We start from the raw sequence: 72,089 nt of genomic DNA, 5'->3' as shown, positions 1-72,089 counted from the left end.
TGGATAAATAATCTTACAACCTCACTTCCTAGTGGTTTGGTGAAGATGTTGGGTCACTCCCTTGATGCCGTAATGCCTCCAAACCGTAGATCGAGTCCAAACCCTAAAATGGAGATTTTGGAGACAAAGAGACAAACACATACAAGTAATCTCAAGCAATCACAACAACAACAAGCACGCAGGACATAAGGATTTATCCTGAGGTTCAGCAACCCCACAAAGGAGCTCCTACGTCCTCGTTGTTGAGGTGACCACTAAGGTTGGAGTCTTTTCCACCTCCTTGCCTCTCTCAAAGCGACCACAAAGGTCACTTGAGCTTTCCACTAAGAAATCGAAGGGTGATACAAACTTCCCAAGGCTCTTCCACAAGATGGAAGCTCTTGGGCAACGCCTAGCCGGCTAGGGGCAAAGCCCCAAGAGTAATAGACGCAAAGACAACCGGCTTGACGAAGAAATCAAGTGCTCAAGCTTTCCAAAGTGATGCTCTCACTTAATCCACTCTCCTTTCACTCAAAAACTAAGGGAATCGAAGATTGGAGCAAAGGAGGAAGGAGAGGGGTGCTTTAGTTGCTTGGGAGCTGTTCAGCACGAAGTGAGTCAACTATGAAATGAGTCCGTAACGATTAGAAGTGAAGAGAGGAGTATTTATACTCCAAGTGAAAATCCAACCATTCAGATCTACGTCAGAAGTCCCGACGCAGATCTTGGGACTTCCGACATCAACAGAAAACACTGTTCACAACAGGTCAGAAGTCCATGGGTGAAAGTCAGTGTTGGAACTCTCGGCAAACGTCGGGACTTCCGACGGTCGGAACTCCCGACGTTCGTCGGGACTTCCGACGTGCTTAGTTAAACAAACAGCTAGCACCGCTGATGCCGGGACTCCCGGCATGGGTCAGGTCAGTGTCGGAACTCCCGGCGAATGTCGGGACTTCCGATGGTCGGAACTCCTGGCGAACGTCGGGACTTCCGACATGCACAGACAGCGAGCAGTCAGAAGCACAGGTGCCGGGACTCCTGGCTTAGGTCGGGACTTCCGACTATCGGGAGTTCCGACTTACGTCGGGACTTCTGACACCGAAAGTCATAGAAAATTATTCTATATGCTCGTGAAGTGCTAGAGTGACTCTCTTTTGATTTTATTTAAATGCTTGAGCACTCTATCTTCCTCAGACCAACTAAACTTGCATCCCTCTTTATAGTGCGGCAGATCCTAAACTCAAAAACAAAATTAAAACCTTTGGAGATCGTTTTGAGTTCGTCCACCTTTACAACTTCAAGAAATTGAGGGATACCATTTCATCTTTATCAACTCTTTGAATCTTTCATGGGACTAATAGCTGCAACATATCTCATTAAGATCACATTAGTCCCTAATTTGGATGTCATCAATAAACCAAAACCCACATAGGGGGCAAATGCACTTTCACCTCCACCGTTGGCCTCTGTTCCGCCTGCCGCTCTATGACTCCCTCCGCCTGCTGTGCAGGGACTCCCATCGCCTGCTGCTTGGGGACTCCCATCGCCTACTGCTCAAGAACTTCTTCGCCTCTCCTCACTTGTTCCTCCACGCGAGTATGGCATGGAGGTACTTCAGTGCTCGACGGTGGAGCCACTGAAGTTTCATCATCATCCAACCACTCGAGCACCGCGGTCCTCCGCTGTTGAGTGGTCTAGTCGCCACCAAGCGAGATGCCGCCCGGTTTGAGGAGACCGACGGCCACCGTCTTCCTCTTCTTCTGGGCTGGCTCGTCTGCCGCTACTCTTTTTCCCTGGACTTTCTTTGATACTAGGGGCAAATTTTCTGTCCGACCATCCTCAAACTCTAACGAAGCGCTGGCCGCATCTTCCTTAGGCCGAGCCGGTGGTCGAGCGTCTACACCCCTCGGCCAATCACCCCTGGGCATGCCGGAGAAGTACACTGCTCTTTCCTACGAATGGATCTTTGCATAAGTGCATCAGTTCACTGCTCGACAATGCGTCAGATTATAAGTGTCGAGCAAAAACAATCGAGATGTTTACCTAAGGAGGCAAATTTGTGCAGTTGAAGGCCCTCGTTTGCTTTGGCCAGCAGAATGAGGCATTGGGAGCGAACAGCTCTGTGGCCCACTCTAGGACAATTTGTTTTGTCAGCCATTCCATCCTCTCTCGGGTCCCGTCATCATCACCTCTGTAGTCAAAGCCCGGGTGGGCCCTCTCCTTGTAGTATTGGATTCGGCGCACTATGAAGCTCGCCGCCACTAGTTCGCCGCTAATCTCTATGCCTTCAAGCAGGTCGAGGAGCTCCCTTACTTGTTCCATGTCATCACTGTTTGGTTTCTCCGACCAGCTTTTCTGGTTCTCCGGGATATGGTGGACGTCGCAATGGATTGCAGGGTGAGTTTGTTTCATGTAGAACCACTTGGAGTTCCACCCTTTTAGAGAAGTGTTCAGCGGTACATTAATGTACTCGTTGGCCATTCCATCCCGGAGCTGTAGATATACGCCGCCGACCACCTTGGATCCACCGCCATCCTTCTTCAACTAGAATAGGTGTCTGAAGAGGTTGAAGTGCGGCAAAACCCCCAGAAATGTCTCACAGAAATGGATAAAGATCGAGATGTGTAATATGGTGTTGGGATGGAGATTGCAGAGACTAATCACCCAAAACTCTAGCAGATCCCGCAAGAAAGGATGAATAGGGAACCCCAACCCATGCCAGAAATAATCCTCGAAGACTACAACTTCATCCGTATTAGGCATCGGGAAGGGCTCACCATTGGCTGGCCGCCATTCGGCGGTGACGCGGTTAGGAAGCACGCCCACCTCCACCAATCTCTCGAGCTCCACTTCCCCCATGCGCGATGGCACCCACTCTTCGTTGCGACTGGCTCCCGCTCCTGCCTTCTTTGGGCTCATCTTCTTCGGGTTCACAGCTCTCCTCTTCGGTGCCATCTCTTAGATCAGGATGGGGACTGGCATCGGTAGCGTGCGTGGATGTGAATCTAAAAATGTGAGGGCTGAGGATGAAGACGGAATGGCAAAGTGGCAAAGGTATGAATGAGGGATGCCGTGGCGCAGTTATAAAGCACTTTCCCCACCCTTTCGCATTCGAGGGTTTTTGGGAAACCGTTCTCGCGATTTGTGCCCCCCCCGAATTCTCCGACACGGCTTGTTGGGCCGTAACATGGGCTTTCACGCAACCGCATCCCACGTTGCTAATTTATCGCTACCGTTGGTTATCACTCGCCGAATAAATCGCTGACTTCTTCGCCATTTATTAAGGCCCGGTAACAGTTACTGTACAGCCATTACTCCAGTTTTTTCTCCACAGTTGGGTTTTTCAGATATCTCCGTAAATGGCTCGGGGACTGGCTGCCTGTTCGGCTGGTCTTTTATCATTTTTAAGTTTTTGACCCTGGCACCACGTGACTGCGTCACCTACTGTCAGGCTCGGGGACTAAATGGGCATACTTCACCTTGCGGTGAATGTGCTCTCTCTCATTTCAAAGCTTCGCTAGAGGACTGGCTGCCTGCTCGGCTGGCCTTTTACTATTTTTCTACTTTGGACCCTAGCACCACATGACTATGTCATCTACTATCAGGCTCGAGGACTAAGTGGGCACACTTCACCTCGCGGTGAATGTGTCTGCTTTATTCCTGAAGACTCCACGCCTTTTGAAGTTGAAGAAGACTATCTCCTTTTCTCATGGTCGGACTTTAAGTGGGCACACTTGTTCCACTGCGAAGAAATTTTAGGTTCTGAACTTGAGCTCCTTACACCCTTATGGCAAGCCGTGCTTGGGTTATGCTGCTTAGCTACGATTCAAGTTGCTCGGTGACAGTACACGCTGCTCGACAACTGCTCATAACTGCTTGACAACTCATTATGGTGGTCGGACCATGAGTTCGACTGCTCGACTTTGTTCGCACATGTCCAGACAAGCTCAAGACGGCGTTGCACTATGGGTACAAGGCGCTCGGGGACTAGCTGTGGGGGGGTATGACCCCGGATACCCACGGCAGACCACATGGGCTGCGCCCTCAGGGGCGGCCCAGCCCATAAGACGAAGCCTTGCGGGGCACGACTCTGGTCGGCGCCTTCCGCAAGACATCTGGAAGATATCCTAAAGATACTACGTGATCTGTTAGGATATGTATGATCCCAAGATTCCTATAATCAGTTATTACTTTCTGGTTATCTCTCAGATCTAACCGACTTGTAACCCTGCTCCTCAGACTATATAAGGCGGGCAGGGACCCCCCTCCAAACTTACGCAATATCATACGATAGCTAATACAAACCAACAGACCACATGAGTAGGGTATTACGTCATATTGACGGCCTGAACCTGTCTAACTTGTGTGTCTCTGTTGCCTTCTTGTTCTTAATCTCATGCTCCTCTGCCGATCAATCTACCTTCGTGGGATACCCCTCGAAGGACTGCCAACGATATTCTGTCGACAATATGTATACTATAAAATATGTAAAAAAATATGAATAACAAAATAAAAATATAAAATGAAAACCAAAATGAAAAAATCTGCATAAAACATAAAAGAGAAAAACAAAATAAATAGAAGAAAACAAAGAAAAATAGAAAACAAAGAAGAATGAAAGACGACAATAAAAGAAAAAATAAAAAGCAAAATAAATGAACGAAAAGAAAACAAGAAAAGCAAAAACGCACAAAAGAAAAAAAAGGAAAATAAAAAATAAAAAGTAGAATAAAACAACAAAGATAAAAAGGAAAGGGAAAAAGGAAAAAAAACATAGAAACATATGTACCTGGACGCCGGAGTGGGAATCTGGCGCTCGCTCATGGCTCCAGCTCTGGGCCACGCTCGCTCTAGTGGAAGGAACATACAGATATGGGCTGCTTGCTCCAGTGGATGGGCCGCGCTTCGCCGGAAAAAAATGAAAACACACAACAGTTCAGGGGCGGGGCTCGGCGCATGGATTGGGCCCTGACTGGTCGGCAGCGATGGTTTCCGATTATTTTCAAGTATGTCGCAATCATTTGGTACCTAAAAATCAAATAAACGCAAGGGTAAATATAAACAATCAACATGTATATTCTGAACCAGAAGAACAATTATTATTACACGATAATCGATGAATGAATGAATAGTATTTTTCGTCTAAAACGGACAACACCTAAATACTCCTTAGCATTTACCGATAAACCCGAGCAAGTGAGGCTAGCACTTACTCACATAAACCTGAACATAAGAACCAAATTGCACTTCCAGATAATCTGGCACTAGAATTGAATGTAAATAAAAACTTGGAACTTGAATGTCATGAAACAGGAACTTGAACACGAACCAGCAAAGTATAACACTTGAAACATTTGAGTACAAAGAAAACTCAAGCAATAGTCGTAAGACCCAAACACAAGTTCATCATGAAACATTTGAGTACAACGAAAACTCAAGCAATAGGCGTAAGACCCAAACACAAGTTCATCATGCACTTGCCTTAACTTCAACGAGAATCCAACATCATAGGTTCAACACCGACACCTCCCAAAGCTACCTTAAGAACTCAACCATGAAACTATTTTATAGCTTGAATGCTAAATCATCAGTTCTTATATTCTCAGAAAAAATCGATTAAGTTTCTAGGTTTCCACTATTTTAATCATAACTCTCAATCCGCTTAAGCAATTGGGGCAAATAAATACATATAAAAAATATCTACAGAAAAGTTCCTACAACTTTCATTTAAGTGACTAGGGCGAATTCTAGCTCTAAATCGGTAAAAATAGTGGGAAGATTCTGAATATAAAATTCTAGCCGGACAGAACAATAACACTGTTTTGGCCATTACTCCTAGACCGTTAATTCGATTCTAGTGAAACAAATGTCTTTGGAAAGATAAAAATAAGGTCCACGACTTTTGTTTCATGGAGATGTTGAAATTCTACACCGATTATTCCTACAATTTCATTAGATTACAAGCCCAGATTAACACATACTATTATATCAATCTAATATGGCCACCTGAGTTCTACGTGGAACTGTTCCATCTAGGTGTCCTGAGAATTCCTCGACAACAATGATGAACTTACTAGCTCTTCAGTCTACTGGAGATGAATGAATCTATCTAATTAGAGTAGCAAAATTGATTATTATTACCTTAGACGGTTAGACCAAGACAACAGTCAAGCGGCTCTTGCTGATTTCCTCCCATGCTGTTCTTTGCCGAGCATATACGATGGATCAACACCCGCCTATCCAAACGTCAGCTGCTACCCAGTAACCTCACTGTCACTGCCCCTCACCCAGCGTCCACAACAGGAGATCAAGCTGAAGACACTGCTCGGCCCAGGAAGAGCAAGAGGGCCCGAGCGAGGAGTATTCGGATATCCGGCCCACAATGGGCTTGTAACGCCTGTGCCGCTGAGCCCAAGAGTGAGTGAGATATAGAAAGGGAAGGAGTGGAGAGGAAGGCAAGGATGAAACTCTGTACTCGTTACTTTTCGTCTGAAGAACTCGTGGTGGAGATATCTCTGTTCCTCCTTGTTCTTCCTGTATTCGTGATCTAGGAGTAGCAGGTCGGCATCCCCAGTGGGCTGCTGACACTCACGCAGCAGCAGAAGGACACAGTGCACAGCAGCAGCTGGTTGAGAATAGAAGATAGAAGCAGCAGCAACGACTTACCGCGGAGCTAGGACGAACTTGTGGCGGCGCAGCAGTAGCACTGGAACCCGGCAAGGCGGCGATGGCTTAGAAATTTAGAACTCGGTGTCCAGCGTGAAGCAAAGGAAGGGGGAAAAACAGAACGACGGCGACGCTGAATACGGGTCGAGATGGAGAAGTATTACGTGAATAGGTAAGGGAAACCTAAGTGAAATCTGATGGCCCAGATTTATTTGGCTGGAGACGGGTTCATCCAAATCGAAATGGGGAGGGGAGTGATTAGACAATACTGTCTCTATGAGCTCCACACAACTACGGGCTGTGATCGTACATACAGATTATGGTTTGAAAAGTCAAAATTTTCTTCTTTTATTGGTCTGTCCGATCAACCTACTAATAGTTTTATAAAATAAATTAATGGTGTTACATTTCCAATTTCCAATCTCCTAGTTTTTGGCTTCAGCATCTTTGGCTTTGCTTGAGCAAACCAATTTGAACCCAATCAGACAAGGGAATCCTCTTTTTGCTACCCCCGAGATTAGAAGTACTACATGTAGACTGCTTTTTAATGGAAGGCTTTGGATTTTCTTTACTAACACCTCTAGATTTGATTTTGCTAGATAGATTCAGCTTGAGATGACAAAATTAGGATTTTGCTGTCTTGGCTAACAACATAAGAAGCTAGTCTATCATCACAACGTTTGACAACAACTAACATGGCATGAGTTGGTTTTGGTGCTAAATTACCCTCTTCACCAAATGGCTTGTTAAAGATTTATAGTACAACAACCACCAGCACAGAAATGATTAGCTGAGGTGGTAAAAAATCATTTAAGCTTAGCCACCTCTATCCTAGAGTCACTATTAATCATGGTTAATAGATGTTGACACTTGACAGGCTATCCGTCTCATCAATTAAAAAAAAAGGCATTCAAGCCCAACATCAAGCCCATATAGAGCCTGCCGTGGAGCCCAACCAAGCACGTTATCGAGCTGCTACCCTCCATTTCCTAGATCCTCCGTCGCCACCATCCTCACCTAGCCACACTATCTTTGTCGAGCTAGTGTGCGCCATTGCCTGGATCCGCCGTCACGACAGGCCCAGCACCGCATTTCCCGCAGGATCTTCGCCCGCCAGCTCCATGCACACCGCCAGGAGCTGCCCACGCACGCTGTCGGGAGCCACCCTCCTCACCGTGTGGATCTGCGAGGAGAGTGAGGTTGATGGAGAAACTGAGTAGAGAGGAGGGATAAAGGATATGGAGACGGATCTCACCGGTAGCACCGCTGCCTTCCCGGCGATGCCCATGGCCGGATCCGAGCCCGAGCAAGCCTCATCTACTCCGTCCTTGGCCGGATTGAGTCTGGGCAGGCCTCCTCGATCCGCGCCGCCAGGATTGGAATCTCCACTATAAGGGGCTCCGTCCTGCTCTGTGTAACACTCTAGGTGTTAGCCTTGCATAAATTGACTTGCATTGCATGAGTATGAGCATCAATCATTCATATTTAAGCTTTTACAATTGAAACATGTGTTTGAAACATTTTGCAACATTGCTTGTTATTTCATGTTTCCATGTGTATATGCATATGATCATGAGTGAATACATGTAAATGGTTTGTGTGAGTCACTACAACATATTATCTACACTTAGGTCAACAAATGGAACATTGTTCATGAAAGTCACCTTTCATGATCAAGTACTTAAGTGATGTTATATGTGTTGACCTGGATAGCCCTATGTGTGACCAATGCATGAAATGAGTACGTGACCTTACAATTAGCTTAAACATGTTTAGAAGATCATTATGAACAACTTTGGTATTCATGGCTAGGGCTAAATGGGTCACTAGGTCATGGTTCAGGTACAAGTCATCTTTTGAATGAAGCATGTTTGACCAAGTTTGAATCATATGCTAGAGACCTTGCATGTAGGTGGTCACTAAAGCAAAGTTGTAGTATTTGATATGGGGAACAACTTTTATTTTTGGGTCATGAGATGATAAGGTGCATAGCTTAGTCTTTTGGAGCTCACAAAAATCAACAATGCACTGTTTCTAACACTTAGCAAATATTTCAAGTCTGGATGCTTTGACAATCTGACGAGCTTACTTTGGGGATGAATTAACTCGGTCTCGGTTGAGAGTTGGAGCATGATCCTTTAAGAACAATTGAAGCTGGTACATAGAGCTACAAGTTTGATTTAGATGGTTTTCGATTTTGCTTCACGGTTTAGGGGAACGAGCGTCACCAAACCACGCTGTCAGGCTCAGCATTGCGAACACTGATGAACTAAATCCACCGGCGTCAGTGGCCGACCGACGCCAGAACAGGGCCGCCGCGTGGAGCCAGACGCAAGCCGCGCGTCGCCGGCGCCCTGCCCAGCGCGGCGACGACGGGCCAGAGCGCACTACAACAAGCCCCGCACCTGCCCGCATTGCCCCGTGCTCTCCATTTTGTTTTCGGTCTCCTCCTTCGCCTCAACGCAGTAGTCGCCGTCGCCACTGCGGTCGCAGCTGCTCCGTCGAGCTCGCCGGCGCTCACCGCCGCCCCATTCTCCAATCGGCCACGCTCGCAGCTCCGCCTCACCCTTCTCCACCGTTTCCACCTTGCAGCGCCCTCATTCGTGCCTTAGGTGAGCCACTTTTCGCTTTGCGCCGTCATGGTACGCCCTCGCCGGAGTGCCGCCATTGCCGCTGCCGTGGCCGTGCTTCGTCGGAGCATCTCCAACCGCCTAAGTCGCCTAGATAGAGTCGCCTGGTCGCCGTGATGCTGTTGCGCGCTTCGTCGGGCTTCGCCGTGGGCGGTGATGGCCGGCACACCGCAGAGCAGCGCCGTCGTGCCGCCATGGCCAGTGACGAGCCCACTCCGCCACACTTGCACGGCCACCACCTAGACCATCCGACGCGGTTTGAGTAGTAGATCATGTTGGTGCCCTTGGCTTCGTCGGAAAGCTCGCTGGCGACGAGCCGTGGCCAACCCACATCGAAGCAGCACCGCTGCCCTGCTTTGTTTTGCTGATGCATGGGTCTGACCGACCAGTGGGTCCCCGTTGTCAGTGACAGTAGTACTGAAGCTAGTGCATTATTTACTGTTTTAAGTGCATCTTTGAAATTAGATAAGTTGAGTTATGTAGATTCAAAAAATGTGAACTAAATTTTGTAGTGTTCCTTAGGAAGTGTAGTATTTAGGAAAAATATGATATTAGCATTTGTAGTAGAGTTTTTGGAGGATTTAAATTGAAACTTGAAATGTGTTTTTAAATATATGTAAATTTGTTTATTTTATATCTAGAGTTTCTGTGCTCCAAAAATTATGAAATTTTTGTGGTAAGCTGTTCTGGACAAGTATAGGCTCTGGTAAAAATTTGAGGGTCAGTGCATGTATGGATTTGTAGTTATAGATTTTTCTTTTATAATTAGATAATCCTTGTATGAATTTTTATAAATTATTTATGAATCCAATATTCATGAAATTTGTTAGAGGTTGTCCTAGTACCATATGGATGCTAAGAAAAATATAAAATCTATTGCTTGACACTTTTCACTAGGGTTTTCTATTTATGCTATTTTTAGCCTTTATGCCTTGTCATTTTTGTGTAGGGTGTTTTACTTGCTAAAATGGAATGAAACTTTTACAATAGTCTATTGGTAGCATTAGTAAGCCACTGTAAATTTTTAAGAATTTATGATGCACATTTGGTATATGTTTATTATTTACCCTAATTACTTAATTAAAATAAGAAAGGCATTGAAATAATTAGATTGTGGTTAAGCATGATGTTTTCTATGGTTCTTATGATGCATAGTAACTGTTGATATCAGTGGTAAAATTTAGAAGCCATTGATTGTATACAAATGACTAATTATCGCTTTATCATTCGAATACAAGACTGCATGTGTAGTTTTGATCGCATAGATGATTTCATATAGATGATGGTCTCTACAGTAAAACTTGTTAATAAGAAAGTTGTAAATAACTTGCTAATCTACCTGGTGTTAAATTTTCATAGTCATAGGACTTAGGGTTTTCGAGTTCTAGCTGTTGCAAGTTTGCTGTCCGAAAGATTTACTTTCTGGATATATTTGATTGAGTGATTTGTTTGCCCAATTTAACTCCTGAATCATAGTGAGAGTATTAAAGGAAAGTTATAGATAAATTTATAAGATTTCCAGAAAGTCCAAGATCACCATATTTGGATAAGTAGAACTTCAGTTATGAGTAAAACAAGTAGCTGCTGTTTTGTAGTGTAGTAAATAAATTGTTGAAGTGTTTGATTTAGTAATTAAGAAGAGATATGCACATACTCAGTAAAATGTGAAACACTTGTTATTACTTTAACAACATGCTGTTAAGAATACTTACAAGAATGCATTCTTCATATAGCATCATACTATACTTGTCGGCATGTATGCATTCACAATATCTTATGCCCTATTCATGCATCTAGGATCGACGGAAGAGATAACGTTGCTGGAGTTCGACGAAGGAGAGGAAGAGGACCAGCAGAAGATTCCTCAAGCCGTAGCTCCCGAAGGCGAGGAGCAGAACCCAGAAGAGCTTCCGGAGTGCCCTGATCACCGCCCTACTTCCTTTTTGAAAGGCAAGCCTCGGAGCATTCTAAGTCTCTCAGTATTTTACAAAATATTACTCAAGTCCTTATGATTGATGCATTAGGTTATAAGAGTCGATTGGAATCACTTGATGCATATAAATTCCTTGTCCAGATAGATACACCTTTAACCCTATGTAGGTCTAGGATCGAATATATGCTTAGACCGGTAGAAGTCGGGTAATTTCCTGTCACCTACGAGATATAGGTGGATATCGAAGCACGGTTGGCTATATTTGCTATCGTGGAAAAGAACCATGGGGTGAAAGTAAATCGAGGCTGGGCGGAGTCTATGTGTAGGTTGACTCATGTGATTCCGTCTGTGCCGATTAAGGACCGTACCGTTGTTGGCGCTTCTGACAAGATTGAACGCATGCCTATCACTTAGCTGGCCGGATAACTCGTTCCGACCGTGAAGCCGAGTAGCTCAACTCAGGCGGGGCCCTGTTCTGTTGTGCGCTCCTTGCAGGGAGCCAGACTGAGCCCAAGGGCAGGCTAGGCCTGAACGTCCTGGCATTTAGTGTCCCCGATTGTGCGGCGCGGTACGAACCTATGAAATATGGACCTGAGTTGCACCAAAGGTGACCTAAGGCGACTAATGATCTGGTCTGCCTGGGTTTGTGTTAGGACTAAATTCCCAGCTGGTTGAAATCGATTCGAATCGCCGTCTCTCCTGGATAGTGAGAAACTTGGCTAGTCCCAACATCATAGTAACTGTGTTATGGAACATGATGGTTCGAATGAACATGGAATTACAATACCTGCTATGGTTACTATTGTATGCTATTAAAATGATATACCACATGTTTGGTACAGGATATTTGCTAATTTAGAGATGGATAGTCATAATTAAACTTGATAACAGAATTATAATTGTATAATTTAGTTAATTGTTTTTATGCAAAATATTGTTGTCAAGCTACATCCACTTATACAGCCTTGCATGATCCTTGGAGCCATTTTATTTCTGGTTCATGACAGGTAAGTCTAGCTGAGTACCTTCTCGTACTTAGGGTTTTATTTCCCATTGTTGCAGATGGCACCATTTATCATGGTTATTGCAAGAGTTGCTTGTATCCCGCTGTGGACGAAGAGTAAGCCTTGGGCAGGCTTCTTTATTAATCCTTCTACATGCTTTTGTGGACTGTGATCGTATGTTGGTACTGTATTAAACTATGTTGGAAACTTTACTTTCAAACTTAATTTGCTTCTGCTTTTATCCATTAAACTTGGTTTGTGATAACTTTGTTTCATACTCTGATGATGGAAATGTATCAGTGAACTTTATGTAATATGTGACATGTATGTTGAATCATGTATGATCTTGGTTGTTGTAAATCGTTTATCGAGACCCGTCGTGGTACTCGACAGACTACCGGGTTTATATGGGTTCAAGTATGACAGTGCGACGGCTTGTGGGCTGCCATTGTACTTGTACTCTTATAAATTGGTCAGTTCTGCGACACTCTGCAGCGCCGGGATCGAGATCTCCACCAGTAAGGAGTGTTGTCCTCCTCCACGCTGCTGGGATCGAGCTCTCTGCTGCCGAGAAGGGGCGGTGGTCCTCCTCCGTGTCACCGGGATAGCCAGAGCGCACCATCGTCAGAAGAGAGAACGTAAGAGATGAAGTATGGAGAGACAAAGAGAGAATGCGGGCGGTGGGCACCTAGGGTTTCCTCACTTTATGTATTGTCAACTTGATACCGGTTCAAGATGAGGCATGCAGATTGGTAACGAGCTGGACCTATTAACAGAGACAAACCTCTTCAGAGGACTGCATCTGTTAATCAGTTTACAGAGATGGCTTTATCAGATTTCCTCCTAATACGAGTTAGTTGTCTCCGAAACTGATTAGAGATTCTAGGAGACACCAAAATCTTTACCCCGCCTCTGAAAATAAAATGCCCTATCTTCCGAAATCATTTTCATAGTAGTGAACCATAGCTTCAAGCTCCAATTTTGTTTTGTCGTCAATGACAGGACAAGTAGTGCTAATAAGAGAAGCTTTGTACTGGGAATTGGCAGGACTCATGTTGTTCATGGGCATATAAATTTGTTGGGGAGCCGATGCATGAGAGTGACCAGATGCATGTTGCAAAGTGTTAGTATCAAGAAACTTCGGGAGATAAACACTATTTAGCTTGTGCTGTTTTATTTTATTTTATTTCAGATGCAAAATTTGGATATATAGAACAACGTTCTAAATAACCTCTAGCTGATCAAATGTTTTCCTCAAAAGAACTAGTAGATAGAGCAACATATGTATTCATTGCAACCGCAAAGCTAGATTGCAAATCTATACCTCACCTTTAGATCCAAATCATTGGTGATGAATTCTTCGTAGCAATAACAATCTAATGGACCACGGAATCATTTCCTAGTAGAGTGGCAAAAAAGTGTGTATCTTGACGCAAATCTGGTCCGACATCCAATGAGCTAGTGCATTCAAATCGCATGTATATCGCTTGGACCGCTCAAGAGTCAAGAATCAGTTTACAGTGAACACAGGACCATCGGACCATCTGGTGGCTTTGTAGTAGCTGAAGTAGCCGATGTAGAAATATGCCTCGCCAAAAGGACACGGTACGTTTATTTTGCCCTTTGCCAAACCGTCCGGTGCACTGCATCGTGGCTAAACTTCTATACTATACACCATCGGGTGATCCGCTGATGGCTTTCTTCATGTCACTGGATCATTGGGTGAGTGGTTTCATATAGTGCCATGTCTGTGGATATTGCCGGACAATCCGCCGTGTCATCTACTGTCAGTTTCTGTCCGAGGAATGATCCAGTGAGAAATATTTCTTTAGACACCTCTACTGTCAGTTTCTCTGGTCCAGATGAATTGCCCTGACATTTTCAACTACACAGTACCACAAACCGTCTAGCGAGTGCATCTGCATAGTGCCACAGACTGACTTAGGATGCTCACCTCTGTAAATGATTAACAGAGAAGCGTTTGTCTGCAGGTCGCCTGAACCATTTACAAAGACAGTCTCTAGGCCTTTGTTAGGCGACCTATTTACAAAGACAGTCTATTGGCCTTTGTTAATCAGATGGGTTGTCTCCTAAAATTGTTTTCGATCATGTATAGGGCACGTGATCAATACAATATTGTTTTACCATATCTATCAAATTCTATAACAACACATTATGGTGTCCACTACTGTGAGTTGCTGGCTCAGTTTTCCATATTATTTGTCTTTAGTTCATCAAATGGGTAAGTTATTATTATTATATATATATATATGTTGAACCGCATGTCTCATTTTGCCGCCAATTCCAGTAAGGCCTCGTTCGGTTAGAGCAAAATGAGGCTAGGATTCCTTCCAAGAAGTTAAGGCTTATATAAATTAGCTAATAGTTCCGGCCAGGAATCCTTCCATGCAGTCATTCCCAGCGAAACGAACGGCCCCTAAGGGGGAGTTCGGTTAGCCCGTTCCCGGCTTGGAACTGCCATGAGTGATTCCCATGGTATGTAAATTAATGAAGAAACTGTGTGGCTAGGAATTATTCTCAGGTAACCGAACGAAGCCTTAACTCAGATCAAAACCAAGCACACCTCCAGCCATCCAAAGTCATGGTCATATTATGATGATTTAATATTTAATGTTGGTCTACAGAAAACATACATACATATATTTATAGCTAGATAATCAAAATAAAAGCAAAATAGGAAAAAAAAAAGCAAGACATACTGTAAGTACCTATTAATCTCCTTTTTTATATAGCCTGCCAGCTGGGTACCCAATTGCACACATCTCTTCCTAGTCCTAGTTATAATTGGGCGAGATGTCTTTCTCTCTCCCCTGAAACTGAATACCCTTGTACATCATGGAAAATATTGCAAAGAAAATAAAGTCTATGACTGATAGCACAACGAGGAGCAGGAAGAACCGTTCAAGGTGGCCATAATTAAGATTTTTTGTGATCCACCCATTCTTGTTTCGCCGATTGGTGATGCTAGTGACTGCACTGACCATCAGCATGCTGGCATAGTTCCCTAGTGATATGGAAGCCATGCACAAAGAGCTCCCAAAGCATTTCATGTTGTCCGGGGTCTGCTCGTTGAAGAAATCCAGCTGTCCTATGTACATGAAGACTTCTGAAGCACCAATGAGCATATATTGTGGAGCTTGCCAAAGGACACTCATGGGGCTCGGCTGGTCCTTTGCCTCAACACGACACAGTCGGTAGACCTCAACAATAGCTGCAGCAAACATGCCAATTAGCGCGATGACCAGACCAGTCCCCATGCGCTGGAGCTCAGTGATTCCGGCGGAATTCTTTGTGAACATTGACGCCATGGGCACAAAGAAGAAGTTGTAGGCAAAGACGGAGAGGATCACGCTGGCGATGTCAAACATCGACATGCTTGCTGCAGGCATGTGGAAATTGCAAAAGAGGTTGGTGGCCATGGCTGTGCCTTGCTCCACGAATGTGGACGCCATTTGTGTGAACTCCGCCGAGAAGATGATGGTGCACATCCATACGTGGAATGACTTTGTCAGATAATAATGAACTCCCATCAGCTGCCATGAATTTGAGAGGATCACAGTCCTGCTGGGCTAAGTTCAATCGTTCCACCGTGTTAGAGTTGATAAAGGTTCCTGAGCTGCCAGAATTCAAAAGGATCAGAATCTCTTGCTGATTAATACAACCTCTAAACCTAAGAGTCCTGCTCCTCTTTGAGGGTTGAGGCTGTGGCTGCACTGCCATGACCACTTGACCGGCATCAGCTTTTGTATCCTCATCATCTATTGCATAATCAGCTTCAGGTTCCACATGCACTGCATCCATAAATTCTTGCAACACATGAATGGACACATGAGTGGGGCATTTGTGTCCACGGCCAGTCCACTTCTCACCACATGTGAAGCACAAGTTATTGGCTCTCCTGAATGACCTTAATGCAGCCAACTTATTTTCAGCATCTCCATTCTTGACCTCATCCTTCTTGGTCACAGTTTTAGGCTTAGCAGCGTTTTGAGACTTGGTACCCTGAAACTTGCTATGCTCTGACTTGTGAGAAAAATTTGGCCTCTGCAACTCCAATTCCATTTCCTGCAAAGAAGCTAATTCACTGGGCACAGTCTTTGGTCGGTGCAGAGCAATAGCAGATCGGATCTCCTCCTTATGACCTTCCAAGAATCGTGTGATAAAGAAAGTATCATCATAAGCAGGATTATACAGCAAGATCCCATGGGCTAACTCCTCAAATCTTGTCTGATAGTCATGAACCGAACTAGTCTGCTTAAGAGAATCCAGATGCCTCAACTACATTGGATATTGGTCCTGGTCATATTTGGCAAACACTGCCTTCACCAAGTCTTCCCAATTTTGAAACCGACCACGACATTCTTCTGACTGAAGCCAAACAGAAGCAGGAGACACAAAATTCAGGGCGGCAAGCGTGACTTCAGAAATGGTGCTACTGAGTAAATTTCAAAATACAACTCACACTGATCATGCCACCAACGAGGGTTCGAGCCATCAAACTTTGGGAACTCTATTTTCGGCAACAGCGGATGGCGACCCCCACAATCCCGATCTGAACTCGCTCCATCAACAAAACGCGGAGGGGAATCATGTGGCGAACCTGTAGCCGGATGCGGTGTGGGTCCGAGAACTCCATCACCCTCATCACAGTGTAGAACAGCCGAATTATGCCCCGCGGCTGTGCCAGAACTCGATGCCGACGGCCGCACGGGCTGGTCGAGGTCAATCTGTGTGCTCGGACCAATCAATGGCAGCGGTGGTGGTGGTGTGTGCTCCAAGCGAAGAAGGCGCGCTGAAGTCACATCCGTATTGAGCAGCAAATCCCCCATGGATTCGTCCACCGCCCCCTTCCAAGAGTTGAGGCTGCTCAACTCGTCCAACGCCTTCTTCATCATTGATTGAAAGCCTTGGAACTGCTTCGCCAAATCTTCAATGTTCGTTGCCATCTGCTGTTGAAACTTGGTGGGCTTCAACGACGCCAACACGAATCAACAACGACTCCACCCGAACTCCTTCCGAACACGGATCATCTCGTGTTTCACCACCGACCCGCTCAACCTAGAAACGGACCTCTGGAATCAATCGACCAACACCGAAGTGCTTACGACGATTCCTGCCATCAGGATTTACGAACGTGATCAAGATGGGAAGCACGGCGGCTTTGATACCAAATTGTCACGATTACACTCAGATAGAAGGAATCAAGGGCGATTTCAGGTTGGAAGAGGAAGAACAGAGGAGGATTGGGAGGGATTAGTTTGGGATTTCAGAGTTCTGTTCTGGCATAACAGCTGAGTTTGTTACAACGGCTCATATAGTTGCCACGACCGACTTCACAAGATGGGCCAAGCTCAAATACCAGCTATCGGGCCAAGCCCAGTACAGATCAATTGAACTGCTCTTCCCACGCACTACAGCTTGCTTAGCCACTAGCAGTCTTGACACACGGTGCACAACCTCCACGGGTTCTTGGCTTTACTAGCGTGGTAGTCCTCCTCGGTAACTATGGCCGCCTTATCAAGACACCTACAAATAATGCCATGTACATACAAGTATATATGAACATGCAAGACAAGTAGACATTGTTCAACCGTTCAAAACTATAATTCTTATTGCATAGCTTAATTACATTGCTCATATATACATACCTGAGTTGATCGCTGTGAAGGAGTTTGCGGATGCCCGGCTGAGTCTCTGAATCCTCACCTTCAACCTCATGGAGGTCCTCGCCAGGTGGTGGCTGCAAGTGCCGCTTGCAGAACGCAGCTACGAACACCTGCGCCATGCGTGTGGGCGGGTTGCCAGATGGTTTGCAGTGGCGGTAGTACGGTGTGCCAAGGAGAAAGAGCAGAAGCCCGAGCGCGACAGCGACGGTGGAGACCCAGAAGCCCATGACCCACATGCCCTTGTCCTCGTAGAACGCCAAGAAGGAGTCGGAGAAGAGGGAGCCGATGTTGAGCGCCAGGTAGAAGTAGCTGAAGAAGGCGAGTTAATTTGGAGTGTCGCTCCATGGTGTCCGAGTCATCAAACTGGTCCGCTCCAAACGTCGCTACCGATGGCTGATACCCGCCGATCCCAAATGAAGTCGTGAATGTTGAGATATAGAACATCACAACGCCGAGCTGCGATGGCGGCTGGCATGGCCTCTGCCGTTGGTTGTCGCCACATCTTGAGGGCTCCACCAACCAGAATAACGAGGACAACGATAGCATTACCAGCCCCTACATGACACAGGACAGAGTTATTATTATCAGTGTTCTCCAAGTGTTAATCAGTGCAATTAGAATATATGAGTGTACATTCTTACGACGAGAAAGATGATCTGAAACATGACGAAGGTGAGGTAACGGCCCATGTAGGCGTCGCTGAGGAAAGCACCAAACAGAGAGAAGATGTAGACCGTGCCGGTCCACATACTGATGAAGCTGGCAGCTGTGGCATTCTCTTGATGGAGCACCCTTCGCATGAAAACAACCAGGTCCACGGCCACCCCATAGAATGCTAAGTTCATAAGCGCGTAGCTCACTGATTCAAAAAGAAACAAACCAGTTCCTTTGTTAGTGAGGTATGGAAACCAAGCTTTGTTACATGTACACTAGTAGAGAACAGACATTTGATCCTCGGTCAAAATGGGCTCTAGTGCCGGATTTTTTTTCCCCCGGGACTAGAAATACCTTTAGTCCCGGTTGGTGGCTCCAACCGGGACTAAAGGTCCCTGCCCAACGGCTACTACGCCAGACAGAGGTGGCAGGGACCTTTAGTCCCGGTTGGAGCCACCAACCGGGACTAAAGGTATACTTTACTCCCGGTTGGTGGATCCAACCGGGAGTAAAGGTCTACTCCCGGGCCGTGGCTGCGCCCGGGGTTGGAAAGTTACCTTTAGTTCCGGTTGGAGCCACCAACCGGGACTAAATGTTCTCCCTTTATATATCGGCCGTCTCCTTCTTCCTCCCCGAGCCCGAGCTCAGCACATTTTGAAGCTCACTGCACTAGTGTTCTTGCTTCCTCCCTCCCTTCATTGTTCCTCCATCCATTCTTCGATTCCTCCGTCGATTTCTTCAATTCCTCCGTCGATTCTTCAGTTGTAAAGGTTACCAATCTCATACTCTCATTTTTCACCATTGTCTTATGCCATTTTGTTCACTATATATATATGGTTCTTTATTATGGTTTTTTTTTCATTTGTAAGCAATTTGAGCTCAAAATCACTTTAAGCTTGCATATTTACATGAAAGAAGGTTAAAGTATATATAAATATAAACTTAGAAAATAGTTAGAAAATTATAGCAAATCCGTACTAGTTGAACTTGCGGACCGTGTTCAGCTCGGTGAGCATGTTCTCTGCCGAGCGGTAACGGACGTCAAGGAGGATCTTTGATTCTACGAGGGAGAGCGACAACGGTCGTGGAAGACCATGTTCCCTTCCTCGTAGAATCGGAGCTCTTCCTTGACCAAGTACGGTGCCGTCCGGTGGAGAAATGCTCGCCGAGATGATCACGTAAGCAAGGTCAACTAGTACGGATGGTTATTTATTCACATGTCCCGATATCGTCGCAGTAGTCTGTCAATCACCATACCTAAACGTAGTATATATAAATATAAACTTAGAAAATAGTTAGAAAATTATAGAAAATCCGTACTAGTTGAACTTGCGGACCGTGTTCATCTCGGCGATCATGTTCTCTGCCGAGCGGTAACGGATATCAAGGAGGAGCTTTGATTCTACGAGGGAGAGCGACAACGGTCGTGGAAGACCGTGTTCCCTTCCTCGTAGAATTGGAGCTCTTCCTTGACCAAGTACGGTGCCGTCCGGTGGAGAAATGCTCGCCGAGATGATCACGTAAGCAAGGTCAACTAGTACGGATGGTTATTTATTAAAACATGTTTTTGAGCTATAATGTATTAAAAAATGAGTATATAGATCTAGATAATTTTATAGTTTCTTAATTTTATTTGTTTATAAAAGGAGAAATTTATAGTGTATTAAAAAATGAGTATAGAGAGTAGATGGCAACTGCTTCCGGGTCCTCAGCCTCTCATGGGTTTCCAAAGCGACTTAGGCCGGGCCTTCCTCTCATTCCATGCGGCAAGTGTCGTGATGAGACGAAGATTGTGATGGAGTACCGAGTGAAGGAGGGTCCCAACAAGGATCGTATCTTCTACAAGTGTCCGGATCGCAATGTGAGTTATTTTATCATATTTAATGATTATGGTTAGTTTATACCTATTTTCATGATGGTTGTGATTAAAGTTCTAATTTTTTGTTTTAATTTCAGTGGGATGGCAGTGGACGATGTTCAGGCTTCTACTGGGAGGAAGAGTATGTTGAACTCGTGCAAAAATATCTTACACAACAGGCAGTTACGGCGGCTAATGAGGCAGTGATCCAGCCGAAGAAGCCCAAAGATGTTGCACAATCGGGGGATTTGTCTATTTTAGTTGAGATTGGTCGCGAAATCCTTGTGCTCCTGAAATGTATTTTAGCTTTAGTTCTTTTAGTGGTAGTTGGGATTGTCTACATTGTAGCGATGCTTTCATAAATTTGTATCTTTTGTGGTGGCACGCATGTTGTATAAATAATTAATTATGATCTAGGTTTTAATATGATATTTATGTCATGTAATGCAGATGAGCCGTCATTGGATGTATAATGCTGATCGCCGCTCCCAAGAGTTCATTGACGGCGTGCATTCTTTGTTACGTGCGGCCGAGGCAAACAAACACGACGGTTTCATGTGCTGCCCATGTGCCATATGTAAGAATACGGTGGAATATCCTTACTCAAGGACTCTTCATTCACACTTGTTCAAGTCGGGTTTCATGCCAAACTATATTTGTTGGACAAAGCACGGAGAAACCGGTGTTGTAATGGAAGAAGGTGAAGAAGAACAATGGGACGACAATGATATTATTCCCGATGGTGCGTGCTTCAATGATACTGCAATGGGAGAAGCTAAAGAAGAGGTAGCCGCAGAAGATGAGCCGGCTGATGATCTTTCTCAGGTCATTCGTGACGCACAAAGAGAATGTGAAAGTGAAAAGGAGAAGATCAAGTTCGAGCGGATGCTAGAAGATCACAAGAAATTGTTGTACCCAACTTGTGATGCAGGGCAGAAAAAGTTGGGAACCACACTAGAATTGCTGCAATGGAAGGCAAAGAATGGTGTATCTGACAAGGGATTTGGAGAGTTACTAAAAATCCAAAAGAAGATGCTTCCGAAGTACAATGAATTGCCCGCCACTACCTACGAAGCAAAACAAGTTGTCTGTCCTATGGGGCTAGAAATAGAGAAGATACATGCATGTCCTAATGATTGCATCCTGTACCATGGCAAAGAGTACGAGAAATTGGATGCATGCCCGGTATGCCATGCGTCGCGGTATAAGATCAGGCGAGATGACCTTGGTGATGTTGAGGGCGAACGTCCACGTAAGAAAATCTCTGCCAAGGTTATGTGGTATGCTCCTGTAATACCACGCTTGAAACGTCTGCTCAGAAACAAAGAACATGCAAAATTGTTACGATGGCACAAAGAAGACCGTAAGGTAGACAATATGTTAAGACACCCTGCTGATGGGTCCCAGTGGAGAGCAATCGATAGAGAATTCCCAGAGTTTGCAAATGACGCAAGAAACTTAAGGTTTGCTTTAAGTACAGATGGTATCAATCCTTTTGGAGAGCAGAACAGTAGTCATAGCACTTGGCCTATTACTCTAAGTATCTACAACATTCCTCCTTGGTTATGCATGAAGCGGAAGTTCATTATGATGCCTGTGCTCATCCAAGGCCTGAAGCAACCTGGCAATGACATCGATGTGTACCTGAGACCACTTATTGACAAACTTCTCATTTTGTGGAATAAAGAAGGTGTACGTGTGTGGGATGAGTACAAACAGGAACACTTTGATCTGCGAGCATTGTTGTTCGTAACAATCAATGATTGGCATGCTCTAAGTAATCTTTCCGGACAGTCAAACAAGGGATATAATACATGCACACACTGCTTCGGTGATATTAGAGGTGCATTCTTGAAAAAATGTCGAAAGGTCGTGTACCTTGGCCATCGTCGATTTCTTCCTGCAAATCACCCCGTAAGAAAGAAAGGCAAGCATTTTAAAGGGAAGGCAGACCACCTGACCAAGCCTCGCAACCGAACCGGTGAGGATGGACTCGATATGGTCAATGATGTGAAAGTCGTCTTTGGAAAAGGACATGGAAGCCAACCTGTTCCGAAAGACGCTAACGGTCACGCACCCATGTGGAAGAAGAAGTCCATATTTTGGGACCTACCCTATTGGCAAGTCCTAGAGGTCCGTAGCTCAATCGACGTGATGCACCTGACGAAGAATCTTTGTGTGAACCTGCTAGGCTTTATGGGTGTGTATGGAAAGCCTAAGGACACATTTGAAGCACGACAGGTCCTGCGTTGTTTGAGAGAAAGAGACAACCTGCATCCAGAGAAGACAGATGATGGACGCCATTACTTACGTCCTGCTAGCTACACTCTAAGCAAAGAGGAGAAGGAAATCATGTTTGAATGCTTAAACAACATCAAGGTACCATCTGGATTCTCCTCGAATATAAAGGGTATTATAAATGTGCCAGAGAAGAAATTCTATAACTTAAAGTCCCATGACTGTCACGTTCTCATGACGCAATTACTTCCAGTTGCATTAAGAGGAATTCTACCTCCAAATGTACGTCTAGCCACCGTGAAGCTATGTGCATTCCTCAATGCAATTTCTCAGAAGGCAATTGATCCAACTGATCTAGCTAAACTACAGAATGATGTGGTTCAATGTCTCATCAGCTTTGAGTTGGTGTTCCCTCCTTCCTTCTTTGATGTTATGACACACCTCCTAGTTCACCTAGTCAAGGAGATTTTCACTCTCGGTCCTGTGTTCCTACACAACATGTTCCCCTTAGAGAGATTCATGGGAGTCCTGAAGAAATATGTTCACAACCGTGCTCGCCCAGAAGGAAGCATCGCCAAGGGCTATGGAACAGAAGAGGTCATTGAGTTCTGTGTTGACTTTATTCCCGACCTTGACTCGATTGGTGTTCCTGAATCGAGACATGAGGGGAGACTAAGCGGAAAGGGGACACTAGGGAGGAAAACATATATTGGTACGGATGATGATTATTTTAATAAAGCGCACTACATAGTTCTACAGAACTCCTCTTTGGTAGATCCGTATATTGAGACACATAAGGATCTCTTACGATCCGAGTTTCCAGGGAAGACTGAAGCTTGGATTACGCGTAAGCACATGGAAACTTTCGGCGGTTGGTTGCGAAAAAAATGTCAAGGTGATGAGAGCATCCATGAGCAACTGTATTTATTGGCTATGCAACCATCATGGCATATCATCACATACAAAGGGTACGAGATAAATGGGAACATATTCTACACAGTAGCCCAAGATAAAAGGAGTACCAACCAAAACAGTGGTGTCCGCATGGATGCCACAGGCCCGAATGGGAATAAGCAGACATATTATGGACGCATAGATGAAATATGGGAACTAGAATATGCACCTACTTTGAAGATCCCATTGTTCAAGTGCCAATGGGTCAAGGTGACCGGAGGCGGGGTAACAGTAGACAACGAGTATGGAATAACAACAATAGACCTTAGTAATATTGGGTACAAAGACGAACCATTCGTCCTTGCCAAGGATGTGAATCAGGTGTTCTATGTCAATGATATGTCTACCAAACCAAAAAGAGGGAAAAACGATAATGACTCAACCAAAGAGCCAAAGCGCCACAAAGTTCTTTCAGGGAAAAGAGTCATCGTGGGAATTGAGGACAAGTCGGACATGTCAGAAGATTATGAAAAGGATGACCGAATTCCACCCTTCAAAGTGAACAAAGACCCTAGCATCTTGGTAAATGATGAGGACACTCCATGGTTACGAAGCGATCATAACCAAGGGACATACGTAAAGAAGAAGTTCACTGCTGTGCCCACTTGATGATATAGTGATTTAATGTAGTGTGTGTTTGAGATATTATGTAATAATTGTGAATTCAGATGTTTATTATGTCATGTTTCAAATTAAATCAATGTTTGATTTGGTGTGATTTCTCTCTCAAAAAGGTAAATTAGGATACTGAGTGATGAAAAATTAAAATATTAACGTTAAAATGATGTGAAAACAAATTTCCTGTCCAAAACCAATAGTTTTAATAATTTTAATTAAACACTACATTTTTGCATTAACGAAATAATAAATATTAGTTACATTATGTTTTATAATTCTAACAAAAAATAAAAAAAGTTAGGTTATAGATTTTTCCTATGTGCAATAAACAAAAAGAAAATCCATATTTTTAACAAAATAATTTTATGCCTTTTATTTAATTTACTATGTATTTAACAAAAACTATTGCATTTCTATTGTATTTAACAAGACTATTGCTTAAAACAGGCGGGAAACGAAACTACAGCCCACCTTTACTCCCGGGTGGGAAGCCCACCCGGGAGTAAAGGTGGGCTGCAGTTTCGTGGCCCGCCAAAAAAACCCTTTACTCCCGGTGCATGTTACCAACCGAGAGTACCGGGAGTAAAGGTATACCTTTACTCCCGGTTGGTAACACGCACCGGGAGTAAAGAGACCTTTACTCTCGGTTGGTAATATGCACCGGGAGTAAAGGGTTTTTACTCCCGGTTGGTGGCTAGCACCGGGAGTAATTCTCTCTGATATATAACCTCCAGCGCCTGGCGCAGATCGATCCGCTCGTCTTCTTCCTCGTCGAACACCGCCGCCCTCTTCTTCCTCGCGCCGCCGTCCGTTCGCCTTCTGTGACACCGCCGCCCTCTTCTTCCTCGTGCGGCCTCCACCGTGCGCGCCCGTGCCCCTCCTCCGCGTGCGCCCGTGGCCCTCCACCGCGCCCTCCTCCGCGCCCGAGGCCCTCCACCACGCCCAAGGCCCTCCACTGCCGAGCTCGAGGTGATATGTTCGTCGATCTCTTTGTACATTCTCTTTGTACATTCTCAGACGAGGCCCTCCACTGCCTTTGCTCAATAGAAGAATTTTTTCTATCTTCATAGATCAATGTTTGTTAACGAAATTTTATCCAAATATATTTATGTAGGGTCTTTTTTTTGAAGGATTTGTTGTAGGATATATAATGGTCAAATAGGAACTCAATTTGGATACCCAGTTTGTAAACTAAGCGTTTTTTAGTTTATAAAAAATATCACATGTGATGATGTAAGCAGTTTTGGTTGGACTTGCATGCATGGCTACAGACAATGAAGGAAAACTTCAACGTTTCTTCATTTGTGAACTTTGAATATACAGATATAATATATTAATGTTGCTAAAGTAATATGAGCATTACATATTTTTTCAACTTTATATCATAGCATCAGAGATCGCCTGTAGAAGAAGAAAATAAATTCTTATCATTTCGGAAATAGTAATGGTTATATTAGCAATAAGACACATATACTTACATTTCATAATGACTTATACTTACATTATCAACATAGAATTTTCTCATATGATGAATGACTACATGGTTCACTTGGTACATAGGATCACAACATCACGCACCGACACCGCCCCGGCCCGCCTCACGTCGTTATCGTCGTCAGCACGCCGGCCTGCCTCACGTCATCATCATCAGCACACCGGCCACCGCGCTGACACGTATATATACGTCATTTGTATTCATATGCATGTATATATACGTCGCGGAGCACCGCCGCCCTCGTTCGCCCATGCGTTTCTATGTATACGGCGGAGCACCGCCGCCCTCGTTCACCCATGTGTACAGACATATATACGACGGAGTGGAGCACCGCCACTCTTGTCACACCGCCCTTTCTCGTGGCCTAGTTGATCAACATTCGTATTATCGTTATCGTTAATGCTAAACAATCACACCAGGGCGAACCACGCTGTTAATGTCACCGACGTGGTTCGCCCTAGTCACCGACGCAATTTGCCCTCGGCCGTTTATGTATAGCCCTAATTCGCCCTAGTGTGGCGAATTGCGTTCGTGGCCGAGGGGCAAGATTTAATAATGCATATTGTTCGTAGATTTTACGCATGTAAGCAAAGATTTGACGTACTATATATTGGTTTTGTTTTTTGAAGCTAGATGGCCGACCCGAGAAACATGGATGAGGAGGAGTTGATGATGAATTTGATCAACACTGGCACTCAAGTTGCCGGCGATGATGGTGCTAAAAATAACGTGCAAGAGGATGCAGATGACGGGAGTCAGTACTTAGCTCTTGAACAAAATGAGCAACAACATATTGGCCAAGTATATATTTTATATTATTAGCTATATATATTATCATATGTCTTATGTGTGCTCATGACATTAAAAATAATGTTTATGTTTTGTAGCCCTCTGGATCGACATCAACAACTACAACGAAGGGTAAAAATGTTTGAGGTCCCAAAAAGCCATTGGAGGGCCGCTTCATCATCTCGGAGTTCAATGTGGATACAGGAGAACCGGGGGGGCCGAATAAAATAAAATTTGTGCACCACTGTGGTTACCTTGTACGGGACCGGCTCCCGATTAGTACCCGTGAATGGAAGAAGAAGACCAATGCTCCTCATATCAGTTTTGTCTCCGATCGTGACAAGGCGTTAATTTGGAAAGATGTCTTGGTACATTTCACGCTCCAAACAGATGGTTATGATGATATAATATATGGTGATGAATTGAAGGAGCGAGTTAGGGATTGGGCAATGAAGAAGATGGCCACCTAGTTTCAGACTTGGAAGAAACACCTATACACGACGTATGTCAAGAAGAATATAGCACCAGATTTTACTGTCCCAGGCCCGATCTCAAAGCAGAGGCCCTATTGGGATGAGTTTGTACAGTACAAGACTTCGGAAGAGGGCATGAGTTGGGTGATAAAGAACCAACGTAATGCCCAACAGAAGACATACCACCATACCTTGGGATCAGGTGGCTACCCGACTGCCATTAAGAAGTGTAACAAAATGGAAGCAGACCTTCTTGCCAAGGGTATCAGACCAGAATCACTTGAGTGGGGAGAACGTGCAAAGAATTGGTTTTTCGGTCATGGGGGAACACTAGACCAGGAGACAGGGAAGTGCGTTTATGGCGCAAGACTGCAAGAAGCAGCAGAAAGATTGTTTTATGCTCAGAGAGCTACTGCTAGTGGTGCGTTCAGGCCCAACAGAGAGAAGGATGAGCTGACATATGCCATCGGGACTATTGAACATGGTGGCTGAACTAGAGGCAAAGGAAGTGTCTCGTGGGAGCATGGATTCCCTCAGGACAGACCTTCCTACAGAAGTCGCCAGAGAAAGAAGGAAGAAGAGGCACAGCGGCTCTAGAGGTTGGAGGAAGCGGTGCGTGAAGCACAGGAGCAGGAAAAAAACCTTGAAGCGAGAATGCAGGAGGAAATCAGAAGGCAAGTGCAAATAGCAGTGAGTGCAAGCAAGTAGGCATCAGAGCCAGGAATCAACATTAGCCAATCTGTTCAGTTGAAAAGTAGCTGCGCTTCCATGGAGATACCAAATCAAGGGGACACAGGACTGCGCTTCCCTGTGGATGATGTCACTGAACCTTGTACAACGTGTGAGCTACACATTCCGAAGGAGAATTCCACAATCAAGGTGGCTATCGGTCTTGTTAATCCTATCGACCGAACCAAGACACCAAGGATTCATGGGAATATAATCTAAGAAGGATATGCTACCATCTCGGTAGATAAAGCTGAAAAAGGTTTTAGTGATTTGCCTCTTGACATTCCTGGAGGTGATGGCGAGAAGACTCTAGGAGAAGCGGAGAAGACATTCATTCTATAGTGCAAGCGCTACATCATCATTCCAGGGATGTCGGCTCCACCTCCTCCTGAACTACCTCACCATAGGTACGTGCGGATGAAAACACTACATCATTAATTTGTATTGGCTTAAATAATTAACAATCTGCTCATAATAATATGTCATTCCTTTTTTTGTAGCAGATCCTCCCCCAACCTAAATCCAATTGTTCAATCGCCAGATCATCATAGTGCTCTATACGATGACATTGTGTTGGAAGGCGAGGCTGCATCCACACCATCTCCAAGGAGGTCTCCAACGCCGCAGCCGCCACCTCCAAGGAGGTCTCCAACGCCGCTGCCAACACCTCCAAGGAGGTCTCCAACGCCTCCCCCGCCCCCGCCTACCAAGAAGCCTAGCAAGAGGCCAGCCCCTCAAACGAAGAACCAGTCCCCGCCTGCAAAGAAAGCCACCGTGAAACTAAGGGCTATTCCCAAAATAATATCTGAAGAGAAGGAAGAAGGAACTGATGCATATAAAAAAGACATGTCTAGATTCTATGACAAACTTAAAATGAATCAAGAAGCAAGGAGAAACTCGGAGAAACCGTACTTCTTCGTAGCTCCAGATATTCTAAGAAAAAAGGTGACTTCTTACCAGCAACAACAGCGGGAATCTCGTAAGCTGTCCAAATCAACGTTATCGGACTATGACCGCACTCTCACCAAGTCAATTGAGGCGGCACAGAAAAAGAAGCAGGCAGGGAAAGGAGTTGCCCAACTCGGACAACAAGCGCACCAATCAATCCCCCCGCTAGTTGTTGGTAATGAATATGGTTCAAATTTAGGATTAATGCATCAGGCAAACATACCTCCGGATGTCGATTTGGATCACCTTGGTGAATTTCTTGATGAGACTGGTCTCGACCTTTACCAGATGTTTGGTGATGGAAACATTGAGAGTGCGGCGGAGGTTGATATTTGGAAGAAAAAATTTGTACTAGGCCAGAGTCTATACAACCCTCAAGCCTTATCTGATCTGGGGACGCAAATGTACCTGCTAAACAAGTGGTACGTGCAGGCGTCTACCAGTGGAGACTTCTGCGTTGGTGTCAGAATTAGAGACGAACATTGGTTCCATGGCGATGATGTTATGTATGTTGACTTTGCAGAATTTCATCAACTATGCCACCTGACCTCTCTGGACAAAGTTATCATTAGCTGCTATTGCCTGTAAGTAATAATTCTTTCGATCTATTATTAAACTCATCATATGTGTGTATATGCATATAAATTATCCTAACAAGTACTATATATATGCAGATTTACAATGATAGAGCTCAGAAAGGAAGGCTGCAATGAAATTGGTTTTGTTAATCCCCATATAGTATTCAAAGACCCAATTACTCCAAAGACTAATTGGAAGTCTGAGTCAGAGAGTAACCTCATGAACTTCTTAGTGAACCAACGCCACAAGAAGGATATACTCTTTCCCTATAACTTCAAGTGAGTGTTAATCATGTCGATCATCCTTAATGGCTCATATGTTGATTCTAGTTAATTAATGAGTGTTATGCGTTATATCCTATAAACACATGCAGCAATCACTGGATATTGATGGACATCGATCTGGTGAAAAGTCACTTGATAATCTATGACTCGATGAGAAAACCACAACAAGACTACCAAGATATGATAGATATTATCCAGAGGTAATTTCGGGATCTCTAGCAACTATATACACACAAACATGATGATTAACTATATCTGATGACGTGGCAAATTTTTTATTGGGCAGTGTTTGGAAAACCTTTATTGAGAAGCAACACATGGAAAAATGCAAAGCGCCACTGAATGTAATCCCTTTGAAAGTAAGTCCCCTGAATCGCATCATCTTTATTAATTAAACATATAGCTTTCACCGGATCACCAGATTAGATGACAAATCTTTTTCTCGTAAAGTGGTGTCTGAGGCAGGAATAGGGGAACAACTACTGTGGTTACTATGTTTGCAAGTTTATCAAGGTGCTCTCCCAAAGAACTCCTACAGAGAGACTCAAAGTACGTTAAAAATACACTATATATTCATTTAATTATTATTATTGATTGTGTTACTATGTCTTTATATATATATATATATGTACATATATTAATTTATTTTCCTTTAATTCAAACCTGTAGACTCGATGGTTGGAGGAAAAGGTCATACGGCAAGACCAAATCAAAGCAATTCAAGAGTCTATAGCCGGATTTTTTAATGAGCAGGTCATCGATTCCAAGGGCGAGTTCTACTTCGACCCAACACTGCTATTGAAGCCAAGCTAGAGGATGAGAGGAAACTTGTTATGTCACAACAACTGTAATGCAATCTTTTGTAATATATGCACATGAAATAATATAATGTAAAATACACATATGCATGCATGCATGCATGTAAATAAATATATATATATATATATATATATATATTTCTATGCTTGAATTGTGTGATTTAATACGTTCATTGTGCTTGAACCGAAACATACTATACGCGCGTATAAATGTATAATTAGCAGCGTACAATACGACTTCGAAAACCTATTTTGAAAAGAAAACAAAAAAATGAAAAAAAATGAAAAAAGAAAAAAAAACCTTTAGTCCCGGTTCGTATTACCAACCGGGACTAAAGGTGCCGGCCATCGTGGCATGTCAGGAGGCACCTTTAGTCCCGGTTGATGTTACCCACCGGGACTAAAGGTCCTCCTTTAATCCCGGTTTCTGACCCGGGACTAAAGGACCCCCCTTTAGTCCCGGATGCTTGCTCCCGGGTGGGGAACCAGGACTAGAGGGGGTTCCCCACCGGGAGTAAAGCTCGGTTCTCTACCAGTGGTAGTAAAGCATATATAAGGAAAGAGAGTATTGTTCCTCCATCTGTCCCAAAAAATTTATATTGTTATAGGCAACCAAGCTTTGTTACATATAGTAATAAGCATATGTTTATTTATTTTCATGTGATTCAAACTAGCAAAAGATAGCATGCCTTGGCAAGCTGTAGCTGTTCAGAGAAAACTAAGATACTGCAAGGAGAAGGCTGAATAAAAAAACGGTTTACCAAGTAGTATGGCGGCGGTTTTCCTTCCCCCTGTGGTGGCTCTAACTGCAGGGTTTCCCCTGAAGTCAACGGTTCCATCTTCTGTGTATACTGACGGTGTTGTGTTCTCGGTCTCACTCAACGCAGGACTTGAGCTGGAGAATTCCCCTTGCAGAGGCTTTAAACATAGTTCGGGAAGTCAGTGAGACAATATGTTACATGTAAAAATATACTAAGTAACGTTTCAAAATGGTTTGAAGGCTATATTGCATCTGAAGTTAATGGTTCTTAGAACTGTTCTGCAAAGTTCTAGTGTCCTCAACCTGTGCATTTATGCATAGTAAGATATGAACGCAAACAAACAAAAGTAGAACATCATGAAGGAAATAATGTGTGTTCCCACTTTCTCAAAGAAAAGCATTAGTAGATGCCGGTTAAAACTTATAAAAATATGAAAACACAGAAGACCAGAATATTCCTTATATATGCATGCATGACTATTCTTTCCTACAATTGCTCCATCAACCCAGCACTCTACTCTGGTATGGAAAAAAACATCTTTAGTTCATCAGTTGCAGGTAGTCCTTTCCCATATATGCTGCCATCGGTGGAGCGCGTAAACAAATCAACGGTGGCGAGTTTTGCAGGCAAGTATCATTGGCCTAGGAAGTGCAACAATCATTATTCAGCAAACACACCGGTCAGCGTCGGCTATACAAGATCAACGTGGAGCTATGCCTGGATGGCAGTGTTTGCTTGTTGGCGATGTGAGCCTGTGTGGTAGTTGGCTAGCACAGAGCCACATTGGCTATGGGGAGAAGTCATAGTCTAAGAATTGTTAACCTCTTTGGAAGATATTGCTACGTTATTTTCTTATCCATCTATGTGTTCAGTTATGCACACCACCGTAACGGTACCCTAGATCCTTCTCGGTTCCTCAAATCCACCGGTGTCTCTTGCCAGTAAACTAGACCAGGTGGAGACGAGGAAGGTGGTGCCGAGGCAATTAATCTGCTCCTCTATTACGATCTCCTCTCCTCATTTTCTTTGTGTAAGAGATCGTGACGCCTAAGAGAGGGTGAATTAGGTAACTTAAAACTCTAACTCTAAACTATAGCCTATTTTTCTATTTTTAGCAAAAACCTATACAAAAGAAAAACTATCTAAATGTGCAACTATGGTTTTGCTAGTGTGTTGCTATCTTTACCGCAAAAAGAAATTATGCAACCTAGGTTCCAAACCTATCAACTAGCCTATCACTAAGCTAGGAAAGTAAAGCGTAAACCAAGATTGCAATGTAAATACGGAGGCTCAAGAGTAAGGTAGAGATATGCAAACTCCCACGGACGACTTTGGTATTTTTACCGAGGTATAGAGAAGCGCGCAAGCTTCCCCTAGTCCTCGCTGGAGCCCCTCGCAAGGGCCAAGCTTTTGGTCGGATAACTCCTTGGATAGCCCTAGGCCTTCCCCACACACAAGTGGGTCTCCGGTGTGCCTTCCGGCAAGCCTCTCTCGGACCACTCCACGCTGTCTTCACTATCAAGCTTCCGGTCAAACAGCCGCGGGCCTTGTTCCCTTCGGTACACGGTGGCGGCCACACCACAAACACGGTTGGTGTGATCTCGCAAGACTACAAGCCCCTCCGATGTACAACAATGGTGCGTGCAAGCACCGAGTAGTAAGAGGTGTGCAAACCTCACTAAACACTAGGCCTAAACCTAGAGTAAGCACATAAGCGGTGGTGTAACTAACCTAAGCTCTTCGCAAAGTATCTACGCTAATCTCCGAATGTATCACTAAGCACTATACAAGTGGAGATCACTAAAGTGGTGTATCAACACCCTTGGTATGTTTTCTCAGCTCTCCACCTCTCAAATGGCCGGTTGGGGGGGGTCTATTTATAAGCCCCACCAAGAAAGTAGCCGTTGGGGGTGAAACCCAGCTTTCTGCTACTGACCGGATGATGCTGTCGTCCTGACCGGACGCGTCCGGTCGTCCCAACCGTTAGAGCGCACGCGTTGATTGGACTCTGGGCCAAGTCCGGTCTCACTCGATTGGACGCGTCCGGTTGTGCTGGCACCACTCTAGAACCTCTCTGGACTCGATTGGATGTTGTACTTTGTGTGTCCGGTCGTCCAGTGCCGCTGTGGCCGATCACGCTGAAAACATTATCGTGACGAAGAACAGTGTCATCGATGCGTTCGGTCACTACTTCGCTCAGCGTCCGATCACAGCTGCTGACGCCTGCTGTTGCCGAGCAACTGATCGGACGTGTCTGGTCCCTATAAGGGCCGCTTCCGGTCACCTCTGCCGAGCTTGTTTCTTTGCGATCTTACGTCCGGCTTGGTTCCCATCTTCGTGCTTCGACTATGCTTGATATCTTGGGTCTTCTCTTGTGCTTCTAGGGTCTTGCTTATGGTGTTAATCGTGGGATCATCATGTCGCCTTCTTCCAAGTCATGTCTTACACCCTATTGAACTACAAAATAATTACTTACAAATTCATTAGTCCAATTTGGTTTGTTGGTCATCAAACACCAAAATCCAAACTAAATGGGTCTAGGGTACATTTTCCTTACAATCTCCTCCTTTTTGGTGATCGATGACAACACAACCAAAGCAAGCAAATAATAGAAATTTTGGAATTAAAAAACTATTTACTTGCTAGGATGCAATGCAAAGGACAAGGTTATATGATGCTAAAAGATACCACATGTAAACATCTTTGGAAACTTATCTTGCCCTTGCAAATGTCCCCATGTGGCATTATGGATTTAAGCCTCCCGCTAACTCCATAATCCACTATCCTCCCTTTCTCGAACCATTACCACTTGTAAATTATTATGATCGGGCTTGCTTTTGGTCCTACAAATTCTCCCCTTTGGCATCAAACACCAAAAAAGAAGACATTAGTAGCACAAGAGAGGGTCAAACTTTGTGATCCTTTGTATGTGGAGTGGAATAGGTCACAAAATTTGACTCTCACATTACATAGACTAAGCTCCCCCTAAATATATGCATGCATATGATGGAGAATTTAGTTTATGCATAATTGGCAAATTAATGCTCAAGGGAGTTTAATCTATATAATGCATGAAGAAAGTATATAAATACCAAAGTGAAATCAACATTATGATATTGGTTTAGAAATACCACATGTGGAAACCAATTTGATTTATACCACTTACAATAGGTGGTGGATATTTGAAGTATGATGCTTAACTCCGAGGACTCCATTTTCCTTGCAATGCGACTTCTACACATATGATAAACTTGAAAAGGTGTTAGTCTCAAAGCATCCAACTTGTAGAGTAACGTCTCCCTAAATTTGTGCACACAAATATGGAATACTTGTAGGAGACATGCACATTGATTTTAGAATAAAAAATACCACTTGAAAGATGACATCACATGAATGTTAGAATCATTTTCGAAAGTGGTATTCGGGAGAAATTATCTACAATTTGGACTTTGGCACATATTAGATGAACAATTGTAAAACAAGCTATGTGCCGTGCTCCTAAACAATTAAACCATGTAGGTTTGCTCCAAGGGTTAAGAGTGAAACTGAGCAAGCCTACCATAAGATATACCTAGTGTATGCAAGACAAGAGATTAAACATGCAAATGCAAACCTAGGCATGAAAAGGAACTAGATGCTAATTGAAATTGCAAGAAATTAAATCTAGTTACATAACATGGGAAGGGGAATTTGGGTCCATAGTATTCACTAACCCACATGGCAATTACCTTATTCATAATGATGCACCCCATGAAATGCACCCATACTTTGCCAAGTCTCCAAATTCCCCGAAGTACATCGGACTTCTCACTTCCCTTTTGGGATCCAAACCTTCTTGGTGCTCTTCATGTTGAAAATGATCTCCTTTGGCACCCAAATGCATTTGGCCCTATTGTTGACTTGCTTGTTCACCTTGATGGCCACCACCTTGTCATTTTTCTTCTTCTTCAAGAGATAAGGTGTGGAGGCCTTTTTGTCCACCTTGTTGGTGTAGGTGTTGGAGAGCTTGCTTGTTTGCTTTTTATTTTTCTCTTTCTTCCTTTCTCCTCCCCTATTCTTCACCTTGCACTCATAGGACTTGTCGCCTTCCTTGTGGCATACATAGCAAACCACAATTTGTCCTTCATCAAGCTTCTTCACTCCCTTTAAGGTGTTATCTTGATGAAGTTAGGCTTGCTCCGTCTTGCCTTTCACTTGAGTCAAGTTCTTGGTGAGGCGAGCAACTTCTTGCTTGAGTTGCTCATTCTTCATTGCGACCTCTTGTGTGCATGTATCTACAACAACTTTCTCAACACAAACTTGGTTCCACAAGGGTGAGTCTAAATATAAATCATTGCAAGAAGTAGAAGCATCCTTTTTAGGCATGTCAAAGATAGAACTTTTCTTTTTAGGTGCCTTGGTGAGGGTTGTACCAATGGCTTCAAGATTAGCAACTTTATTAGTTAGCTCATCACAATGTTTGCACATGGTTTCCATTTTAGCAAGCAAACTTTTATAAGCACCTTGTGAGCTAGCTAACTTTTCTTTTAATTTTTCATTTTTTTTACAAGTTGCTCATCATTGATTGAGCATGTATTTGTTGTTCCACTAGTCTCAAGTTGCTCAATTTTAGTAGATAGTTCAATATTGAGATTAGCAAATGTCTCATATTGTTCAAGCAAGGTTTTATATGCTTCTTGTGAACTATCTAGCTTTTCTTGCAACATTTTTAGCTTCTTTTGTTGGCTAGTGCAAGCCTTAGCATATTTAAGATTTTCTTGCACAAGTTCATTAAGAGAAGGCATTTCATCATCACTATCACTCTCACTAGAGGATGAGCTTTTGTTACCTCGTGCCATAAGGCACACACGAGAAGAGCTTGATGATGAGTGCTTGTGGCCTCGCCTCTTGTGATGGTCTTCTTCTTCACTTGCAGAATCATCCCATCCCTTGACCTTATTGACGTGAGGGCTTTGTCCTTGCATGCCTTCTTCTTTGTCTTGGGTGTGGGCTTGTTTGGACAAACTTCCACAAAGTGCCCCAACTCGCCGCATCCATAACATCCTTTCTTTCTTTGCTCATTTCTTTGATTTGTGAAGATGAAATCTTGAATTTGGATGGGCACACCCTTGACATTGAGCCTTTGGATCATCCTCTCCACCTTGTTGATAAGTTTGATTGATTCTTCATCAAGGTCGGAGGTGGAGGAGGAAGATTGATCATCATCACTTGATTCATCATCATCATCATCATCTTCATCTTCTTCTTCATCTTCACTTGAGGAGCTTGAGCTTGAGCTTATCTCAACTTGCTTGCCCTTCATCTTCTTTTTCTCACTACATGCGAGAGCTTTGCCTTTGTTTGACTACGAGGCTTCTTCTTGACCCATCTTCCATGACATTTCAAATGCTACTATCTTGCCAATGACTATGGCCGGGGTCATGGTGCTCAAGTCCTCCATGTTGTGAAGGATGGTCATGATGCTTGCATATTTCTTTTATGGTAGCACGAAGATGATTTTCCTCATGATGTCCGCATCATCTAGCTTTGTTAATCCTATTGAATGGAGCTCATTGATAATTAGATTCAAATGAGAATACATATCACGAACAAGCTAATCATCATTCATTTTAAAGAAATCATAATTTTGTTTAGCTAGACATTATTTTTGCTCATGGACATTAGTTGTGCCATCATGGAGCTCTTGGAGTTTTAACCAAATTTCATGTGCCGTATTTAAAGTGAACACTTGGTTAAACACATCCATGTTAAAAGATTCAAACAAGCAATTTTTAGCTCTAGCATTGAAATGAATTTATTTTTCTTCACTTTTTGTGGGATTATCGGGATTCTTAATGGGTTTTATCCCATCACGAGTGACTCTCCAAACACCCAAATCTACCGCCTCAAGGTGACAAGCCATTCTAGCTTTATAGTAGGGGAAGTTAGTGTCATCAAAATGTGGATGCCTAGAGGTATCCATCCCCACCACTCTAAATAGCGTCGGCTCAATGGTGGTGAAGCCAAAGGTCCAAATTGAGCCAACCTGGTTCTGATACCACTTGTAAGGGACCATGATGCCTAAGAGGGGGGAGGTGAATTAGGCAACTTAAAACTCTAACTCTAAACTATGGCCTCTTTTCTATCCTTAGCAAAAACCTATGCAAAAGAAAAACTATCTAAAAGTGCAACTACAATTTTGCTAGTGTGTTGCTATCTCTACCGTAAAAAGGAGTTATGCAACCTAGGTTCCAAACCTATCAACTAGCTTATCACTAAGCTAGGAAAGTAAAGCACAAACCAAGATTGCAATGTAAATGCAGAAGCTAAAGAGTAAGGCAGAGATATGCAAACTCCCGTTGATGACTCTGGTATTTTTACCGAGGTATCGAGAAGCGTGCAACCTTCCCCCAAGTCCTCGTTGGAGCCCCTCGCAAGAAATCCCTCGCAAGGGCCAAGCTCCTGGTCGGGTAACTCTGTGGATTGCCCCAGGCCTTCCCCACGTACAAGTGGGTCTTCGGTGTGCTATCCGGCAAGCCTCTCTCGGACCGCTCCCTGCCATCTTCACTATCAAGCTTCCGACCAAATAGCTGCAGGCCTTGTTCCCTTCGGTACACGGTGGCAGCCACACCACAAACATGGTTGGTGTGATCTCGCAAGACTACAAGCCCCCTCTAATGTATAACAATGGTGCGCACAAGTACCAAGTAGTAAAAGGTGTGATAGCCTCACTAAACACTTGGCCTAAACCTAGAGCAAGCACATAAGCGGTGATCTAACTAACCTAAGCACTTCGCAAAGCACCTACACTAATCACCGAATGTATCACTAAGCACTATGCAAGTGGAGATCACTAAAGTGGTGTATCAACACCCTAGGTATGTTTCCTCAGCTCTCCACCTCTCAAATGGCCAGTTGGGGGTCTATTTATAAGCCCCACTGAGAAAGTAGCCATTGGGGGCGAAACCCAACTTTCTGCTACTGACCGGACACTGTTGTCGTCCTGACCAGACGTGTTCCATCATCCCAACCATTAGAGCGTGTGCGTTGATTAGACTCTGGGCCGAGTCCGGTCTCACTCGATCGGACACGTTCGGTCATGCTGGTACCGCTCTAGAACCTCCCTAGACTCGATCGGACATTGTACTTTGTGCGTCTGGTCGTCTAGTGCCGCTGTGTCCGGTCATGCTGAAAACATTGTCGTGACAAAGAACAGTGTCATCAGTGTGTCCGGTCACTGCTTTGCTCTGCGTTCGGTCACAGTTGCTGACGCCTACTGTTGTCGAGCAACTAATCGGACGCGTCCAGTCCCTATAAGGGCTACGTCCGGTCACCTCTGTCGAGCTCGTTTCTTCACGATCTTGCGTCCGGCTTGGTTCCCATCTTTGTGCTTGGACTATACTTGATATCTTGGGTCTTCTCTTGTGCTTCTAGGGTCTTGCTTATGGTGTTGATCATGGGATCATCATGTCGCCTTCGTCCAAGTCACATCTTGCACCATATTGAACTACAAAACAATTATTTGCAAATTCATTGGTCCATTTTGGTTGTATTGGTCATCAAACACCAAAATCCAAAGTAAATGGGCCTAGGGTCCATTTTCCTTACACTTTGGCTACATCACTACTATAGAAACGAATTGTAGCAATGCCTCATTTTTCAGTAGGGGCAGCTCACTCACTAGCCGCCCCTACAGTAGGTGTGCTTAGGATCCACCAAACCAACCGCCCCTAAAACTAGTTCAGTACCAGCCGCCCCTACTAATGAGTCGATTTGTAGGGCGGTTGAGTTTTCTAGCCGCCTCTATAAATTATATTTGTACGGGTGGCTTGCGAACTAGTTGGGTGCCAAGATACCCCTACAGTGGCTGGCAGTAGTAGTGCATGATCTGGCTAGTGGTGGCTTGCTCTACGCAATGGCGGCCTAGATCGTGAATATCTAGGCGAATGCCTCCTTGATCTTGTCTTGGCAGTGCCCCTAATTGTGTCTATTGTCAGATGAGTTGGCTGGCCCAATCTACAAGTTGGGCTCACGGGCTATCTACCTTAGTGTCGAAATGTGTTGTCAACGGACACGGAATTCGATGCCCTACCCTGATCTAGTTCTAGTGGCATCCGCTTCTTTGTCCATGTGGGTGGTGATGTCCATAGTGTCACTGTGGCAAGCTGCTAGAGGTCCATGACTGCAGTTTTGCAATGCAGCGAGCACAACGCCAAGGTACATGGCCATGCCTTTGTGACAATATCTGCACCTCTTAGTGTTTTGTGGCAGAACCGCCTGAAATAACACACTTCCGGAGGGGCTCGTCTTCCACTAGACACTGAGCACCTCGAAAGGGAGCTACACCGGTAGTTCCATCGAGCACACCCCATGGGAGAACTCAAATCAATTCACATTCTACCTCTAGAATCCAATAATGAGTACGAGCTTACAATACTTAGTCCATTTCATACAACAAGAGTTCTCAGAAATACATTATTACAATATCAAGTTTAGAGTGCGGAATTTAAACAATGGAATTGAAATAAACATCTAACGATAAAATACAAGGATCCATCTATGCCCACCAGAAGAATCCTTCACACAACAGCCACTCCTCAAGCTGCACCTGCAATAGGGGTAAATAAACCCTGAGTACACAGTGTACTCGCAAGACTTACACGACTAGTGGGAATAATTTCCCGACTTCAAAGGATATGATAAGCTTTATGGTTTGCTGGGTTTTCTTTTTGCGAAAAGCATTACTAGTAGTGAATCCTTATGTATGTGTTTTATTAGTAGTCATGATTAGGTCATTAGCTAACCATTCTTTGTGAGCACATGTTCAACTTTTAAGCAAGAGTTGAGCAATCAGATCCATTCATCCCCTTTAATCTTCTAGTTCTTACTACGGTGCTAGACCATAGCCAAGTTGTACCGTATCATACAGCGATTCGTGAACCAAGGTATCCTAGCTGGGTACCCTGAAACACATGCCCCGTTTGTACCCTAGGCATAAGCATGACCAACCCACCACTCTCCTGTCAAGGGGTCTAGGTCCCCGTCCAAACTTGGACTCCAAGCCCCCACTCCTGAGTCCTGAACTCAGTGTGGTGCTTAGACCTCCACCTCCCTGCCTCCAATCAGTCAGTCTAGAAAGAGCCAGAACCCACGACAAGAGAGCAATGAGCCTTTTGGCTCCAATAAGCAAGTATGTGCTCAGTATAATAAGTCTGTGACCTGACTACCATCCACAGCAATGGATGGTCCTTAACCGACATGGATAGGGAAAATAGTGTAACCAAGCTATGCCCCGTTGGTCGCAGGACACAACCTATTACACCCACCAATACCCATACCATATCCCTGCCCGGTCTCCATTTCCTTTCACCATTTTACCATGAGAGTAATAATAATAATCACCTATTGTGAGTAACGGCAGGTTACTCATGCTACCGATAGCCTAAGCATAGCATCTACTCGACCTATGCTAGTAGGACTCATAGGTAGGTTTATATATGCATGTAGTTTCAATATATATCCTGTAACGTAAATGCACATCACACATGTATATATATATCCAGTGATTATTCAAAATAAGGGTTATGCACAGGGGCTTGCCTTAGGTAGGTGAATTGTCAGCTATGCCAGTCGTCAATGGCTGTGGGGCTTCCTCCTATACGAGGACCTCCTCCTTGTACTCCTCGATCACCTCCTCGTAATCCTGCTCTTTGGCTATCACGAACTCCACCAACTTGTTCTCTACATGCATACAACGATGATGCAACACTTAATATTTTAGCAACAACAACTATTAAAATAAGAATACATCTACTAATCTACTAAGCTCACTCTAATGACTTAGATACTAAGCTAACTAGTATTTTCATCAAACAAGGTACAAATTCATCTAACACATACTAACTTAACAACTAAAATATATTCTTGCTTCTACTAGCGATTTAACATATATTAAAACAAGGAGTATCTAACTACCCTAAAGCTTAGCCTATTCTAAGGCTACAAAGATTATAGTGAGCACATAATAATACCAAAAAACTACCATAAAATTTTGAGAGCTAAAGCTATTACCATTTTGCCACTAAAATTTCTACAATTATTAATCAAAATAATATTAAGCATCTCAACTATTTTAAAGCTCCTTAGCAACCACATAGATATGTATGAACTAACTTACTAATAGGTAGACAATGTTTTTGGGAAAAATTAGTTTCACAATTTTTGGATATCTATATTATTTTATATTAATTACCAAAGTTTAGCTCAGAATTAAAATGAAAAGCTATTTCTATTTTGCACGAAAAAAATAAACCAATTTCAGCCCAACGCGGCCCACATGGGGCGAGGCCCACGCGCGGAGGCGGCCCATAGTGGGGAGCTAGCGTGCGCGCTGGTACTCTTGCAAAAATGCCCTCGCGTTATCAGACAATAGCGCGTACTATTTCTATAGACAACGACTTTACAACGGAGCCCTCGTATCTTTTCACCTTCACACCGGAGAGGTCCCTGAGATGCCCTGCGCTCGCTGGTGCGGTGGATGGTGGCACTAGATGGTATGTCGGCCACTCGGGGCTCGCACAAACCCAACTAATGAGCCAAACCCCATCTACGACCCTAACGCCTACCCTAAGGGGCGATACGGAGCAATAGGGTGCACTAGAACGAGCTGCCACCACGTGCGATCACCCACAATGGCGATGTGGTCATTCCAGTGTGCTACAACGCTAACAGGATGGTAGAGATAGGGGATAAGCACTAGGGGCACACCGCGAACCCGGCCGAAGTGGTGGCTCGGCCGGTGACTACCTGAGTAGGGCTGACTGCGTGCGCGTGATGAGCACGGTGATGAGCCGTGGCAGACATGGCCGCGTCAGCAGCGGTGGGGAGGTGGTAGTGCTCCCACTGGCGTGCGCACAGTGGAAAGGGAGCTAAGGCAAGCTAGTGGTGCAGTGGAATTTGTGCAGGGTGAAGTGGTGGAGGCCGGCCATGGCGCGGGCGGTGACGGGTCTTAATGGCGCGGTGGTGCGGTGAAGCTCCAAAATTGAGGCTCGACTGAGCCGCGATCAAAGTGGGGTGGGGGCGGCTGGAGAGGGGACGTGAGGGCAGAGGCATGGACAAGAGGGATTGATGAGAGGTGACCCCTCGCAGCTATGACGCTGGTGCGATTTGATGGCGGTAGGGAGATGAGAACAGAGAGAGAGCGAGGGAGCGGTGGGGGAGGGGCTGCCAGCGACTCGGCAATGGCGTGCCTTGGTAGGACATGGTTGGCATGACTAGTGCAGCCTGCAACTAGGCACCAGCCTATAGACATGCACGCTTGTGACCGGCGTGGCCCGCGTGCCGTAGTGCCATCAATGGCAAGGCGACGGCGACACAACCACGTGCGCGCAGCGTCAAGGCGGGACAGCGGCACAGCGCAGCTGCATGCGCATAGCATGGTGATGTGACGATGGTGGCAGCGGTGTCATCACGGCGCGGGCGCAGAGGCAGCAGCAGCACCAGTGGAAGCCACGGTGGTAGGGGCGGTTGGGCATAGAGCGGACCGGTGGCCAAGCGATGCGCCCAGAGCAGCCAAGCCGTGGCAAGGCCACGGCGACCACGGCCAGCTGGCGCACAGCCATGCGCACACACGGCACAACCGCGCGGCGATGTGGGTCGGCCATGCATGGTGACCACGTGCATGGCGCCAAACAGCACAAAGCTGTGATGTGCACGAATTTTAAAACGCTGATCACGACCAAACAGTTGCTCCTAAACCTAAACCAGCTTCACTACACTCAAGATGGCATATGGAACTACTAAATCAAATCATAGCACTACACCACTCCTTAACCTAATCTCTCCAAATAAATTGCTAAACATAGCAGCGTCTAGCTGTCCACAAGCTTAGAAATTTTCTAAGCGTTTGAGCTAATCTTAATTTCTTATTGCATTTCTAAGCTACTGAAGATATTACTTAGCAATATTATTTTTCAATAGCAAGTATTTCATTGTCGTCTACAAAGTTTGCACTTTCAACTTTATTTAAGTATCACACACATGTTGCACTTTCAACTTTATTTAAGTATCACACACATGTTCTATAGTATTTTTGCTTAATAAAAATTGGTTTTAAACCCTACTTGATATGCATGAACCATCAAACCAACTTTCGTTTAGCATTTTTATTGATCACTTTGAGTTACAGAAATTGATCTACACACTTCACCACATGCATTAACACACAAGTATGATGCTCATGACATGTTTTAGTAGATGATTAATGGGGTAACACCGAGGGTGTTATAGCTCTACCCCCTTAAACAAAATCTCGACCCGAGATTTCATGTGAGTGCCTAGTGGAGGAAAAGATATAAGAATAAATTCTGATTTAAACAATTACCTTAGTGAACTAGAAAGAAGGTGGGGATAATGCTTCAAGATATGGCTTTCTTGCTCCCATGTTGCTTCGTCCTCCGAATGATTTTGCCACTGAACTTTATAAAACTTCACCATATTGTTTGTAGTCACTCTTTCTTTTTCATCCAAGATTTTGACTGGATGCTCAATATAAGAAAGATCAAGTTGGAGAGGGAGTCCTTCAATTTCCACCACTTCCTCAGGAACTCATAAACACTTCTTTAATTGGGAAACATGAAAGACATTATGTACTGCTGACAAGATATCTGGAAGTTGGAGATGATAAGCAACCAAAATATATCGTTCCAAAATTTTATAATGTCTGACATAATGAGGAGCTAACTTTCCACGGACTCCGAACCGATGCACACCTCTCATTGGGGATACCTTTAGGTACACATGGTCACCAACTTCAAACTACAAGGGTCTTCTTCGCTTGTCCGCATAAGTTTTCTGACGATTGTGAGCTGCCTTCAAATGACTCTAAATAACACTAACTTGCTCTCAAGCTTCTTTGATAAAATCAGGTCCAAAATAACCATGATCACCCACTTTAACCTAGTTAAGAGGTGTTCTACATTTCTTGCCATACAGGGCCTCAAAAGGTGCCATACGAATGCTTTCTTGATAGCTATTGTTATAAGAAAACTCAGCTAGATTCAAGCATTCATCCCACTTTTCTAGAAAATAGATGACACAAGCCCTCAACATATCCTCAAGTACTTGATTGACTCTTTCTGTCTAACCGTTAGTTTATGGATGATAAGCTGAACTTCTAAGGAGACGGGTACCAAGGCATTTCTGGAGTTGCTCCCAGAAACGAGACACAAAGACTGACCCTCTATCAGAAACAATAGTAAGAGGAACTCCATGTAGGGTCACAACCCGATCAAAATACAACTCGGCATACTTCTTGGCTGAATATCTGGTATCCACTGGGAGGAAATGAGCAGACTTGGTAAGGCGATCTACAATGACCCAAATAGAGCCATACCCTTTTGCCATATGAGTTAAACCCAGAACAAAGTCCATGGAAATATCCTCCCATTTCCAAACAGGGATAGGCAAGGGCTGTAGAAATCCAGGCGTACGCATATGGTCTGCCTTAACCCTTCCATAAATGTCACATTTTGAGATGTGTTTGGTAATATCATGTTTCATATTTGACCACCAATACAAGTGACGCAAATCATGATACATCTTGTTACTTCCTGGATGAATGGATAACTTGGAGTTATGAGCTTCATCCAAAATCTTTCTCCTAAGCTCATCACTTGAGGGAACCACCAATCGGTTCTTGAACTTCACCACACCTTGATCATCAACACTGAAATGAGGACAACGCCCTTTGGCAATTAACTTCTTGATATGTGGGATTTTCGAAGCATCTTGCCTTTGCTCTATAATAATTTGCTCAAGTAAATCCGAGACTAGAGCAATATGGGCTAACACCTCAGAATGGTTGAGAGACAGATTCTTCTTCAACTTGATGTGACTTCTGACTTAAAGCATCAGCTACCACATTAGCTTTTCTAGGGTGATAATGGACTTCTAAGTTATAATCTTTGATTAACTCAAGCCACCTCCGTTGCCTCATGTTCAGCTCGGACTAAGCAAAAATATATTTGAGGCTCTTGTGATCCGTATAAATATGCACTTTATTTCCCAACAAATAATGCCTCCAAATTTTTTATAGCGTGCACCATAGCAGCCAGATCTAAATCATGGGTGGGATAATTCACCTCGTGCTTTTTCAGCTGGAGTGAAGCATAAGTTATCACACGTCCATCCTTCATAAGCACACATCCCAATCTAGTCCTTGAGGCATCACAATACACATCAAATATCTTTCTGGAGCAACTTGGTCATTGGTTGGGCTATTTTGGAGAAGTCAGGAATGAAGCGCCGATAATAACCAGCAAGACCAAGGAACTGACGGATCTGATGCACTGACTTTGGAGACTTCCAATTTAACACATCTTGTACCTTGCTTGGGTCCATAGAGATACCCTCAGGTGTCAGAACATGTCCCAAAAACTACACTCAATCTAACCAAAACTTACACTTGCTAAATTTGGCATACAACTTGTGTTCCCTTAATCGAGTTAGTACTATCCAAAGATGTTGGGCATGCTCTTCTTTGTTCTTGGAGTATATCAAAATGTCATCAATGAACACCACTACAAACTTATCCAACTCTGGCATGAAGACTGAATTCATGAGATACATGAAGAATGCAGGAGCATTGGTGAGACCAAAGGACATAACTAGGTATTCATACAGCCCATACCTAGTAGAGAAAGCTGTTTTTGTTATATCTTGTGGCCAGATTTTAATTTGATGATACCTAGACAAAGATCAATTTTTAAAAACACCTTTGCACCAGCCAACTGATCGAACAAAGTATCAATATGAGGCAAGGGATATTTGTTCTTAATGGTTACCGCATTGATAGGGCGGTAATCTACACACATCCGCAGAGCACCGTCCTTCTTCACAAAAAGAGCTGGGCAACCCCATGGTGAAGAGCTAGGATGGATAAAGCCCTTCTCCAATAATTCCTCTAACCGCTTCTTTATTTCTGCTAGTTCTTTAGGAGCCATGCGGTAGGGACGTTGTGAAATAGGAGTAGTGCTAGGTTCTAACTCAATAGTAAACTCCACATTCCTATCCGGTGGCAACCTAGGTAGATCTTCCGGAAAGATATCCAAAAACTCACAGACCATAGGAATAGAAGCAAGATCAAGAGAAGCTTCAACATGAGCAACAACTGGTAAGGCTAGATCTGAGGGCATAAGGAGATACATCCTATCCTTAGAAGAAGGAAGCCATAACTCAATAACAATCTACTTAAGGTTCAAGACTACCCCATAAACTCACAACCAGTTCATGCCTAGAATTGCATCTATGCCTTGCCCAAGTAGCACCATGAACTGGAGGTGGTAAGTGTGAGTGGCTAGCACTAATCTGACTGTGTCTGTCTGAGTATTAACACACAACTGCACACCCAGAGTACTGATTCTTAGGCAATAAGAATAGCCATAAGAGATATATTGTGCCTCTGTGCAAACCCCATACTCATGAATGAATGTGATACACCAGAATGAAACAACACATATGCTAGGTGGGAATCAATGGTAAACATACCAGCCATCACAGGTTTATTCTACAAAAATCTCCTCAGCCTTAGTGAAGTTGACTTGTCCAGAGCGGCTTAGGGCACCTTCTTCTTGGTAATCATCCTCTTGACCAGACGGGAGTTGGCTGAAGGCTGGGAAGACTGCACAGGCTGGTTCTGTGAACACTCTCGAGCAAAGTGGCCCTCCTTACCACACTTGAAACAAGCACCAGACTTGTTCTCTTGTCCCTGATGAGGCAGAACCTGCTATCCCTGAGGCTTTTTGTTGCATCTACTGAGTAGGTGCACAATACTAGGTGGGAGGTGCCTGGTAAGCTTGATGAGACTGATGGGATGGCTGTCCACCCGAAGAGTGATAGGACATCCTCCTGACAACCTACACCCTCTAAGCCTGTGGGTGACTAGAAGATCCAGTGATCACCTGCATACGCTTCCACTACGCCTGAGAATCACGCTGAAGTCCCTCCATAGCAATGACTGCATTCATCAAAGCACAAAAAAGTCTGATATCCCCTAGTGTACAGCTCCTTTTGCAAGATGCAAGAGAGGCCACGGTAGAAATGGACCCTCTTCTTCTCATCAGTGTCTACATGGGTCCCAGCATACTGTGCAAGATGGTTGAACTTGTTCACATAATCCATCACAGTCATACTCCCTTGCTTTGGATCTAGTAACTCAGTCAACCTCCTGTTCAGCAAACCAGCGGAATATAGTACTCACGGAAAGCAGTGGTAAACTCCTACCAAGTCATACGATGGTCCACCGGCTGCATGGCATTGAAAGTATCCCACCACGCACTAGCAGACCCAGAAGCTATTGTGCGGCAAAGCGCACCTTTTACTCTTCAGTCATAGTGAACAGCTAAAACTTCTGCTCCAGAATACGAAGCTAATGCTCTACATCCAGAGGCTTAGCAGTTGGCATGAACATGGGTAGGTGCATCTTTAGGAAGTCCTAGTAGGAATAGGGCCCCCTAGGAGCATGGGCACCACCCCCGTTCCTGCCATTGCCACCAGGGCTTCCACGGGCGAAGCCACCAATAGCCTAGGCAAGCATCTCTAAGGCATAGGCTGACTCACGCTGAGCAGCTAGCATCTCCACCATCATCTCCGCATGGGTCATCGGAGGTGGTGTGGCAGAGGAGGAGGATCTAGAAGTGGGGCCTCGTGGCTGTCCCCATTGGTGTTGCCATTGTCCTCACCATGACTGTTATCACCCTAGTCTGCCCCAGCGCTGGTACTCCCCTAAGAAGACCTTAGGTTCATCCATAAATAGATAAGAACCAACCATTAGGGACAACCCTCCAGATTAGGAACAAGAGATTTAGAGAAATGATAATGCTTTTATTAAAGCATTCTTTTAGGTTATCCTATCAATTCACTAATCCAAATTATATGTGTGGGGGGAGTTTAGTTTAAGCAAGATCTCTTTTCATGATGCATGCATCAGCTTACCCATTCACTCTAGCCGGAATATAGCGGCATTCGCAAAAAATTTCGACACATCTCACGCTCACTTTCCGCTTGCTAAATGATTCTTACGCAGCGTAAGTTAGTGTACCTATAGAAAATTGATTAGATAAAACCAGTGCCACTATCCTAGATAGACCATATTGCTAGGCCTTATACTTATTTACATAATTTTATCACATCCTACTTTCCACAAACTTTTATTAGTCAAATTTTGGATTTTGAAAAGAGTTATGAAACTCGTAACTCATTATTAGCTCTGATACCACCTGTGGTAGAACCACTTAAAATAACATGCTTCCGGAGGCACTCGTCTTCCACTAGACACTGAGCACCTCGAAAGGGAGCTACATCGGCAGTTCTGTCGAGCACACCCCATGGGAGAACTCGAATCAATCCACATGTTACCTCTAGAATCCAATAATAAGTACGAGCTTACAATACTTAGTCCATTTCATACAACAAGAGTTCTCGGAAATACATTATTACAATACCAAGTTCAGAGGGCAGAATTTAAATAGCAGAATTGAAATAAACATCTAACAATAAGATACAAGTATTCTTCTGTACCCACCAAAAGAATCCTCTACACAACAACACTCCTCAAGCTGCACCTACAACAGGGGTAAATAAACCCTGAGTACACAATGTACTCGCAAGACTTACACGACTAGAGGGAATGATAAGCTTTATGGTTTGTCGAGTTTCCTTTTTTTTGCGAAAAGCATTACTAGTAGTGAATCCTTATGTATGTGTTTTATTAGCAGTCATGATTAGTTCATTAGCCAACCATTCTATGTAAGCACCTATTCTACTTTCAAGCAAGAGTTGAGCAATAAGATCCATTCATCCCCTTTCAACTTCTAGTTCTTACTATGGTGCTAGACCATAGCCAAATCGTACTGTATCATACAGCAATTCATGAATCAATGTATCCCAACTGGGTACCCCAAAACACACGCCCCGCTTGTACCCTAGGCACAAGCAACACCAACCCACCACTCTCCTATCAAGGTGTCTAGGTCCCCGTCCAAACTTGGACTCCAAGCCCCCACTCCTAAATCTCGTACTCAGTGTGGTGCTTAGACCTCCACCATCCTCGCCTCCAATCAATCAATCCGGAAAGAGCCAGAACCCACGACAAGAGAGCAACGAGCCGTCCCGCTCCTATAAGCAAGTATGCGCTCAGGATAATAAGTCTGTGACCTAAATACCATCCACAGCAATGGATGGTCCTTAACCGACATGGACAAGGAAAATAGTGTAACCAAGCTATGCCCCATTGGTCGTGGGACACAACCTATTACACCCACCAATACCCATACCATATCCCTGCTCGGTCTCCATTTTCTTTCACCATTTTATCATGAGAGTAATAATAATAATCACCTATTGTGAGTAACGGTAGGTTACTCACGCTACCAATAGCCTAAGCATAGCAGCTTCTCGACCTATGCTAGTAGGACTCATAGGTAGGTTTATCTATGCATGTAGTTTCAATATAAATCCTATAATGTAAATGCACATCACATATATATATATATATATATATATATATATATATCCAATGATTATTCAAAATAATGGTTATGCACTGGGGCTTGCCTTGGGTAGGTGGATTGTCAGCTGTGTCAGTCGTCAGTGGCTGTGGGACTTCCTCCTATACGAGGACCTCCTCCTCGTACTCCTCGATCACCTCCTCGTACTCCTGCTCTCCGGCTGTCACGAACTCCACCAACTCGTTCTCTACATGCATGCAACGATGATGCTACACTTAATATTTTAGCAACAGCAGCTCTTAAAATAAGAATACATCTACTAATCTACTAAGCTAACTCTAATGACTAAGATACTAAGCTAACTAGTATTTTCATCAAACATGGTACAAATTTATCTGACACATATTAACTTAACAACTAAAATATATTCTTGCTTCTACTAGCGATTTAACATATATTAAAACAAGGAGTATCTAACTACCCTAAAGCTTAGCCTATTCTAAGGCTACAAAAATTACAGCGAGCACATAATAGTACCAAAAACTACCATAAAATTTTGAAAGCTAAAGCTATTATCATTTTGCCACAAAATTTCATACAATTATTAATCAAAATAATACTAAGCATGTCAACTATTTTAATGTTCCTTAGCAACCACACAGATATATATGATCTAACTATACTAACAGGTAGACAATGTTTTTGGGAACCTAACAAAATTAGTTTCACAATTTTTAGATATCTACATTATTTTATATTAATTACCAAAGTTTAGCTCAGAATTAAAATGAAAAGCTATTTCTATTTTCCACGAAAAAATAAACCGATTTCGGCACAACGCGGCCCACGCGGGGCGCGACCGACGCACGGAGGCGGCCCACGATGGGGAGCCCGCGCGCGCACTGGGACTCTTGCAAAAATGCCCTCGCGTTATCAGACAATAGCGCATACTATTTCTATAGATTGCGACTTTGCAACGGAGCCCTCGTATCTTTTCACCTTCTCAATGGTGTGGCGGACGGTGGCATTAGATGGTACGCTGGCCACTCAAGGCTCACACCAACCCAACTAACGAGTTGAACCCCATCTATGGCCCTAACGCCTACCCTAAGCGGTGATACGGAGCAACAAGGCACACTGGAGCGAGCTGCCACCGCGCGTGGTCGCCCATGATGGTGTCGTGGTCATCCTGGTGAGCTACAACACTAACAGGATGGTAGAGATAGGGGATAAGCACTAGGAGCACACCACAAACCTAGCCAAAGTGGTGGTTCGGATGGCCACTACCCAAGCAGGGCTGACCATGTGCGTGCAACGAGCACGGCGACGAGCCGTGGTAGACACGGCCACGTTAGCGGCGGCTTGGAGGTGATAGCGCTCCCACTAGCGCGCGCATGGTGGAGAGGGAGCCAAGGTGAGCTAGTGGTTCAGAGGAATTTGCATGGGGTGAAGTGGTGGAGGCTGGCCATGGCGCGGGTGGTGATAGGTCTTAACGGCACGGTGGCGGGGCAAAGCTCCAAAATTGAGGCTTAGCTAAGCCACAATCAAAGCGGGGTGGGGGCGTCTAGAGAGGGGATGTGAGGGCGGAGGCATGGACAAGAGGGATCGATGAGAGGTGACCCCTCGCAGGTGCGACGCCTATGCGATTCAACGGCGATAGGGAGATGAGAACAGAGAGAGAGAGCGAGGGAGCGGTGGGGGAGGGGCAGCCAGTGTCTCGGCAATGGCGTGCCTTGGCGAGATGCGATTGGCGCGACTAGTGTAGCTCGCGGCTAGGCACTAGCCGACAGACACGCACGCTCATGATCGGCGTGGCCCGCGCGCCGCAGTGCCATCAATGGCAAGGCGACGGTGACACGGTCACGTGCGCATAGCATCAAGGCAGGCTAGCAGCATTGTCACAACATGGGCGTGGAGGCAGTAGCACTTGCGGTAGCCACGGTGGTAGGGGCGGTTAGGCGTAGAGCGGACCGGCAGCCTAGCGGTGCGGCTAGAGTGGCCAAGCCGCGGCAAGGCCACAGCGGCCACGACTAGCTGGTGCGCAGCCATGCGCGCGCACGACACAACCGTGCAGCAATGCGAGCCGACCACGCACACGGCGCCAGACAGCACAAAGCTGTTACATGCATGAATTTTAAAGCGCTGATCATGACCAAATTGTTGCTTCTAAACCTAAACTGGCTTCACTAAACTCAAGATGGCATATGGAACAACTAAATCGAATCATAGCACTACACCACTTCTTAACCCAATCTCTCCCAATAAATTGTTCAACATAGCAGCGTCTAGCTGTCCACAAGCTTAGAAATTTTCTAAGCGTTTGAGCTAATCTTAATTTCATATTGCATTTCTAAGCTACTAAAAATATTACTTAGCAATATTCTTTTTCAACAGCAAGTATTTCATTGTCATCTACAAAGTTTACACTTCCAACTTTATTTAAGTATCACACACATGTTCTATAGTATTTTTGCTTAATAAATTTTTTTAAACCCTACTTGATATGCATAAACCATCGAACCAACTTTCGTTTAGCATTTTTATTGATCATTTTGAGTTACAGAAATTGATCTACACACTTCACCACATGCATTAACACACAAGTATGATGCTCATGATATGTTTTAGTAGATGATTAACGGGGTAACACCTAGGGTGTTACATGTTTCTCCCTACAATCCTAGAGGCTTGAGTCACCTTGAATTGATTCACGAAATATCTTACTTTGGTGAAGCATACATTGGGCATATACCAATCAGCTAGCTCGTGACAAGGTCATCGTGGGAGTTGTATTATGATGGTTTGCATGTAGTGGAGTCCATGACGAATTGTTGTTAGTCAACGCTGGATAGTAAGGTAATGTTGGCTTTGAAAGAAGAGTAAGTAGCACTAAAGGACTTTGGGTTGGAGCTACTTGTTGGGTATTGAGACCTCAACTCTTAGGAGGAATCCCTAGGTTTTGCCTTAGATGGTTGTACCTACCAATGACCTTGCTCTAGGTATTGTTTATAGTTTGTCGAATTTTCTCTAAGGTGAAAACCAATGGTATTGTCTTTCTTGGAGGCAACAATGGTGTGCGTATATGTCATGTCCTTCTTGGAAGCTTGTTTTGTGGAACCTCTCTTGGCCGAAGTGTTTCTATGGTGGTACAAGGGACTGAAGATTAAGTCATGTCTTCCTTTTATTTTCCTTTTGTTTATTGTATGCTATGTGCATCTTAGTACGCAGACACTTGTTAAGCATAATGCCTCACACCAAGGACATGTATAAATGGGTGTGGAAAATTTTTCATTTGAAGGAGGGAGGTCCCTATTTTTAGTGCTATTATCATTTTTTAATGGATGGCAAAATGATTGAAGGAAGAAGTCGACTATATTAGTCTTTCATGTATACCCTTTTATAGGTCATTTCATGTAAGTTGTCCATCTTTTGTATTGGCCGCTATTTTTCTTCATAAACATTGTTACCATTATATTGACGGTCTTTTGATAGTCTTTTGTAACACCCCAAAATTTGCCACTTTTGAAAATAGAGTTAAAATGATTTATTTGTGAATTATTGTGCACATGAAAACATAGGAAAATAAAAATTTTCATTAATTTAAAATTTATCATAAGGTAGAAACATGTTTGTTGCATTCATGTCGGTCGCACCTTGTATTTCTATGTGCAAAATGTATGTTTTTATACGTTAAGGAGAAGAATATCTATCTCTAGGAATTTTCTAGCTTCTTTCTGGAATTTAATTTCTACCTCCTTCACCTTAATATTTATGTTCCAAGTTCCCAACAATATTTTTATGAGCTCCAAATACTTTATTTGGGTTCATCATTTTCCAAAGTGTCTCTGGGAATTTTCCCCCAATTTTTGGAGGTCTCAGAGTATTTTTCGTGGCTTAAATATCAATTCTGGACTTTTTTAGAATTGTTTTATCCATGAAATTAATTAATTACAAAAATAATAAATCTCTCATTTTTCCCAAAGCTCAAAGCCCATGTGCAATAATCTTAATAAATCATAAAGGCCCATGTATTTATTTACTAATGGGCTTTAATGATTATTTAGGGCCATTAGTAAATGTGAAGGGTGTAACATCAATTAGTACCATATCGCTAGTTGATGTGGATGTGGGGAGTTTTTCTTCCTATATATATCAACCAACCCCTTGGGCAAAGCATACCAAAACTACCATATGGGGAGCCCCTAGTTTGGGAAATCCCTCGTGTAGTAAATCAGATTTTTCTCATCCTTCTCTCACCGTTGCCGTCTTGCTCTTCCTACGCCGCCGAGGTACCCCTAGGTAAGACCGCTATCCAAAATATTTTCCCAGACTTCGTCTTCTTCTTTTAAAAGCGTATTTTAGTCGGTTCACTTCAAAAGTATGTTTTCAGCTATTTACAGAATTGCCACTAATTTTGTTTTAGCCATAACTTCTCCGTTTTAACTCTGATTTGACCCGTTCAAATTGCGTTAGGTTCGTAATTTCATAATCTACATGTTCATACTACTGTTAAGTAGGTTTCCAACTTCTAAAATTCGAGGTTAGATTTAATCTATTATTTTAATAAATGAAATCTTGTTTATTTCATATCTTTTGCATTTTAGATCCGTTTTGACCCATTCAAGTTGCGTTAGATTCATATCGATGAGATCTACACGTTAGTAATAGTGGTTACCATATTACTATTTCTGAAATTTCATGTTTAAATCATATCTTGATTAATAATTATGCAACTGGATTTTATAAATAGAATATGATTTGTTTCACTTTAGTTTTATAAATCAAATCTAAATTTGACTTAAATTATAATCTCTATACAATATCATATATATGTTTTTATATAATTAAAACACATGAAGCTAATAGTTTTATGAGTAGATCTTTCGGTAGTTGTATCTTTTCAACCGTAGCTCTGATTAGCGTGCTTCTCGCGTCTTTGTGTTCGTAGCGAGACGTAGATTCGTTTTACAAACTTTTCATCTTGATTTTATGTTTGGTGTATTGTTCTGATTTAGATCTATTGTTTGCATCGTGTATGATTATATAGATGCTTGTGTGGTGCTTTATGATTACGTCTAGTCGGTGAGGTATACGTGGTGATCAAGTGGAAGAAGAAGAACATTGAAGATTAAAGCTTACCAAAGATCGGTGTTTCAAGGCAAGTATAGCATGTGATCATCCTTATTGTCCTATACACCTTTAATCATTTAATTCATACTGCATGTGTCTACCTTGATTGCCACTAAGGATTTCCTAGTAATTTGTACTTGTACCTTGTTGCCTATGGTGTATTGCATTAGGTAGTATGATGCTAGTGCTCAACTACAACCATGATCTTGTAACTTGACTAATGGTATATGCAGTAAACACTAAAAGATGCTTTTTAGCAACATGGAACAAGGGGGCTAGAGCATTGGGCTGTTTTATGGTGCTCTAGATTCCTCTCCCTAAGGACTTATCTGTAAGTGATCATCCGGGACTTACAGTACAGCTGTGAGGGCTATATGGCTCTGGCTTTAGCTCAGTATGAGGATGTTTTCTAGCTTGTTAGAGGTTACCTTTATGGCGCAAGAGGGGCTCCAGTTTGTATGATCTTGGCTTGCCAAGAGAGTGCACTTTGGTTTCTTGGTATATTGTTAGTCACTCCTTGGAGGGGGGTTCATGCTTATTGATGGGGAAACCTTAGCGGCCCTAACTTGTTAGACGAACCTTTGAAAGGCTTCATAGTGAACCCTACCGACCTTCCTTGGTAGTGGGTCAAGAGGCTCGCGACCTCGGGCAAAAGGGTAAATCACGACTCACAGTGAAAGTGTACAACCTCTGCAAAGTGTAAAACTAGTATATCAGCCGTGCTCACGGTCATGAGCGGCCTTGGAACCCTTATGGAATAGATGATGAAGACTAATGATATGGATGATGAAGATGCTCACTAATGGTTAATTGTTTATGCTATTCATTATTCATGTTTACCTGATCATAGGTTTATATGGGCTTATGATAAACTTCTTGCTACTCAATTGCTAAAATCATGACTCATTAAAAGCTAATCGCAGTGAACCAGTGTCAGCCTTTTGAGCCTCATGAACCCCATGTTATATTTGTTGAGTACGACATGTACTTACGCTTGCTTTACTTTTCAATTATTTGGATAAAAATCCTAGATGGGTACCAGATTGCTAGAGTTTGGAGGAATTAGGCTTGTGATCAACCAGTCAGTTGTCCCTGTGGATTTGGTGTCTTAGCCTAAAGATTGGAGTTGTCTTTCCGCTGTCTATACTTTGAGGTTATATTCTTTATACTAATACGCTATGTATTTAAGCATTGTCTTTTGATATTACCCTTATTTGTAGCTATATGTGAGATTTGACTTCCTGGGCTTACATATGGTGGGTATCTAGTTTTGTCCTTAAAACCGGGTGCTACAAAGTGGTATCAGAGCAATGCTGACTGTAGGACGCAAGCCTAGTTAGAAATTGGCTGTCTTAAGGTTTTGAAATTGTTATAAAATCCTTGTTCTATAAATCTTGATATTTTCTTCTCTACTATATATATATATATATCCTTGATATTTATCTCCTCCTTGATGCTTATTTTAAAGTCTTTGTTCTCATCTTCATTCCTTGGTTTGATATGTTTTTAGAACTATTTCTCATCACCTTCTTGCGTAATCTAAAGATAAGTCTTAGGATTGTTACCCCTAGTACAATGAGGACGATAGTATCGTAAGTTGAGTCAATGATTGAATTGTGCATCTTTATTGCTTTGTTGAACTGTCATTATGCTTATGATTGCTTTGGATTTTTGTAATGATTGCAATGATCTTGTTGGGTGTCCCCACAATTTCATTTAGTTTATAGGCCTAAGGTATAAGGATCAATGAAATAAATAGTCAGGTTTTGATTTTCTTCTGTTTTCCCTATCTTGTCTTTTCAGAGCAGTATGCACTCTTCGGTTTATATCTCTGATTTCGAACGACCCAAAAATCATGAGAAATTTCTGGACAACAATAAACATTAGTATCTTTCTTTAGGCGTAAGAATCAGCCTGATAGCTATTTTGGTTATGAAGATACAAAAATCACAAGGCGATGCATCTGTGTTGTTAGGAATCTAGAGCACCATAAAACAGCCCAATGCTCTAGCCCCCTTATTCCATGTTGCTAAAAAGCATCTTTTAGTGTTTATTGCATATACCATTAGTCAAGTTACAAGATCATGGTTGTAGTTGAGCACTAGCATCATATTACCCAATGCAATACACCATAGGCAACAAGGTACAAGTATAAATTACTAGGAAATCCTTAGTGGCAGTCAAGGTAGACACATGCAGTATGAATTAAATGATTAAAGGTGTATAGGACAATAAGGATGATCCCATGCTATACTTGCCTTGAAACACTGATTTTCGGTAAGCTTTAATCTTCAATGTTCTTCTTCTTCTTTTGGATCACCACGTATACCTCACCGACTGGACGTAATCATAAAGCACCACACAAGCATCTATACAATCATACATGATGCAAATAATAGATCTAAATCAGGACAATACACTAAACATAAAATCAAGATGAAAAGTTTGTAAAATGAATCTATGTCTCGCTACGAACACAAAGACGCGAGAAGCACGCTAATCAGAGCTATGGTTGAAAAGATACAACTACCAAAAGATCTACTCATAAAACTATTAGCTTCATGTGTTTTAATTATATAAAAACATATATATGATATTGTATAGAGATTATAATTTAAGTCAAATTTAGATTTGATTTATAAAACTAAAGTGAAACAAATCATATTCTATTTATAAAATCCAGTTGCATAATTATTAATCAAGATATGATTTAAACATGAAATTTCAGAAATAGTAATATGGTAACCACTGTTACTAACGCATAGATCTCGTCGATATGAATCTAACGCAACTTGAATGGGTCAAAATGGATCTAAAACACAAAAGATATGAAATAAACAAGATTTCCTTTATTAAAATAATAGATTAAATCTAACCTCAAATTTTAGAAGTTGAAAACCTACTTAACAGTAGTATGAACATGTAGATTATGAAATTATGAACCTAACGCAATTTGAACGGGTCAAATCGGAGTTAAAACGGAGAAGTTATGGCTAAAACAAAATTAGTGGCAATTCTGTAAATAGCTAAAAACGTACTTTTGAAGTGAACCGACTAAAATACGCTTTTAAAAGAAGACGAAGTCTGGGAAAACATTTTGGATAGCGGTCTTACCTAGGGGTACCTCGGCGGCGTAGGAGGAGCAAGACGGCAATGGCAACGGCAACGGCGACGGCGACGGCGAGAGAAGGATGAGAAAAATCTGAGTTACTACACGAGGGATTTCCTAAACTAGGGGCTCCCCATACGGTAGTTTTGGTGTGCTTTGCTCAAGGGGTTGGTTGATATATATAGGAAGAAAAACTCTCCACATCCACGCCAACTAGCGATATAGTACTAATTGATGTTACACCCTCCACATTTACTAATGGGCCTAAATAATCATTAAAGCCCATTAGTAAATAAATGCATGGGCCTTTATGATTTATTAAGATTATTGCACATGGGCTTTGAGCGTTGGGAAAAATGAGAGATTTATTATTTTCGGAATTAATTAATTTCATGGATAAAACAATTCTAGAAAAGTCCAGAATTGATATTTAAGCCACGAAAAATACTCCGAGACCTCCAAAAATTGGAGGAAAATTCCCAGAGACACTTTGGAACATGATGAACCCAAATAAAGTATTTGGAGCTCATAAAAATATTGTTGGGAACTTGGAACATAAAGATTAAGGTGAAGGAGGTAGGAATTAAATTCCAGAAAGAAGCTAGAAAATTCCTAGAGATAGATATTCGTCTCCTAAACGTATAAAAACATACATTTTGCACATAGAAATACAAGGTGCGACCGACATGAATGCAACAAACACGTTTCTACCTTATGATAAATTTTAAATTAATGAAAATTTTTATTTTCCTATGTTTTCATGTGCACAATAATTCACAAATAAATCATTTTAACTCTATTTTCAAAAGTGGCAAATTTTGGGGTGTTACATCTTTGTAAAAAACTAAAGCTTCTTTCATTGTTGCTTATTTCATCGTTCTCCGCCCGTCACCTTCATTTCTTTGGTTGGCGTTAGCTAGGAGACAGAGCATTTTAGCAGCATACAAACAAACTATGTATCCACCTTGCTACTATATAGAGAAGCTAGTCTAGACAAAACCTAAGACCAAGGCGTGCGAGGAGCACACCCTAACTTTAGTCTAGCAGACCCAACACCTCATTCAAGATAAGATTTTCGATGTGATGTATTTCTTTCCTATGTATCACGCAATCCAAAATCTACTTATGCTTAGGCTCCCACCAAGAATGAACCCCACAAATGTATGCACTTCTCTTATACTTATGTTATTGCTTCGCATAAAAGGGTCCATCCTAACATGCTAAGTTTCGAATGACAAGAATCATAAACTAGCCTAAACCTATTTTGCAACCTAGATTGTCCAATTGCAATACAACACAACACATGGGCAATAGCGAGACAAAATTAGAACAACAATTGGTCATGGTATTACATTGTCTCGTTATTTCCCTTGGTAGATCACTGCACTCACTCATGCACTGTGGGTAGCTTAGAATGTCATCTGTAATCTAGTCCAAAATACTCTTATAGCCCAACTTCCATATGGAATGAGGAGCATGTATATTTGTAGCAACTCTCTTACAATTCCATCTTGGACTCATTTAAAGGGTTAATTTAGAGGTGCTACAATAAATATTATGTTAGTCCAAACATATTTAAACATCCAAGGTGGGAGTACTTCTAGCAGAACACAAAACATGGACAATAACATGATGAAACCAAAACACGAAACAAGGACCTTTATATCTTGTAATCTTTTTTATTTGCTAACCAACTTTGATCCAAGAAATCTTTTCACATGTGCCTCGAATTGTTCCTACTAGCCTCTAAAAGGAAGAAGTAGTTTGACCTAGGGTCTAGTGAATGTTTTCGCACATGGTATTATTTGAGAGGCAGAGGCCTTAAGGATCATGAAAAGGTCCTAAAGGCTATATGTATATAGGAGTGAATGAGAAGCACTACCACTAAATGCATCGAAGAATTTCATTCAACTGCACTTGAAGGTGCTCTAGAGGTGAACTCCCTAGTCTTGACCCGCTTTGCACAATGGAAAATATCCACCTCTTTGTGAAGAAAGAAATAGATGGCAGTAGAGAGTTGTTCTATTCATGGATTTTTGAGGCAGTGCACTATCCCTATAGGTGTTGTTTACATGCTAACGGGGTTTTAGATTCTTTAGATGGAACTCCTAGTCAATTTTTATTTTTCTTGAAAAAATGTTGATCCTTAATGAGTGGCGAGCTAGAACTCTTTTGTGTGATTAGATCAGAATAGAACCAAAGTCCTTCTCTTGGACCAAGGAAGTATAACATTGCTGCAACCTCAATAACTATTGGCTTGACACATGTATGTGAGGACAAACCTTCTCTTGATGGATCCCTTAATCTTAATTGTGCATGACGACCTAACTTTCCTAGATAGATCCCTTAATATAAATTGTACATGGGGATATAACTTTTCTAGATGGACTCATCAATTAAATTCGAATTGCTTTCTCTAGTTTTTCCTCGAACGACACAGGAGAACTGTGTGTCATTTCATTAAGCTAGAATAAAAGTACAATGAGTTCATACAAGGACCACCCCGAGTGCTAAACCCACACACCAACACCAAAGGAGCTTATAGATGCACCACGAAACACACAAGACCATGACCGGATAAAACCCCAGCCTTGATAGCAGTGGTCAGCAAACTAGCAAGAAGTTCCTAGAGCTTAGAAGCTCTAGCCATGCCCCATAAACTACACTCATCCAGCACATTCCGAGGCAGATTAGAAGTCCAAGGTTTAGCATTATCAAAAACACAAGTGTTTCTATGCTTCTAGACTTCCCATACTACCAAAAATGATCAAGGAGTTAAGGCCCTTTTTTCATCTCCTTTGGCACAAGCCTTATAGCTTTTCCCCACCATCTGGAGAAACAAACCTCTGAAACTAAGGGTGCGAAGGAGGAAAGATTTAACAACTGAAAGATCAAGTGCCAAACCTACCTAGTAAAAGCACAACCAATCAAAAGGTGTAGAATGGTTTCCTCTTCTTGATCGTAAAAAGGATAGACCTCCGAGTGAGGCAGCCCTCTCATGGCAAGTCGGTCAGTGGTCCAACACCCATTGTTGATAGATAACCAAATGAAGAACTTGCAACAAAGAGGAGTCCAGCTTTTCTAAATCATTTTTCCAAGAAGAAAGCTTTATGGTTCCGACCGAGAAGGCGGCATAGGCTAATTTGCTGCTATAAACTCTAGATTGAGTTAATTTCCACCTCACTTGATCAGGCACCTCTTGATTTAGAGCCACACCCTCCATTTGATCTCAAATATAAAGGTATTCAACCAGCAGCTGGATAGAAAAATGCCCATCTGATACCATTCACCCAATACCGATTAAGAAGGGCCTGAGACACTGTCCGTCTATTGATCGTTCTCTTTGGAATGGCCTTGATCATATTAGGTGCTAACTCTAAAATGGTGTGGCCATTTAACCATAAGTCCTTCCAAAAAAGAATGGTTTCACCACTTCCCATAATCGAATCCATTGCCACGTTGAACAAAACATGAGCATTCTTCGGTACCTGAATTTGGAGCCCGACCCAAAGTCTGGTTGGGTCCATCTTGTGAGCACACAATCAACGAATTCTCAATGCCCAGCCAAATGTTTCCAAATTAAGAATCCCCAGACCTCTATATTCTTGTGGCCGCTGGACCCTTTCCTAAGAAACAAGGCAGTAGATGGGAGTGGTCGTCAGCACCACCCGCACCATTACCAAATGACCAGCCCTATTCATCAGAGAAGCCTTCCATCCAAGTAAGCGGTCTAGCACTTTATCAATTAAAGGTGGCAGCACTTCCTTGGTGGGTTTATGAATTGAAAGAGGCAAGCCCAGATAGCTGCAAGGGAAATCCTTTACCGTGCAGGACAAAATCTTAGCAGTGAGGCGCATCTCATCATGTGAACAATGAATGGAGAAACTGAACTCTTGGACATATTAGTATGAACAATAGAGGCATGCCCAAATAAATCGAGGATGATCTTGATTACTTGCAGGTCCATCCTTACCGGCCTTAGAAAGATCACAACATCATCCGCATAAAAAAGAAGCCTGTTGTCTAGCTTCACGAATAGCCAACTTTGAAGCAACTGTTTACATGTTACGTGGTCCACCAAAGAGTTCAGAAAATCCATAACAAGAATAAATATCATGGGAGAGAGGGTCTCCCCGACGAAGACCTTTATGATGAAGAATTGTATCCCTAGGTACCCTATTCACTAGAGTCTGAGTAAAAGATGTGGATAGAAACAGGCGTACAAGTCACACCACCATTGTCCAAACCCCAACTACTACAAAAGACCAAGAAACCGAATCAAAGGCTTCTTGCACACGGAGTCGAGCGTGCGACATCAGATGGAGTCGACGCCAGGGCCTTCACTGCAACGTCCACCGGCTCAGCCATGGCTACCACACTTGCCGGATGACAGTCTGGGAGTGGAGCCATGGGCACACCGTCCCCTTCAGCCATACGAAGTCGTCTCCTATAGTAGGTTTTCACGTGGGCAGCATCTCCGGTGTTCAACATAGCGCCCTGGACTGCAGCTGTCGCCGAACGGGTGGGGGCAAACCCCGGCGATGTGTTCAGCGCCGCTAGGATGGGAGCGTGGATTGGGATGTCATCCAGTGATGGGGAAGCAATGAGGCCTCCACCATTGCTGGCTTCAGCTGCCTGTCTTGGAAGAAGGGAACATATATAGACAGATAAGCTACATATAGGTATATGAATCATGCATGTATATGGTCTCAAAGTTTGGTACATATATATAGATAGATAGTATATGCATGTAATAATCTTATTATGTACTCCCATAGAAGCAAAATTTTCTTACTAATTTCACTCATATCATAGGCATAAAGAGCATTTTGTGTAGAATATTATTATCTTTTACCATAGATTTTTATAAGGTTTTCTTTCTAATTGTATATAGTTACTCGGTAGTATGTATCTAGACATCCAGACTGCATAACAACATCTAGTAACAGGAGATGACATTCTTATTCATAATTAAGTAGCTTACACCTTAGTTAAAAATATATAAAATAATATTTGTAAAGGACCTGGATTTAATGATCCCAATGTAGAAACAAGGAAGATGGATTATTGTTGGAAGTACCAATTTCAAAATATAGTAAGTTTTGGGTGACAAAGTAAAGAGGCCTATCAAAACCTTGATTGTCAGTTACCTGGTGTAAGAGAGAGAGAGAGTCATTGGAAGTATCTTATATCTATGTATTGTTTGATTCTTTTCTATATTTTTAATGGACATTATAATAGAGCTTAAAATTTAATTATTTTGTAGCGACTTTTTCATGTCCAAAACTTTAACTTTTTGTGGCTATCGGTTGATGTAATTCTAACAAACAAATAGAAACAAATGACATATCAACAAAAGCGTATCATTAGCTGATATTAATGCATATTAACATGTTAGGTAGTTACGCATGGAACTAAAGAAACAAATACACGAAGACAATTAAAAGTTTGATATGTAATTCTTACTGTCATGGGTTTGCTTCTAGTCTCCTCTGGGGAGCCCATCATGTTTGGAACCTTCAATAGAATGATGATATAAAACAAAGAAGAAATTAACAACTATCAATTCAATAATTCTTAACTTTGTATTGAAGTTATGGAAAATACATAAATATTTCTAATACTATCATATCTTTTCCCCATCATACTTCTATTACCACTGATTATATATTGTTATGACTCATAAGATTCCAAATGGGTTTTCTCTAAAAGTGAAATAAAGGTTCACAATATGCAGCTTCAGTTGGATGAGAGAAAATTAAATTGGTCATAAACTACATAGCAGTATTTCCTTCACGTGCTTTTAAACAAATAATTTGAATGTAGCTTTCGGGTGGAAGCAATACATTGAGCACAAATAAGCTAGATAGCTGATCAGATTAATCCATCAGAAACTGCAACATCCTAGTAGATGCATAAAAGACAAAAGCTTATGACATTGTCTGGATAAAACAGTAAGTGTTAGATATAAATTTCCATATCCAGTTCTTACAGGCAAAGCAGAGGTAACTATCTCGATCTCTGAAGACTCCATCATGTTGGAAACCTTTAGGACAAAAGATAACAACAGGAAACCATTAACATATATTCGATCAACACTATTCAACTATCATATTGAATATATGGAATTAACAAATATTGTAACAATGTCATCTAAATGTATTTAAAAAATAGTTCAAGATAACCTTAGTATCTATACTTTTTTTTGGATATGGATTCATAGCAAAATGCCCGCAGATATGAATATAAATTGTATAATTTGGATTCAAATTCAGTTACCTATAAGTATCCATTCACATTACCATTAATTTTACGAAAAAATCACATAATGATACATCAAACATAAGTATACTACACTCTACACATATTAGCAACCAAAAATGTATTATTATCATATTAACTACATAAATTATAATACATCAAAATTCAATAGTCATATTAGTTACGAAGTACATCATTAGTCATCAAAACACTAAATACAACAATGGATCGATTTGTATAGTCATATCGATTGTACCTAAAACTAAATAATTACAAAGAATTGAATAATATTTAACGTGCTGTTTGGTCGTGCATAGTAAATGCAAACGCAAAAGGAATGAAAAAACAGCAGTAATGGTAACAGATGGAGCAGGTTCCTAATTGTGTTTGGTTCAATACTGTAAACGCAATAAATGTTCGGTGGGGAAAACTTCTCGCTGCCTGTGAATGTTTTACGGCCGAGGAGCATCGATATCAGTTTTGAATGGGCTGGTATTCAATAACGGGGCAACCAAATGCGGACTAAGCTGAAACAAACAAATTTAATGCAATCGCTTCCCCTCCGTTATCCATTTACGTTACGAAACCACCAACCAAACGCTTTGTACGTACTTTTAAATGATTATTAACTTATCATAAACACATCTTTTAAATTTTAAATGTCAGATATTCAACACAATGCTATATGCGATTATTCATACTATAATGAATATCAATACAAGTCATTTTAAAATTAATATCATTATTGATCAATTTTGAACACTATCAGGGCCTGCACCGCGACATCAATATAAAACAAATATCTTTAGTTATATAGATAACTTATTTTTATAAAGGACACTCACAAGAGTGTCCACCTAATATTATACTAGTATATTGCCCGTGCTAACGCTACGGTGACGTCTAGAAAAATAAATCAACAGTTTAAAGAAACACAAATTCACAAAAAGAATGATATTGACATTGTGGTATCTATAGCCGAAATAAGTCTCATATTTTGGTTTTCTAGCAATTAAAATATTTTCCCAGTACAAACGTGATCCATCGAAACTCAGAAGCTACTGTTTTCTAGCTATCAAAAAATATTTTGATTTGATATTATCTCATAAGACTACGATCCTACTTTAGATGAAACACATCCCAAAAATAGCAAAGCCTGAGAGAGAAAAATGCTTACCTTGAGGTAAAGCTCCCAAATAGATGTAGCATTGAGCTATGTTGCTAGAAACCTGAAACATCTGCCATATACATAAAAAACAAATTATCATTGCTAAGCATGTCAAGTAGAAAAGAGGAAGCAGAGTGGTTTGCTAATCAAACAATCAGTATACTGATAAGCTAATCAAACAATAAGCATGAGCTTGAGGAAGCCACATGCCACAGAATTACGACATTAAGGACTAAACTACTACCTTTGTCAAGGAGGTGTTTGGCGACATCATTATTTGTAGCATTCCTATGGAAAGTTGCAGAAACCACACTTTTTAATTCGCCAAAGGAGTTAGCCAGCTTTTCCTGTTTGTAAGCAGCATCTGAAGAGTGGACTCAAGCATCACCACAGTCAGAAAGCAACCAGAACTGTAGCATCATACGTATCTACAAAGAAAAGAACAATAATGGGCAGTGGAATCGATGCAAACAGAGCTCCAAACTTTCCTGGTTTGGAAAACCAAATAACATCAACCTATCACAGCATCAGGGAAATATACATGAACATAACAGAAAACTGCATTGCAGTATCTACTAAAAGTCAGTAAACCAAGTTACCAAGGACAGAGAAGAAAATCATGAACCCGACAGATATTTGTACTACTCTCCGGCCGCCAATACATGTCAATGCAAGCAATCTAATATTCTCTCTGTAAGCACAAAAAATCATAATGCATATTAAACATTTTTGTTATGAACAAACTGGATCTGAAACTGATGTCCCGGTGGCTGTCCCAAAAAATGAATCAAGCAAGATACCAATGACCTGACAAGGTTGTTTCACATTTAACAATGTTACCAACAACATAGTACAAACTCAGATCACCGAATCCACAGTACAATATTTGAATTATTAGCTGCCATCCCACGCCCCGAGTAATAATTTGTTGGAATCACAGATGCACTGAAATAAGGCGTCAAATATTAGAACACGTATTGGAGCACCCCAACAGTTGTTTCATAACCTTCATGAGGTGTCACCAATATAGTAATTTAAACTAAGATTATATTAGTCCTGAGATCTTACCAACACGCTCCTGAAATAAGGCCTGAACGATCAACACGGCAATGCACCTGTGTCTTTTGTGGAGAATTCTTGTAAGCACCACCGATGGTAAGAATGTAAGCATACAGCCACACGATAGAGATAGTGAAAAGAACATTAAACCGGCTAAAGACAGACTTCCCGAAATCCAGAACTTGAGACAAATACTGTGAAAAGGATCAAGCAGCATCAGGAAACCCTAGTTGCGTCCACTACGACGACGAGTCCATCGGGCCGCCACGGGCTCCGCGTCCGCCGCAACCCGCGGCCCTATCGCCTCCGCGCCCTCACGCACGCCCCGCGGAGCAAGAAGGAGAGGACGGTAGTGACCGACAGTGAGCAACAGGCAGTGACCAATGGCGAGCAACAGGGTGCATCGGGGCTTGGCGATGGCGGCAGGGAGCGACAGGGGGATCCACGATCGCGGCAGGGAGCGAGCGGGAGTCTCACATGGAGCGATGGGGCGTGGCGATCATGGCAGGGAGAGTGATTTTTGCGCGACAGTCGCGCCCGTGAAGAGCGGCGCGGCTGGTTTTGGTTGGGCGCAGGGGTCCGCGGGAGGGCGATGGAGGGCAGACACACTAAACATGAGGCGTCGGATTTGGATGAGTAATGAGAGAGAATGGCTAAGAGATAATCTGGTGCATCTATTTTGATGGTGTTATATTTTCTAGGTGTATTCATGGGTGTGGATGTAGCATAGGTCATGACTGTGGAGTAGGCATTTGTTGTGTGGCTATATATTTATTCTAACTAGTGTATTATAGGGTAGGGTAGATTCTTCATGTATATAGATAATATCTTTGAATGCGGATTAGATACGAATGCATGGACAAAACTAATGAAAAACGAGTTTAGAAATATCTATTTAGTATCTATATTATAATAGGGAAAATTGGTTGTGGGACACCGGAGAAACACGTAATTGGCCAGTGAACACCGCCAACGTCAAAATTTGCTGGCAGACATTACAAATTTGTGGTTCTTTGCCGGACGACACCGCACCGATTATTTTATTCATTTTCCAGTTTAGAGGAGAGAGAAGGTGGGGGAAATGTCTAAACTGCCCTTGTCTTCTTCAACCTCTTGTTGTTGGTCGATTTGGTCGTTCACTGACCGGTCGGTGAGATCTAGACGTCGTCCTTCTTCGATCAAGCTGGCCAGTAGGGGGCTGGTTGCTGGCGGCAATCTGGGCAGTGCCCAGTGCCAGCAGGGGTGGCCGAGTGGGCTACGGCCAGAGCGGGCGCGGCGGCTCGGCTCCTAGCTAGAAAGCACGACTATGGCGGCGGCAAACCTCCCATGGAAGCGAGTGGCAATGACCTTCCCAGCAGGCGCTACTCGCCCCTAGCGAGGTCGCGACTCCATCCCAGCAAGGCCACGCGCCCGTCCTAGCAAGGCCGTGAGCCACCGACGAGGCCGCTCCACTCGTCCCCGGTGAGGCCGCGCGCCCATCCTAGCAAGGCCGCGAGGCCACGCCCGCCCCCGGTCATGGCCGTCGTCCGCCATGGCCGCGCCCCCGGCAAGGTCATGCCCGCCCCCATCGAGGCCGCACTTGCCCCCGACCAGGCCACGCTCACCCCACGCTCGGGATGTGGGCGGGCTCGAGATCCAGAGGACGGTGGGACGCGGCCTCCCCCACCACCTCAGTGGCGCACGGGGCGCGCGTCGACGTGGGAGCGTGGCCTCCATCACCATGGTGGCGGCGCGGCCTCCCCCACCACCGCGGTGACGCAGGAGCGCAGAAGCTGGGTCTCTCAGAGTTTGCCACGTCCCTGAGCTCGCGTAGCGTTGCGAGGGGCTGCGACTGTGGCGCCGATGACCCGGTGGTGGCTTCGGCGGTGGCGTGGACCCGCGAGACCAGCGCGGCGACGGCGCCTGGGTGTGTGGATGCGGTTGACGCCGTCAGCAGCGTTGAGTGCGCACCGGGACTGGATGAGGCGGCGCAGCGGGAGGCTCACTCGAGCAAACATGCTCGCGACGCCGCACAGGAAAAAAAAAAAGAAAGATAGACAGGAAGAAGAAAAAGACAAGGGTAAGAATGACATTTCCCCAGCTTCCTCTCTCCTCAGTAGGTGGAAATGAATAAAATATGAAGCGCGGTGTCCAGCAGCATAATTATCAGTAACGAGAGTGTCTTCCAGCAAATGCCTCAATTTTGGGTGTCCGCAAGCCAACGATCTCCACTTTTAGTGTCCGGTAGACAATTGCCCCATTATAATATGATAAGGATATATCTATATTATAATATGATATGGATACATCACGGATATGTCATATTCAAGTTTTCCTCGATAAATGTATCCAGATATATAGTTTGGATTTTCTAATACCCATTTTCATCCCTATATTATATATCTTCATAGAAATAGCACGTGGCAGCAAAATATATCTTATATTTTTCTTTAAGAAGCAATAAAAAATAAAAGAAAGAAAGAAATGTCTACAGCGTGAGCATACAACCTTCATCCAATAAAGGGAACAGAATTTTCTAAAAAAAAAAGAAATGGAAGAAAGTAGCTTTGACCATGTTGGCATAAGTACATTAACAATTAACAACAAATAGCTTATTAGAGTCAAACCAATTTCTTAGGAAATAGGGACATCACGAAGGAATAAAAGAAATGTATTGACACATTTCACGACCGGCAGAAAACCATCGAGAGAAGAGAAATAAAATTCTCTTTTCACAAAGGGCTTGCTCGGATGTATTCCAATCCACCCAATCTACATAGGTTGGGAGGGATTTAGGTAGAAAATTAACTATACTCAAATCTATCTCCATCCAACTGGAGTAAACCGCAATAAACCCCATACGTGAACTGATTTTCTATGTTAATCCTCCTGTTGGATTGGAGTGCAGCTAAGAAAGCCTGGGGATACAAAACTTTTGATAGACAGTTCTTACTGGAATAGCAGTGGCGACGACCTTGACCTCCGAAGACGACTCCATCTTGTTAGCAAGCACCAACAAAAAGAAAATAACAAATATGAGAAATTTCGATGAATATATACCTTCACTTTGGTTCTAAAACTGCAGATAAGGCAATACTATAAAACTTGTACAGTTGTTATGACATTGCCAGGTTAATTAACATGTTAGTTCGGATACGGACGAATAAATTCTCAGTCACCTTTTGCATAGTCGCTATTAACTGATGGTAAGGAAAGCTTTTTCATATACAGGTACAGTTTAAACCATTAAGTGAACCACGCAATTCAGTTAGCATAATTTAACAATTTTTTAAGATATTGGCACAATTTAACGAATTGGAAACAAAAAAAATCATGTATCAACAAGACGGATGAAATTCATCAGAAGTGTTGGACAGATAGCTTGGCCAACATATCTCAAGGAGTAGCTAAATGCCAAAAGAAGTGAAAAGACATTTTACTTTCCATCAAGGGTAATTATCATAGGTTGCGGAATCTGGATAGGTGTCTTACATAGGTATCAACACACTAGATCTTTGGAGAATCCATCTAGCTCACAACCTTCAAGAATAACAGAAACTTAGTTTTTGAGAATAGCAAACACATTTTGAGCAGAAGTCCCTAATGTTTTTTAACATTTGAGCTAAAGGAAACAATTGCAAAAATACATACTTTTACAATTCTGGTATCTCTCTGGAAAATTCTTATAACGTTTACGTTTCATTTTAACTGATCAATAGCTATCCCCAGTGGCGGATATAGGATGGAAATCTAGGTGGGGCTGAAGCTACGAGTTTATCGCCATCTTCAACCTCCAGCCTCCTCCTCCTCAAAGCAGGCATGACAAAAATTCTTAAAAGAGCTCTAGGGATACTCCATCGGATCAGCGGCGGTAGGGGGGCTTGAGCGCCCCACCCTCCCCACACCGCCCCACCGCTACATCCGCCCCTGGGTAGCCCTTGTTCTTCTTAGAGATGAGAGCATGTTAAGGAATACTAAAACTGAGCCATCAACTGCACATAAGATGGGTAGCAGATAGGATCTTCAACTCGTCTACAATTGCACATGCTAGTACACAAGAAATCACAAAAATATATGACATGTTGCCTCAGAAACAAGAGTAGTAGGCTGAATATACCTGGTCCCCTCTCTGTTTAAGAACTTGCTACACTGTTTCAGGTTAGCTGTGGGTGCAGGCTTTAGTGCTTCGAAGATCGCTGGATGTTAGGGCTTAAAATGGAAATAGAGAATCACTCTTTCTGACGATCAAGAAGTGAAGCTTAGGAATAAGGAACGAGAACTCTACCAAAAGAGCCTTTAAACGAATAAGCAGAGAGATTTCTGATCACACTCCACTGTTTTATAGCACAAATAGCCCATCTCCAGCTTACCAGCCACAGTTTAAGTTCGAATTGGGTTGGTTGCTCAGGGATGGATTTTGTGACATGGTAAGAGATGTGTGGCATAGTGTGCTCGTCAAGGGCAGCCCCCTAGAGAGGTGGCAAGCAAAAATCAGAAAGCTCTGCCAATACCTCAGAGGATGGGCAAAAAATGTGAGTGGTGCCTACAAGAAAGAAAAGAAGACCTTGTTAAACAAACTCGATGAGCTAGATAAAAAGGCAGAGAACTCTTTGCTTGATGAGTCGGAACTAAACTAAAAACACGTGTTAAATGAAAGGCTTGTTGAAATACTTCGAGAAGAGGAACTCAAATGGTACCAAAGGGCAAAGGTTAAGCACATACTGGAGGGTGATGCTAACACAAAATATTACCATTTGTTGGCTAACGGAAGACATCGGAAATCTCGTATTTTCCAGTTGGAGGACGGTCACACTGTAATAGATGGTGATGCTTAGTTGAAGCAGCATATTACCAATTATTACAAGAGTCTTTTTGGTCCTCCGGAGAATTCTTTTATTGAGTTAGATGAACACTATGTTCATGGCATTCCACAAGTCTCCGAACTGGAAAATGAGTATTTGACAGATGCCTTCTCGGAATCAGAAGTAAGGACAGCAGTGTTCCAAATGGAACATAATAAGGCACCAGGCCCAGACGGTTTTCCACCAGAGTTTTATCAGGTCTTCTGGGACTTATTAAAAGATGATCTGATGGCTATGTTTATGGAATTCCATGAGGGAACCTTGCCTTTGAATAGTCTCAACTTTGGAACGATAATTTTGCTACCAAAAAAGAAAGATGCGAAAGTGATTCAACAATACAGACCAATATGTTTGTTGAATGTTTCTTTTAAAATCTTTACCAAAGTTGCAACTAATAGATTATCTACTGTTGCCCAGAAGATTATTAGACCAACACAAACAATATTCCTTCCAGGTAGAAACATTATGGAAGGCGCAGTAATAATTCACAAGACAATACATGAACTTCACTCGAAAAAACAAGATGGGATAATTTTCAAGATAGACTTTGAAAAGGCATATGATAAAGTAAAATGGAGCTTTCTACAACAAACTTTAAGGATGAAAGGTTTCTCACAAAAATGGTGCTCTTGGGTGAAACAGTTCACACAAGGAAGAAATGTAAGTATTAAGGTGAACGATCAACTTGGTTCATACTTCCAAACGAAAAAAGGTTTAAGGCAAGGTGACTCAATGTCTCCAATACTATTTAATATAGTGGTAGATATGCTGGCTATACTGATTGCTAGAGCAAAGAAAGCAGGTCAGGTAGAAGGGGTCTTACCTCACCTTGTCCAAGATGGCTTGTCCATCCTCCAATATGCAGACGACACAGTAATATTTATGAGCCATGATGTTGAAAGAGCGAGAAACATGAAGTTAATTTTAAGTACTTTTGAG

General features: G+C 42.9%; 1 pseudogene; it reads right to left on the bottom strand.

Annotated features, from left to right (window-relative positions):
- Positions 1 to 15,007: 15,007 nt before the first annotated feature.
- LOC136526012 (protein NRT1/ PTR FAMILY 7.2-like) lies at positions 15,008 to 67,826 on the bottom strand (annotated as a pseudogene).
- Between the last annotated feature and the right edge of the window lie 4,263 nt (positions 67,827 to 72,089).

The sequence above is a fragment of the Miscanthus floridulus genome, chromosome 19 (genome assembly GCF_019320115.1).
Source record: "Miscanthus floridulus cultivar M001 chromosome 19, ASM1932011v1, whole genome shotgun sequence".
Classification (NCBI taxonomy): Eukaryota; Viridiplantae; Streptophyta; class Magnoliopsida; order Poales; family Poaceae; genus Miscanthus; species Miscanthus floridulus.
The sequence above is the reverse complement of the archived record's forward strand: the minus strand, read 5'-3'. Positions and strand labels throughout refer to the sequence as shown.